Source organism: Brassica napus, chromosome C7 (assembly GCF_020379485.1).
Source record: "Brassica napus cultivar Da-Ae chromosome C7, Da-Ae, whole genome shotgun sequence".
In the NCBI taxonomy this organism is placed as follows: domain Eukaryota; kingdom Viridiplantae; phylum Streptophyta; class Magnoliopsida; order Brassicales; family Brassicaceae; genus Brassica; species Brassica napus.
In genome coordinates this window covers 43,711,603-43,767,577 of record NC_063450.1, presented here as the reverse complement: position 1 = coordinate 43,767,577, position 55,975 = coordinate 43,711,603, and the positions used below count along the sequence as shown (strand labels likewise).

General features: G+C 36.6%; 7 protein-coding genes and 2 long non-coding RNA genes across 13 annotated transcripts; 4 read left to right on the top strand and 5 right to left on the bottom strand.

The window, feature by feature from the left end:
* Positions 1-5,217: 5,217 nt before the first annotated feature.
* LOC106371816 (probable aspartic protease At2g35615) lies at positions 5,218-11,186 on the top strand. The gene is made up of 2 exons (XM_013811923.3): positions 5,218-6,490; positions 7,013-11,186. Exons 1-2 carry the CDS (start codon positions 5,661-5,663, stop codon positions 7,434-7,436), a joined length of 1,254 nt encoding a protein of 417 aa, XP_013667377.1. The 5' UTR covers positions 5,218-5,660; the 3' UTR covers positions 7,437-11,186.
* A 647-nt stretch (positions 11,187-11,833) lies between these two features.
* Positions 11,834-14,939, top strand: LOC125589661. Its single transcript, XR_007325835.1, has 2 exons — positions 11,834-12,534; positions 13,286-14,939. It is a non-coding gene; the product is annotated as an uncharacterized LOC125589661 (long non-coding RNA).
* LOC125589663 lies at positions 14,449-18,193 on the bottom strand. The gene is made up of 2 exons (XR_007325836.1): positions 16,310-18,193; positions 14,449-14,738 (listed from the first exon to the last, which is right to left on the bottom strand). It is a non-coding gene; the product is annotated as an uncharacterized LOC125589663 (long non-coding RNA).
* A 2,533-nt stretch (positions 18,194-20,726) lies between these two features.
* Positions 20,727-23,592, top strand: LOC106380819 (pentatricopeptide repeat-containing protein At5g24830). Of its 4 annotated transcripts, none has more exons than XM_013820757.3 (5): positions 20,727-20,842; positions 20,939-21,113; positions 21,203-21,327; positions 21,402-21,590; positions 21,671-23,592. In XM_013820757.3, the coding sequence occupies exons 2-5, from the start codon at positions 21,108-21,110 to the stop codon at positions 23,133-23,135; spliced, it is 1,785 nt and encodes a 594-aa protein (XP_013676211.1). In that variant the 5' UTR covers positions 20,727-20,842; positions 20,939-21,107; the 3' UTR covers positions 23,136-23,592. The 4 variants fall into 4 exon arrangements, 3 of the variants coding, with proteins under 3 accessions (XP_013676211.1, XP_013676150.1, XP_013676279.1); XR_001276459.3 differs by lacking the exon at positions 20,727-20,842 and having other exon boundaries at positions 20,849-21,113; positions 21,671-23,186; positions 23,289-23,592; XM_013820696.3 differs by having other exon boundaries at positions 20,810-21,113.
* Positions 23,593-23,649: 57 nt separating this feature from the next.
* On the bottom strand, positions 23,650-25,112 carry LOC106381159 (tRNA (guanine-N(7)-)-methyltransferase). Its single transcript, XM_013821058.3, has 2 exons — positions 24,887-25,112; positions 23,650-24,533 (listed from the first exon to the last, which is right to left on the bottom strand). The coding sequence occupies exon 2, from the start codon at positions 24,526-24,528 to the stop codon at positions 23,773-23,775; it is 756 nt and encodes a 251-aa protein (XP_013676512.1). The 5' UTR covers positions 24,529-24,533; positions 24,887-25,112; the 3' UTR covers positions 23,650-23,772.
* LOC106381064 (cryptochrome DASH, chloroplastic/mitochondrial) lies at positions 25,106-28,302 on the bottom strand. Its single transcript, XM_013820961.3, has 13 exons — positions 27,873-28,302; positions 27,655-27,794; positions 27,397-27,579; positions 27,148-27,273; positions 26,975-27,049; positions 26,765-26,881; positions 26,636-26,682; positions 26,489-26,565; positions 26,345-26,420; positions 26,182-26,251; positions 25,802-25,925; positions 25,504-25,553; positions 25,106-25,425 (listed from the first exon to the last, which is right to left on the bottom strand). Exons 1-13 carry the CDS (start codon positions 28,270-28,272, stop codon positions 25,189-25,191), a joined length of 1,722 nt encoding a protein of 573 aa, XP_013676415.1. The 5' UTR covers positions 28,273-28,302; the 3' UTR covers positions 25,106-25,188.
* Positions 28,303-30,185: 1,883 nt separating this feature from the next.
* Positions 30,186-30,781, top strand: LOC106371806 (flowering-promoting factor 1). The gene has a single exon (XM_013811912.3). The coding sequence runs from the start codon at positions 30,263-30,265 to the stop codon at positions 30,593-30,595; it is 333 nt and encodes a 110-aa protein (XP_013667366.1). The 5' UTR covers positions 30,186-30,262; the 3' UTR covers positions 30,596-30,781.
* Positions 30,782-43,633: 12,852 nt separating this feature from the next.
* On the bottom strand, positions 43,634-47,091 carry LOC106355325. Its single transcript, XM_013795300.1, has 6 exons — positions 46,742-47,091; positions 46,295-46,681; positions 46,091-46,182; positions 45,008-45,196; positions 44,598-44,869; positions 43,634-43,750 (listed from the first exon to the last, which is right to left on the bottom strand). The coding sequence occupies exons 1-6, from the start codon at positions 47,089-47,091 to the stop codon at positions 43,634-43,636; spliced, it is 1,407 nt and encodes a 468-aa protein (XP_013650754.1).
* Positions 47,092-51,863: 4,772 nt separating this feature from the next.
* LOC106380724 (probable E3 ubiquitin-protein ligase HIP1) lies at positions 51,864-54,693 on the bottom strand. 2 transcript variants are annotated; one of them, XM_013820583.3, is made up of 5 exons: positions 54,435-54,693; positions 52,774-53,810; positions 52,611-52,703; positions 52,360-52,521; positions 51,864-52,254 (listed from the first exon to the last, which is right to left on the bottom strand). In XM_013820583.3, exons 2-5 carry the CDS (start codon positions 53,779-53,781, stop codon positions 52,108-52,110), a joined length of 1,410 nt encoding a protein of 469 aa, XP_013676037.1. In that variant the 5' UTR covers positions 53,782-53,810; positions 54,435-54,693; the 3' UTR covers positions 51,864-52,107. The 2 variants fall into 2 exon arrangements, with proteins under 2 accessions (XP_013676037.1, XP_022568017.1); XM_022712296.2 differs by lacking the exon at positions 54,435-54,693 and adding an exon at positions 53,959-54,357.
* Between the last annotated feature and the right edge of the window lie 1,282 nt (positions 54,694-55,975).

Below are 55,975 nucleotides of genomic sequence, written 5' to 3'. Positions count from 1 at the left end.
ACTATCCCTTCAAGTGTATTTTATTTTTAGACTACCTTCTACTATCCCTTCAAGTCGTCCAAACCTTCTAGACGACTTATTTGTAAGTCGTCCAGTTGGAAAACCTTCCAGACGACTTATAATAAGTCGTCCAAACCTTCTAGACGACTTATTTGTAAGTCGTCCAGTTGGAAAACCTTCCAGACGACTTATTTCTTCCAGACAACTTATATATTTACAAGTTCAAATACAAACACTAATCTTCCAGACAACTTATATATTTACAACTTATATATTTACAAGTTCAACTTATATATTCAAATACAAAGACAAGTTCAAATACAAACACTAATCTAATCATACAAGCCCACGAACCTATCACCATCCACATTTTCTTTTAGATGCTGATCAACAAGCTCCTTCCATATATCCACCGCCATATTATCCCTCATTTTCTTTGCGTTGCACCTAGCAAAGTCTTTAGGGTCAAAGGAGACACCGAGAGCATGACATTCAATGTACTTTACAGTGTACACGCCACAATCACCATTGTTGGCCGTGGGTACACCTTTCAGCGGTCTCTCATATGTGTATGGCTCCAACCCGTATTTGACCCGTATTTCGTCGGTGGCTGCGCACTCAACAAGCAGATAAGGGACCATCTGGAGAAAAGGCTCCATTATCGCATCCCATGCGTCTGGTACACTAGATGAAGGTATGCTGTCCCAGACGACTATGTGCCTCTTAGGGATCGATATCCAAATAGCAACCCAATGCTTGTCGTCCAAGTTCACTGGCGCATAGATATCATCAATGTCCTCCCCCCACTTCTTGTTTGATTGGCAAAATGAAGGTATTGATCCGTCATAAAAATACGACGCCCCACCAGGTAGAACTCTTCCTAAACCTTTGTGATCAGGTTCCGATGTTTTGAAGAGGTGATACTGCTCTCTCCAAGACTGGGAAAAGTTGTGATCCAGGAAGCACATTCGCTCGCTCCTGAAAGCTTGTGGGTTCTCCTGATACCTCTGCCTTAGCACATTAATCCAAGCATCTATATGCTGCATATTAAATATAACAAGTTAGAAGTTACCAGACGACTTAAATATAAGTCGTCTACGTGGTCGTCCAAGTAGACGACTTTCCAGACGACTTATAATAAGTCGTCTGGAAAGTAGTCTACTTGGACGACTTTGTAGACGACTTAAATCGTGTGCAGAAGACTTACGCAGTCTTCCAGCCATCCTCTGGCTGTCCGGAGGAAGTGGTACCACCTTGTTGGTGATGTACGTGGTTTGTCCTCGGTCTTAGTTAAATAATGACTGCAAACAAAAAAGCAATCAGTTTTGGACGACTAAATCAAGCTATTATGGGTAAAGCAATCACTTACGGATCAGTTTTCAACCAATCAGCGAGTTCCTTCAACCGATCTTTGTTTACTGGCGGAAATGGATTATAGGCTCCCACTTTATCTTTTTTTTTCTCTGCCGTATAAGGAGATCTCACAGTGGGAGCAGGTTTCTTCGCTCTTTTACTCTTTGCACGCTTGTCCAATACAACCAGGCTCGGTTCTGAAACTGGATCGCTTGGCTCGGTGGAAGCGAGGCTCAGTTGTTGATCGGTGGAAGCGAGGCTCGGTTGGTGATCGGTGGAAGTGACAGCAACAATCTCTTTGGAGGTCTTATTTACCGAGAATGCCTCGGTTGCTGTATCCTCCGGCAACCATCTCTGCAATAAAAGTTGCACACAAGTTAACTCTGGACGACTTAAACAAAAGTTGTCTGGACGACTAGTTGGACCTGGACGACTTAAAATTAAGTCTTCCGTGGTCAACTAGTCGTCCAGACAACTTACGTTTAAGTCGTCCAGGGTCAACTAGTCGTCCAGACAACTTTTACAGTCGTCTGGACAACTAGTTAACCCTGGATTTGATACTAACCTCTTTGATTTGAGGAGGCTGTTTCTTTTGAGGAGGAGGCTGTTTCTTTTGAGGAGGAGGCTGTTTCTTTTGAGGAGGAGGAGGCTGCTGTTTGGTTTGATGAGGAGGAGGCTGGTTACTAACCACGGTTTCTTTGGCATGAGGGGTAGGTTGTTTATCTTGAGGGGTAGCCTGTTTGTTTCTACCCCCGGTTTCTTTGGCAAGAGGGGTAGGCTGTTTATCTTGAGGGGTAGCCTGATTGGTGACACCAACCTTCTTCTCCACAGCTTCCAATCTATCGGACAACTTCCTAAACTCCCTCATGCACTTATTAAACCCTTTTTTCATGCAGTCAGCTACGCCCTTGAACATAATTTCCAACTCCTCTCTGGTCACCCCTCTAGCCTCTTCTCTAGCCTCTTCACTAGCCACTTTAGGAGCCTCTTTACGAGCTTTCTTCCGAGGTCTTGGATTGTCTTCCTCCTCCTCCTCCTCCTCCTCCAACACAACCATCTCTTTGGCCTTCTTTGATGGAGTCACAACCTTAGGTTTTGTATTGACCTTAGTACCAGTGACTTCCCAGCAATCCATGGTCCACTTCCACGGTCTCCGCTCATACATGACTTTAATGATGTTCTCCGCGGGCAGGTCCTCAACCTCAGAGTCCCATTTTGGCCACATTTCACTAATGTCCTTCTCAACAAAGTTGATCACGCGGGTCTGCAGTAAATAGAAGAATCGAGTTAGATATTTGAAAAAAAATACTAAATAGACGACTTAATTATAAGTCGTCTACTATGTCGTCCAGCTGGAAGACCTTCCAGACGACTTATAATAAGTCGTCTAATAAGTCGTCCAGATGGAAGACTTTCCAGACGACTTATAATAAGTCGTCTAATAAGTCGTCCAGATGGAAGACTTTCCAGACGACTTAATTAAGTCGTCCGATAAGTCGTCCAGCTGGACGACCTTCCAGACGACTTATAATAAGTCGTCTGCGCAGTCTTTTGGATTGAAGTAAATACCTGACTCAAGATAGCAGCTTTCATTGATCTGCGGCCTCTGCTGCCCTCGTAAGCCAGTATCGGTGGAGACGGACTGTCTGCTCTGGGACCACCAATACTAGCACCCAATTCCGGCATAGCTGTGTACGTCCAGACCTGAAGAACTTGTATAAACCCATCCACGGTGTAACAGCCAGCAATTTCTTTGTTCCACAAAGAGTCCATCAGCACCTTAAATGCGACTCTCCCCCATGGATAATTCTCAAACCGTTCTAAATCCATCACTAGCCTTGCCAGAGTAGATCGTGTAGCGGTTGAAAACTTTCTCCCTTCAATGAATCCAGTGAAGATGGAGAGGTACGCGAGCCGCTTGCGATCTTCCCTGGACCAATCCCCGCATCTCTGCAGTGCTGCTATTATCTGATCAGTAGTTGGCCCAGCTTCCAGATGAACTCCCAGCATCCCCCAGAAAGAAACCATCTCTGGGGTAACGTCACATTTTGGTGTCTCAAGGTCCTCGATGTACTCGCAGTTTAGACCAGTGAGGTTTTCAAACTCTAACAGTGAAAACCTCAAAGGTTCTGGACCAACGAGAGACCACATCTCATACTTCTTCTTAATGTCCAGCTTGAAACTGAGCATGTAGTGAACCAGCCTTGAAGCCCAACCAAATCCCTGCTCCTTGAACTTGATGAAAACTCCCAAACTCGACTCCTTGAGCTCTTCAAATTCGTCATCAGTAAGAGCTTTCCTAAGAGCAGTATGCAACTTGCTGTTATCCGTATGATACGAAATGCTATTGTGGGCTTCTGGTTCTTCCCCTGATGTGTATAACCTACGGGGGAGTTCTGGAATATCCATCCTTTTTGTCTGCAAAATAATCAAAGACAACGATATAAGTCCAGACGACTTAGTAGACGACTTATAATTAAGTCGTCTGGAAAGTCTTCCAAATGGACGACTTATATTTAAGTCATCTACTAAGTCGTCCAGTTGGAAGACTTTCCAGACGACTTAAATTACTTACAAGTCTTCCAGTCGCAGAAGGAGTTGGAGTACTCGTCATTGCGGTTATAGATCTGAAAAAATAAACGTGAAACGGTGAGAATGAGTAAATTGATAGAGACAACGTTTTATGTTCATCTTTTCCTCGAGATTGATGACTTAGCGGCGTTAGGGTTTACAGAGAAACGGCGCTAAGGTTTACAGAGAAGAAGCGGCGGCGCTAGGGTTTAGAAGAAGCGGCGGCGCTAGTGTTTAGAACGTTGGTGACCACGGTGGCGAGGGCGACGGTTTGTTCGGAAATAGTGGAAGCGGCGGCGCTAGGGTTTAGAGGAATCGGCGGCGCTAGGGTTTAGAGGAATCGGCGGCGCTAGGGTTAGAAGAAGCTGCGGCGACAACGGTGAGAATGAAGTGAGATAGATAGCCGATGTTGAGAACGATGGTTTGTTCGGAAATCGTGGGAATTCGAAATCGCCTTTGAGAGAGAACTGTTAGGGTTTCTGAATATCGCGAAAAATGAAACAAAAAAAAAAATCACCTTATATATTGGGTAAATAATCCGGTTAGCTTTAAAATTACATTGGTAAACTTTAAGGTTTGGTCCGGTTTAGACGACTTATTCTGGCTGATAATGTACAACAGACGACTTAATATTTAGTCGTCTGTTTTCAGACGACAAAATATTAAGTCGTCCTAGACCCTAAAATGAACCCCTAAACTAAAATGACTAGATTAACTAACTAACCACGTTATAAAATCAAATTATACTTAAATAGTGTTTACTATACACAGAAATGAACACGCATAAGTAATTTTAAAAATTTTCAAAAACGGTTTTAATGCTTTCCAAAATCTAACCCTAAGAACACATACAATACTACAACATATGTTGATGAAACATAAACTTAAGAATATCATGACTCACTACTTTCACTCATCTATGCTGAAAACAATTGAAATTTGTTATATCTTAATTTATACCTCCTAAGACATATGTTAATTACATAATTCCCATTTTTCACTTATCAAAATATTTTTTACAAAATTTTTAAATTATGTTTAAGACTAACTGTCCAGACGACTTTAAGTTAAGTCGTCTGGACGACTTATTTTCAAGTCGTCTAAACAGACGACTTGCGAGGGGTAGAAACGTAAAAAGAATTCCGTTTTTTTGTTTGGTCACAAGGGGATAGTTGTAATTTCAATAGCCTTTTAGGTTACTTTTGCCTTTGACCCAAGTTAGGGTATTGTTTTGGGTTTTACTCCAAGTTTTGAGTCACCCTTGGCAATTCTCCCTAACTTTTTTGATAAAAAGTGCTATACTATATATGTCACTGATTCATTTCGTTATTACCATGTTGTGTATATGGTTAGAGATCTAAAATATATCAAGTTATGAACTGAAAATTAAAACACAATTAAACTTTTTAATTTATAGTTTCATTTCTTAGAATTGAAAGTACTTGGATGTTAGTCAGATTAATAAAATTAGCTACAGTTGTGAAAAACTAGGCAATTAAATATTTGTAACCGTATAACCCGGTTAACATATTAACCACTAATCCAATCCATGCAGTGCAACACTTACTGCTAAAAAATTGTGTGCAGTTAAGTAATTAAGAATTATCATATGATAACCTAAAAGAAATCAATTACAATTCCACAGATAGCATTTCATAAGTCATATAAAATGTAGGTAATAACTCACTTTTGGAAGCATTAAACTATACAAAAAGTTGAATTAGCCTTAAAAAATCATGGTTTCATCAATTCCACACCTTCTCCTTCTCCTTCTACTTCTCCTCTTCACTCTACTTACTCATAACTCTAGCTTTGAAGATGATTTCTCGAATGAACAACAACCAAACGGTTTCTTCTTACCCTTCGAGTCCAATCTCTACGTTGAGATCACCATAGGAACCCCAACGCGAAACTTCAACCTCAAGCTAGACTCTTCTACACATCTCACATTCCTCGAATGCGACCCTTGCGATGATGATGAACACCAATGCTCCATCTCCGACACAACCCGACGCTACGACGGCAAATCTTCAACAACTTTCTCACCAATCTCCTGCACCAACTCTTCTCTATGTCCTCTCCTCTCCCCTAATGCCACTACCCATGATAACACAACAACAACGACAACATCCTCTCTGTCTCTTCTTTGCACTCCTTCCAACTCCTGTCGCTACGATGTCTCTTCTTTCAGCGCTGGCTACCTCGTTTCCGACACCCTCCAGTTGACTTCTTCCATCACCGACCAAGAAAACTCTCTCTCCATAGTTCGTGGGTTTGTCTTTGGCTGCGGGACTAGCAATCGTGTGACGCCGGAGGACGACGGTGGCGGCGTTGACGGGAGAGTGAGTCTAACCACTCATCATTTCTCGCTTCTTTCTCAGCTTCGCGTCACCAGATTTTCTCACTGTTTATGGCCTTCCTCCGCCGGCTCGCGTAACTACATTCGTCTAGGATCAGCGGCTGAGTTCGGCGGCGATATGATGTTGGTTCCGATGTTAGATACGATGGAGACGAACTCTTACTCGTATCACATTCCTCTCCTCGGGATCAGTCTTGAGGAACAGAGGTATGAACATATTTTGGTTATATTTTGTGGCATTTTTGGATCTTGGTTGCAAAAAAAAAACACGGTAGATTTCTAAGAATTTATTCATTGTTTACTAACATTTGTCAACAAATTATTTTTACAAAAAAAAAAAAACAACCTAGATCATGTATACCATTTTAGTATTTTACATAACCTAGCTAAACCTAAAGTTTGTGGTATACTGGAACATTTACAACCTAGTTGTATATTTAAAATGCAATATACCCTCTTCTCATTTAATAATCTTGTGATATTTACTTGTGGAAACCACTATATATTTAGGTTTCAATTTTTTTTGTTGCTTTTCATATAAATCCTGCATTATTTTTATAATTATTATACAAACACATGTTTTACCAAAAAAGAAGAAGTTATTCTTATAAACTTTATTTAGAGTATACATAAAACGCTAACGCGGATGTTAACAATTTGAGACTACCAAAGCCTCTTTTTTTTTCTAACTGTCAATTATATGTTTTCACGAACAATTTTTTTAACTAGAATGAGAAGCAACGAGACTAGTACAATAGCAGTAGACATTGGCACGTACTATACGCGTCTAGAGGCATCACTCTACGAGAAGGTGAAGGAAGAGCTAATGACGCTGATTGGACCAACGGTTGCATATGAAGTGAACGAACTAATGTGTTTCACAACCGAGGTTGGCTTAGAGATAGAGTCATTACCCATAGTCACTTTACATTTACAAGGGTTTAACTTCACGATCTCAAACAAAGGACTTTATCTCCGAGATAGCCCTTCTTCTTTCTGCACGGCTTTGGTCAGATCGACCATGGAGGATGAGGAGAAGAATGTGCTTGGAGCATCAGGACTTGTTGATTATGTAGTTGGCTATGACACTTCAGATAGGGTGCTGGCCTTTCAACAAAGAGATTGTTTGGCCGATTTTGTTGATGGTATTTAGTAGTCTTATTGAGTTTTAATTAGTCTCTTTATAACATAAATAATTGTTTATCTTTAGACATTATCGTTACAAGACATTGGTGAATAAAAAAAAGAAGACATTGGTGAATACGTATTGCCCATCTTGTGACGCAGAGTACTGAACATGACTATAAATTGGCGCAAAATAAAGACCATAAAAATTTCATAGATATCGAAGTTGAAACTTGAAAAAAAAATATGGAAGCCCCTTTTGTAACGATTCTCCTTGCATGCAGATGATGCTTTCAAACCCTCCTCTGCTCCGTGACTACATATATGTTACTCCACCTTCTACAAAATATAGTGAACAAACACTGTTTCATTCTTCTTCTTTTTCTTTTTTTTTTGAATTCAAGATTGCATCTACCCGTTAAAAGGAATTGTACTAATAACATAAAAAGAAGTACATTATTGGGGAAATTTATATCGGATTTTGATAGAAGATAAGACGAAAAATCTTCAGTTAAATAGATAACTAAAATTTAAGTTGTAGAATAAAAAGCTAAAAAGTTTAAGCTAAAAAACTCTTTTTTTTTTTGTACCTAAAAAAAAGCTAAAAACTCTTTCATGCTCATATCAATATTTTGACCATGAGATTTTGGTCAGGAATCAGAAAAAAAGAACAGGAAGATACAATATGAAGAGAGGATTTATTCTGCACTGGCCAAAATAGGTGGTCCGGAGTGTATTTTTGAAACCTTTCAGCACTTGTTTCTCTGATGAAAGCTTGTGTAAAGGTGTACGTATTTACGTACTAGAGATGCATGGGATCTCCAGAAGAAGAAGAAAATCATTATTTGTTTTCACATGAAATATTTAGCCTAGAAGAAAATATGTTTCGTGTAATTCAAATATGCCAGAGCACTTGTGAAGTTTAGCTAACGAGTAAAGGTTTAGCGAAAAGAAATATGCTTCATGTAATTTGTCAAATTATTGGATATGTTGTAGATATAAAATTGTCCATATAAACGACTCACGAAATAATTAACAAGTTAAAACAACAAATCACTTCCCTAGCAAATGATGAAAAAGTCGTTTCAATTTTTTTTTCTTTGCTTCGAAGCTTAGATATTATATGACCCGACCAATATACATGCAAGGAGATAAGATCGGTGCATTGTTGGCGGGCGGCCGCCATATCTTTTAGGTTCCATTTCTGGTTTTCCATTTATTTAACAAGCTTTATCTTATATACATATGTATATAATAAATGTCAAAAGTTCTGAGATAGAATGTTCATTCTTAATATTAGCCGTTTAATGCAATCCATACTAGTGCCTCACCATTCCTGCTTTTATATCAACGTTAACTAAACATATGAATTTTTTTTTAAACATATGTATTATGTTATGCATATATATAAGTAGTCCAATCTTCTGAATTAAAAGTAAAACTATATTTATTGATCTTTATCATTATCGACCAATCAACCAATCGTCGAACCCACTAATACCAAAACACCAGTTAATTTATGCCAATATTCTTTGAGCAGTAAGGAATGTCACTAGACCCACCGTAATTCAGTCTTTGAAGTTAAGTCCTCTTTATATATAAATAATTATTGGATAAATTTCTTATTATAACCATTGTTTTAATTATTATTTTTGACCAAAAGACCATTGTTTTTCTTTACCAAAAGACCATTGTTTCCATTGTGTTTTTAATTAATGTGAGGATTGAAATTAGAAATAATGGTCATGTATCTAAATGTCTACATTTTATGTCACCAGAAATTTTCGAACATGGTTATGTATAACTGACGAGCGTTATAAAATTTAAACACGAAGGTAAGAATAACTGCCAATATATGCACATAAAATGTAGACATTTAGATACATGAATATCTAAAACTTTTTTTCTGTTTGCAGAAATCTGTAAAATGAAGTACAGCTTTCAATATCTAATCCATATCTTCCATGATTTTTTTTTATATTCTAGTTATACGATTTTCTTGCTTTTATATAGCATATAAGCCAATCACCACTAATGCAAATAATTCTTTTGACTTCCAATATTTCTCCAAAGGAGTAAAATATTTATTTAGTTGAAAGCAGTGGGACCAATGTGCGCAGCATCATACACCCTCCCCCTTTGCATGAGGTTTCTTGAATTCTTATTTATGTGTTGATATTAATCTGTATGAAGTATAAAACTGTTTACAAATTCCAAGTATGAGATACGGGTAGATCAAATAACTAAGTTTTAAAACTTAAGATTCACGTGTTAATTCGATCCTGAAAATTGGGTCTTAAGATTATTTATGGGACTTAATAATGTGTTTTGATTTTTGTTTTGTCCACATATCTTTGGACAAAGGTCAGGAAAATATATTGACAAATGGGTTTCTTCTAAAGATGTAGCATTGTAATTTGGATTCGAAACCTAAAATTAAGTCTATAGAGAACTGCTCGAACAAGCCATGTATGTTGATGTTAGTAGTATTCTCTATATTCGTTGACTGCTCCGAATAAATTAAGGCTAAATAACCATCTAATAAGTTAGGTTGACGGAATCGATTGATATATAAAGATTTTGAGAAATGTACAAGATTTTGTGAGTGGATGGTGGAAAGGCCGTGCCGTGAGAAAAGGCCGAGTATTTTGACATAATAACATTATTGGCTTTATGTTTTTTTTTTTTTAACTGAACTTATTGGCTTTATGTTGAGCAGTAGAGCCACTTGCTTTACGAATCTTTACCTGATTGTCGAATATTTTATATCACCATATATGTGAATGCATATTATATTGACCGGATACGTTGTGCAGTTGCATCTCTCTCTCTTATAAATACTTCCTCTCGTTCCACTGCCTAAAACCATCACAAACGCTCATATGAAGCTTGATGGACATGCGTGCCCAACGGAGTAGAATTGCATGAAGTGGAGTAGAGTATAATGCAGCCAAGGATGACTTGCCGGAGCGTTGTTCATCATGCATAAAAAATATTGATGATGATGATGGTGATGAACATAATTCTGGCAAGTTGTCCTTCGGCTACATTTTGCTCTCTTCTACTCATGCAAACTCTCCATGGGATATTTTACCTTTTTTTTTGTTTTATTTCATTCTTTCAAATCGACGATTCGAATTGTACTAACAAGGCCTTGGTGTTGATCAGAACTCCAGCATCGGTATGAGTATAATTTATACATATTTTTTATTAATGGTTAATTTTTTTATTCATGTGAAGCTTAGCAAAGTTAAAGGAACTGTTTATTGGTATAAAATCAACTTCTTAAAGACATTTTTTTTTTGGACAACAAAGACATATTTTTTAGAGGATAAGATTTCATCTTTAATGAGCTAGATATTTATGATGCACTTGTATATAGAGTTCTGTTAATGCACATCTATATAGATTTATGATGCACTTGTATATAGATTCCACCACATGGATTTTAGCTTCATATTTTTGGGGATTTAAGATTAGTGGACAAAAAGTTTGGCTGTTCTTGTCTGTTTCTTTTCATCATATACAAATAAGTTGTCTTGCATGTTTTGACGAGCCAAAACAAAACCCTCAGGCTTACAAATAGGACAGTTCCAGCTATTGAGGGAACGAGCCTGCTTGCACTGGCCGTCCTAATCGATACATAGGTTTAGAATGTCACAGCATACATATTTTAGCAAAAACATAGTGCAGAAATGCACTGTTGTTGTTGGCATCTGTCCACTCCAAATCTCCGATGCATATGGTGTATTTGAATATTATATACCGTCAATTATCATCTCTTAGCCTTCTGTTACATATAAAACACAAATCAACCATAAATCGCAGGTTGATTTCTTGGTGATAAACTCAGATGTAATATTACGTAACAATCCAGAAAATTATATAAAGGCGATGAAAAAGGAGAAAAGAAGTGGAATATGTTGAAATAAGCGTTGTCGGTTTTAGGAATCTAAGGAACTAGTGGGCCGACAAAAAAGATTATGGTCAGGCAATCAAATCTTTGTACTAGGCATGGGCGTTCGGGTCTTCGGGTCGGGTTCGGACCGGTTTTTTTCGGATTCAGATTTTTTCGGGTCCTAAAGGTCTATAATTAAAATACCCATAAAATACCTGTAATTTTTCGGGTCCATATCGGGTTCGGTATTTAGGATCTGAAAAGGACATGATATACTCAATTCCATCAACTTTAGTTGAATATTTGTCATATATATCTAAAATTTTACAAAACAACTTAAATAAAACTATTAATAATTAAAATAAAACATTTTAAAATTCTAAATTTTACATTTTAAAGCTTTATATTACTTTAAAATTGTTAAAAAATAATAACAAATGTTGTTAACAAAAGATATTTCAACTAAATCATAAAATAATATATATAAAATAGAACACAAAAACATCATAGTTTTAGATATACATGTTTTTAAGTCGGGTACAAATCGGTTCTTATCGGGTCGGGTCTATTCGGGTCGGTTCTTTTCGGTTCCGGGTCTATTCGGGTCGGTTCCTTTTCGGTTCCGGTTCTTTCGGGTAAAAAAAATTTAGACCCAAAAAGTACTTGTAAATTTTCGGTCCGGTTCCGGATCAGGTATTTTTTGGTCGATTCCGATTCGGGTCTTCGGATCCAGGTTAAAATGTCCAGGCCTACTTTGTACGCATTTTAACACTGACACTCATCATCGCTTTCCTCTTTTAAATGTCTCAGCTTTTTAGTTACGTGCATTATCATCATGTTCCTATCGTATCCTCTCTTCTTTTAGTTGTTTTACTTGCATAATCTGCTGAGCATATAAAGAGCCGGATAGGACAAGAACAAAACGCCACGGTTTAGCAGGACATGCAAATTAAGCCCACTCTCACAGTCTCACTCATTCAGACTTGCTACTAATTTAACCTTCTGCCTGTTTCTAGCTAGATTGTTTCCCTATATATACGAGGTATTGTTGGAAAGAACCTATTTCTTTCTCTACGAACCTAAAACTACAAACTTCTATTATGTATACGTCTAACACGTTAGAAAAATGCTATCTTGAACACGTTATTAACAGAGAAATAAGCAAATCTTGTTATAGAATATCGTGTGAAGTACAGCGAAGAGGAAGATCAATGTATCTTTTTGGCAGGTTACTACTACTGTCCAATATTACTTTCGTCTCTACTAACGTTAATAGTGGTTCACGCACATGGACTCATACGGTCATACCAATTTCTTTATTTTAGTCGATATTTTTGTTTGTTATGCGTGCAAATTGAGTCTCCATAAGCAAACAAGTTTCGACCTTATCCTTCTGTGTGACTAAGACCATCTCCATCCATTAGAGTCCCTAATGGATTCTTAAGATTAAATTAGTGTTTATTTTTGTGATTTGAAAGCTTTAGAACCTTTGTTAATCTATTTAATTTTTTTCATCCTCCATTGGGAGAATCTCATAGAGGTTCATAAAAATTAATTTTTTTTAAAAAAAATTTTAAGATTGAATGATTTGAAAGAAAAGGATACATAATTTTTTTTATTAAAAATGACATAAAAACATATTACAAATACAAATACAAATCGTAAACGAGAAAAGCCAATTAGTTGAAATCTTGATTTGTTCCAATTTTTTGCCATATATTCTCAACCAAATCCGCTTTCAATTGTTGATGTGTTGGTTTATCACGAACTCGGTTCCGAATGCTCATCATATTGCCGAGATTTGAAGGCATATCTGTAGAATACGTGAAATCCACTTATGAACTTCGGTTTGAATCCGGATGTGCGAAAACTAAAATATCAAACTGAGTGTACCCATCTCGTTTGTCTTCTGCTATCATATTACGCAGAATGATATTTGTTCTCATTATCTTTCCAATTTTTATTTTATCCCACAAAAGGGCTGGATTTTTGACAATGGCAAATCGAACTTGCAAGACCCCAAAAGCACGCACGACATCTTTACGTACAGCTTCTTGATGTGTAGTAAATAAGGATGCTTTCGGACCTTGTGGAAGTGGAATGGATTGGACAAAAGTAGCTCATTTTGGATAAATATCATCTGTGAGATAGTAAGCCAAATTGTACTCGTGTCCGTTGACAATGTAATTAACTCTTGGAGCTCGACCTTGTAATATATCATCAAAAACCGGTGATCGATCAAGAATATTGATATCGTTTAATGTATCTGGAGGTCCAAAAAACGCATGTCATATCCAGAGATCTTGTGAAACTACAGCCTCGAAAACAATGGTTGGCTTTCCTGATCCACGTGTATATTGACATTTCCATGCGGTCGGACAATTCTTCCACTCCCAATGCATACAATCAATGCTTCCTATCATCCCGGAAAATCTGCGTAACTCTCCAATATCGAGTAGTCGTTGAAGATCTTCTGGTGTGGGTCTTTTTAGATACTCATCTCCAAATAAATTTATGATTCCTTCAACAAAATGTTCCAAGCATAAAAGCGCGGTGGTTTCACCAAGTCGGAGGTATTCGTCGACCGCATCAGCTGGGCAACCATATGCCATCATACGAATTGCTGCTGTTGCCTTTTGTAACGGAGAGTGACCGAACCTTCCAGTAGCATCTCTTCTTTGTTGAAAGTATGATATTTCAGCGGAGATTCGATCAACAATACGCATGAACAAGGCCTTGTTCATTCTAAAACGACGTCGAAACATGTGAGACGGATATGTTGCATCTTCGCTAAAATAGTCATTCCATAACTGCATGTGTCCTTGTTCTCGTTGTCTTTCAATGTAAGCTCGTTTCTTTTTTTACCTTGATGCTTCTTGACGATTTTCATTACGAATTAGGAGATTTTCGAATTCTTGATCGAAAATTTGATCGAACTTTTCATCCATCATGTCCTCAAAATTATTAGAAGAAGAAGCATCCATTTAGAAAAGTAATTTTGAATTTAGAAATGTTTTGAAATTTTGGATTGGTGAGATGATAAGAGAAATTTTGGATTTGTGAGATGATAAGAGATAAACGGGAGACACTTGTTCTTACAAACAAAGAGAAAAAACAAAGTATAATAATGAGACACTTGTTCTTACAAACCCAAACCGGATTGGTGAGATTATAAGAGAAATACAATATGTTTGAACAAATGTGTTTTCTGTGAAACAAATGGGTTGGACGACACACAACTTATAGAAAACATAGCTCAAGAGAGAATTTTTTTTTTTTTAAATTGAGACAACAAAATCTTGGCTTATTGTGTCACATGTCTTCGGTCTTGGCTCCTTCTGTCACAAGTTGTGCTTGTCTTGGCTTATTGTGTCACAAGTTGTTTACGTATTGGCTTTATTCTGTCACAAGTTGTTTACGTCTTGGCTCCATCTGCAATATACACAAGCAAAACGTGGTGAGTCCCAACTAAATAAAGCACGCATCAATTCATGAAATACAGATATAGAGACAAAAAAAACATCACCATTAACATCCATTAACAAGTCTCAATTCATGAAATACAGAGACATCAAAAGCAGAACCATTAACATCCAAAGCATACATACTCGACTGAATTATAAATTCAGAGACCAAAGACGCAAATGCAGTTAACTTAAAGACTCGACACAAACAACCTAAAGACACAAACAGCATACGGACTTGGCAACCAAAGACTCAAACTAACATATCATTAATAAGCTTATTTTTAAGGCAATTTCAAGTTTACTTAATGGCTCAGTCATGGCAATTAGGCTCTCAAGCAATTTTTGCTTGTTAAGAGTTGCCTTCAAAGCAAAATCCTTCTGCCTAATCTCCCAAAAGCTTTGAAACTCCATCCTATGCTTCTCTTCCTCTTCCAAAGTCGCTTGCTTGCTCACTGACTTTTTTCCTTTTGCCTTTACTGCTTTAACACCTACTGGCCGAGTCATTGCTTCATCATCTCCATGGCTTACAGGCACTGAGGTTGATGACTGGTCATCCAACTTTCTTCTTTTTGAATGAACTTTATCCTTAGTTGAAGAAGCTCCACTCCAATTCTAATCATGGCGAAGCTCCAACTATGCATGCTCTAGTGTGAACTTCACCTTGTAATCATTGTAGAAAATCTCGTGAATCTCGTGAGCCATTTTCAAAACGTCATGCTCGTTCTGTCCACTCGATCTCTGTTTCGTTGCAGCTTCATAACACCTAACAAAATTACACATGCCCTCATTAATCTTTCCCCCACCTTTGTTTACAGTGTGTTGTCTCTCTCTTTTGCAAACCAGCCAGCTTTGGACTCGCAGCAAAATAAGCAGCAATTCGTTTCCAAAACGCAATTGCTTTCTGCTCATTTCCAACCAATGGATCTTTGGAGGTGTTCAACCAAGCACTTATCAGCACCCCATCTTCTGTTGGTGACCATTTTCGTCTCTCTTTACGGTCAGACACGATCTCTGCATCTTCGTTGCCATCTTCAGTCCATTGTGAACCGAAAATAGTGGCATCCGACGCAGAGACAAACTGATAAAGCTCACGAGGGACATACTGATAAGGGTGTTGAGTGTTTGGTTGTTGACTGTTTAACAAGTTTTGAAAGCTACAATGTTGAGTATAAGGATCCATAAGAGATGGAAATAGATTTGGAGAAGTTTTAAGTTTTTGAAGTTTTAATGGCAAGTTCTGGATCGAGCCAAGGTCAACTTGTATAGGTGTTAAAGTTTTTAGTTGTTGAAGTTTTAATAGCAAGGTTTAATGTTGTTAATGTTTTTTAGTTGGAGAATCAATATCTATACCTAAAAATCAAACAACCACACAAAGAAAATGTAAATCACGCAATCAATGTCTAACAACCATAACCTAAAGCACGCAATCAATATCAAAACAAAAGTCCATTTAATTCTCAACCATTTACTAAAGCAGGCAATCAATATCTAACAACCATTAAAAGAAAATCTACTTAGACAGAAAATCTACTTTACCTCTTCTCAACTGTGAAATGAAAGACAAAAGCTTTGATGTGATCATGTACGTTGAGCACAATTCCGTTGCCTTTCTTCCACGCACATCCTCAACCCTCACACAACCAACAAACAAAATATAATTAAAAGCTTGTTCTATGTAAAGAGATAAACGAAACACTCAAACAGAAAACTAAAACAACTTCTAGTGATCATGTGAAGCACAATTCAGATACTACCACAGAGCCTTAACCAATTTTATTAAGACTAATAAGTAAGAACTTAAGCATATCGATTTCCACAAACAATCATTCCACCATCGCAAACATTATACAAAACAGAGACTACCACAATCTAGATAGCACCACAAAGACTAGTAATCTAACAGATTTCACCTTCCTCAATATTATCAAAAAATCACCATCGACATCAGTTTTAATTTAAAAGTTATTTTTGAAAAGACAAAGGATGTTCGAACTTATCTTGCTTCTTCTTCTTCTTCTTCCATCTAGTATGAGTTTCGTCCTTCCCTCCATCCTTGCTTTCTTTTGAAGCTTCTATCTTCTGACCTTCATCATAACCTCTGGAGGAAGAAGACAAAACAGAGGATCACGAACAGGGAATGGGAGATACACCAAAATCGAGACATCAGTAACATAAAGATCAAATCAAAAGGATGATTTCTTACTGATAAAGAGATCAAGACGATCTTCCAGACGAGATTCGAGAGAGAGAGACGACGAGGTTCGAGAGAGAGACGAGAAGGTTCGAGAGAGAGGCGACCAGATTTGAGAGAGAGCCGACGTAATTCGAGCGAGAGACGACGAGGTTCGAGAGAGAGATGACGAGGTTTGAGAGAGAGACAACCAGGTTCGAGAGAGGGCCGACGAGATTCAAGAGAGAGACAACGAGATTCAAGACAGGGATGACGAAATTCGAGAGCGACGACGGAGATGTCGAGAAAAGGAGAAGTCGAGAATGAAGAGGAAAAACTTCTGATTTCTCGCGACGAAGGAGAGAGAGAGCAATAGATGGGCGGTCCAATGAGAAGGCGACACGATAGGGCTTCTTAACAAATCTAAAAAGCCTAGTTTAGGCAGCGGTTCCTCATTTATTTGGGCTTTTCGATTTAATTTTTTTTTCACTTTTGTTAGGAACCTTATGTTAAGGACTCCCGATGGACATGCTCTCTTCTCTATATACATCTTTACGTTTCGACCAATACAATGCAATTACGTATAATTCTTTTTCTACGGGGACAAATGACACTTGAGATTCACGTTGATCGTGACCAGGCCTCCAAGGAGAAGCAACTAGCGCCAAAAACAATAGAAATGGATACAGACTTACAGAGTAGCAGCTGTCGAGTTTGTCGGGTCTATAAGTAAAAAACATATCCCTACAGAGTAGCAGCTGTCGAGTTTGTCGGGTCTATAAACTTAGAGTATTTAAGAACCGGTTCTTAGTTTTTTTAGTTAAAAGTTAATAGACATGTTCTTATATTCCGCTAAAAACTTCACCCTAAGAACCCCCCATTAAACAAGCTCTTATTGGATTGTTTCTAAAAAATAAGTTCTAAACAGATAAAATATTAATATTATAATACAATTTGTGCTTTTTAATTAAAATTGATTTTCTATAAATCCTTATGAGAAGTGAGGGAAGATTAAAATCAATTTTAATTAAAAAGCACAATTTTATATTTTAATATTAATCTTTTACTTAATTAAAAAACACAAATTGTATTATAATATTAATATTTTAATTTTAATATTAAAAATCAATTTCCCACTCCCTAATCACATCTTTGAATCTTATATATTAAAACAGAAGTCACAACCTTGATTCATGTGTGATTTTTTTAAAATGGACCTAATGGACCTATTCCTATAAAGTCATGTTACATTTAATCTCTAATCTTATCATTTAAATTTTGGGCATACCAGAAATTTTTATTGGACTATCAATAATTGGATTCAAACAATAGATGATCCATTGGATTTAAAGATAGTATAAATTAAATAGATATAATTTAATGTTGTAATACTATACTTCTATATGTTAAATATTTAAATATTTATCGATGTTAACTTTTAAAATTATAAAGTTTTTTTTTAAATAACAAAAATCATATTATCTAACAATGATTAATCTTTACTACCTTAAACCAATGAAAACAAATTTTAAACTATATAGTCTATTTTAGAAATTAAACAAAAACTAAATGTTTAATTATTTACTCGATAATATACATTTATGAAGCGAAAAGTTTAATTTTTTAAAAACTTTCTAATTTGTGAAATGTTACAATATCTTTGAATATAACATAAAATAATATTTTACTAATCGTTATATATATAGTTACGATTTTAATAATGAAATAATAATCCGAAAATATATATATAGAAGAAGATACAAATACATGTGAAAGTTTGAAACAATTTATTCAATCAAAAAATATACCATAAAATTATTATGTTTTAAAAATTGATAGACACATATATATTATAATATATATCAATTTAGAATTAAAAACAAAAATCTATGCGGTTGCGCGGATCAAGATCTAGTTTGAATTTAATATTAACTTACCGGGAGCTTCTAGGACATGTGGTCTGCATGGTTCACGTCAATCTCCTCGGCATCTCGCGTTCGATCTGCGCCTCCTGCGATGAGACTGATAGGCCAACTGGGCCGGATCCGTTGTGGCCCAGTAATAAGTTGAAAGAAAAAAAATCCTTAACTCAGTGAAAACATGACAGTTGCCCTAATAATTAATGCAAGATGTTCTAGAGGCTCGGTGCAGAGAACTTGTCCTCATTTTCCTCTAATTTTTCTGTTTTCTTTTCACTTAATTAATGAGATACTTGGTTAAAACTCATTAATGGACTTGTTCTTAGGAGTTCTAAAAACACATATATGTGTATGCATATATTATATATATGTATATATGTATATAATATTATATATATGTATATAATTGCAAGGTTCTAAACTTTACAGGAAACTTTTATATATTATTAATGCAAAACGGTTAATATTAAATTCAAAGATGTGATTAGGGAAGTGGGAAATTGAGGAAATATAGAGGAACAAGATGATGAGGGAAGGGGGTCTTACCCAAAATGGATAACATTAGTTTAATACATGAAAAGCTGCGATTGATTGATTCCCTCCCCTCTTGCGTTACTTTTGTTTTACAAGTTGACTACTTGACACGCGGCGTGACACAACTATGAAGTCATTATTATTATACAGCATAATAGCAATTGGTAGGTCATATACTCAATGTATGTAGCCGAAAGAGAAATGCAACAATATGTGTAGCAGTCTTCATATCTATTAGCATATTCTAGCCATAAACAATTGATGCTTTTGATTTGTTCTTTCTCTCTTCTCGGGGTGTGAGAACATAAAGTTCTTCAGAGTTTTACTGGAACATGACTATTATATAAAAGATTTAAGTCATTCTATTTATCACCAGATGATTTTAAACTGAAATCTCATGATAATTTCGAATTTAACATGGTATGAAAGACCAAACACATGCTATCCAATTCAAACCCGAAATCTTTCATGCTCAAAAAAGGTATGATCGATATTAAACCGATTTGACGCAAAATCGATCTGACCAGTCTAAATCATATACTAGGATATTATCGAACTAATGGTCAAAAGAAATATCATACCGAAGGAGGGTGTGAGAATATATAACTCCCATCAAGAGTTTCATTAGAACATGACAAGTATATAAGTGAGTTAAAAATCATGATACATCCAAATTTAACATGATATCAGAGCCATCTGATAGTGGACCGATTGATTTTAAATGGAATGATCGAATTCTTTTATAAATTAGTCATGTTCTAGTAAATTTTCCGAAATAAGAGCTTTACACACGGGTATACATGAAACCCAAGATTGTTCTTTTTTTTTCTTTTTTTTTCGATTTTTGTTTGTATAAATAAATCTCACATTATCTTGTAACTCTAAAATATCGACCTTAATGGACTATCTTAGGTCCATAAGAATTGTAGACCGTATCCAGTTACCTCCACTAGCTCCGGTTTTACTTTTGACATCCACACTGGACCCTATGCATAATGGTCCATATCTTGACAAATTTGCATGATATTTCCTTCTCAGGTTACACAAGTACAATTAATTTTAAACATACTGTATATATACTTGCATTCAGGGAGAGAAAACGGTCAAAATAACTGTATGTTAAAATAGATTTCACAAATGTAAAACAACAAAATTAATAAATATAAAAATGGATTAGGTTTCTCAAATTTGAAATACAATTTTTTTTTTTTTTTTGAGAAACCAATGAAGAATCTTGCAATGATTGTTAACCGCAGTTTCAAATTAAAAGTAAAAATAAACGAAAGTAAAAAAATGTAGAGGCCATGTTAAGCCCATTCATAGCTGAGCCCATCGTTAAGGGCTACGGCCCATCATAAGCAAGAACCCTAATTTTGCTCAAACGTGCCCAGAACCAACAGCTCAGCTCATGATTTTGATGGCGTCATCTGCAATCTCCAGGATCAGGTACTCAGAATCTCGATTCTTTTCAGAATATCATTTCCCCGCAAAGCCTTATACTGATATATCGAATACATGCACATATGTAAATCTATGTTTCAGCTAAGATCAGAAGCCGTTGTGTGTATGAATCGTGTGTTTCTTAACTCGATGCGTATGAGATAAGGTGAAGGAGCGATAAACCAATCGCGATTGTGTTCGTACGCATCTTCCAGATCAGAAAGTCGTTTTCTTTATGAAAGCTTTAGTGCCCTGCTTATCTGATTAATCCATGACTGTAAGTTTTTTTTTTGCAGCTTCTCCTCAGTTATGTTTATACAAAAAAAAAGTGTTAAACTTTTGCTGTTTTATCGATTGAAAATGCAGCTTCTCATCTCTTGTGGGGAGGTTTCGTCTTCCCAAATCACTGTACTTCGCTTACTCAACCAAAGCGTTGACTTTTTATTCGACAATGTCTCGAGGATCCTTGCTCCTGTTTTCACCAACCTAAGGTGACTTTTTTATTTGATTCATTCATTAGTTTTTTCCATGACAGTCTGTTTACTGATTCTCTATGGATTTGCAGGGACTTTGAAATGCGTCTTTCTTGTATTGAGCGTCCTCAGTTCACTCCTAGCGATCATTCTTATTTGTCCACTGAGAATTGGATCTCTGATAAAAAGGGTTATGACGACCATAAGGGAGACCCTGAAGCTAACTTCAACGCGCTGGATTCTATCTTGAAAAGTAGTTTGGATCGTCTCGCTTCCTTAAGGTTTCAGTTCTGAACCAGTGCACTTCATGGTTTTGTTTTTTTTCTTGCGAACTGAAGCCTAAGACCTGCCCTTTTTGTAGGGAGAGTGTATGTCGGACAAAGAGCCTCAGATACGACGAATCCATAGCTATCCACGCGTCGATAATGAGGGATCTCTGTTTACAAGGGAAGCTGGACGCTGCTCTCTGGCTACGAAAGAAGCTGATGCAGAGTGGGTTTATCCCAGGTTTGGTCACGCACAATCATCTTTTGAATGGGCTGTGTAAGTTAGGTAGCATCGACAAGGCGGATGGGCTTGTTAAAGAGATGTGGGAGATGGGTCCTTCTCCCAACTGTGTCTCTTACAACACTTTCATCAAGGGTCTTTGCAGTGTTAACAATGTAGATAAAGCTCTGTATCTCTTCAGCACTATGAATAAATATGGCGTTAAACCAAACAGAGTGACTTGCAACATACTCGTGCATGCGCTTTGCCAGAAAGGCCTTATGGGTAACACAAAGCTTCTTGAAGAGATTTTAGATAGTAGCCAAGCGAATGCGCCCTTGGATATAGTCACTTGCACCATTCTGATGGATAGTTGTTTTAAGAGTGGGGATGTGGTTCAAGCCCTTGGGGTTTGGAAGGAGATGTCGGAGAAGAACGTCCGTGCTGATTCGGTTGTGTACAATGTCCTTATCCGTGGCTTATGTTCGAGTGGTTACATGGTAGATGCTTATGGGATCATGTGTGACATGGTGAAGAAAGGAGTTAGTCCTGATGTTTTTACTTACAATACTCTCATAAGCGCCTTGTGCAAGGAGGGAAAGTTTGATGAGGCATGTGGTATCCATGGCACCATGAAACGAGCTGGTGTTGCTCCTGATCAGATCTCATACAAAGTCATCATTCAAGGTCTATGTATCCACGGAGATGTGGCTAGGGCGAACGAGTTTCTTTTGACCATGCTAAAGAGCTCTCTGCTTCCGGAGGTTCTGCTATGGAACGTGGTGATTGATGGCTATGGAAGATGTGGGGATACTAGCAGCGCTTTATCTGTTCGAAATCTTATGCTTTCTCACGGCGTTAGACCGAATATTTACACAAACAATGCTTTGATTCATGGGTATGTGAAAGGAGGAAGATTCATCGATGCATGCGAGTTTAAAGATCAAATGCGATCAACCAGTGTCTATCCAGATACTACTACGTATAATCTGCTACTAGGTGGTGCTTGTACATTCGGTAACTTGAAGTTGGCTTTTCAGTTGTACGATGAAATGATGAAAAGGAGATGTCGACCTGATTTGATTACTTATACCGAGCTGATTAGAGGGCTATGTTGGAAGGGTCGGTTGAAGGAGGCAGAAGAGCTTTTGTTGAGACTGCAGGCGTCTGGTGTGACACTGGATCATGTTCCGTTTTGGATACTTATGAGGAAATACACCAAGTTGAGGCGGCTAGACGAGGCGTATTTAGCTTACAAAAAATGGCTAATGACAAAGAGTGGCGGAGGAGTTGCTTGTCCGACCAGGCTAAATCACGTGCATACAGAACATGAGCAGTAATGTGCTACATGAAGCAAGAGACGGAGCACGGTTATCATCATTGCCTTTCAGGTAGTTGTTCTGATGTGGACGCCTGAGCTAAGTTCAGTTTCTTTTGAATATGGTCAAACCATTAGATTGTTGAAGATATCAATCTTGACTCCTTATGCATAGAGAATCTGACACGAGGAAGGAACACTTGAGCTATGTAGCCTATGCTGGTGAAGTGACAGGTGATTACAGAATGCCTCACGTCTTTAACATCCAAGGAGGCCTCAATTGATTTGTTTTCTTCCAATCCCTCATAGATTAGAGTTACATTCAGGTTTTGATGAATGTTTTTGGCTTTAGGGGCACACAGGATGGCTGTTCCTCCCCAATATACTTTCTTGTAAGAAACTTGAAAAGCCTTTCATTGTAAGGACAACGTGAATCACTTTCAAGCATCATCTTGGCTTTATGCCATTACACTTTAAAACTTCATTCTAAAGATTGGTTCATGAACAACAAGATGCTAATATAAGGCCACATTCTCTTGTCTTGAAAGATTCATTAATTTCAAAATTTCTGTAAATACTATCCCAAAAATTAAAAATTAAGAAAGATGCTTGTGTTACAACAACAATAAGATGTTCACTAACAGAACAAGAGATCAAATTCAAGAAACATAAGCAATGCGTCTGAAAACGGCTCTGAAAGTCTGACCTCCATTCCTAGCAACTTTCTGCCCTTCCTCAGTAGCACTGCACAGAAGCTCAACGACAGGATCAGAATCAAGCTCCTCATGCGTCAAAGACTCAAACATAGGATGCTTCTCCAAGCAAGACCTCATCCACTCTCCAAGCTCCTCCACATCGGTAATCGTATATATAACCCCACCAGCTCTAAGAACGTAAGCATACTCATCAAGCAAATCAACGCTAATCACTCTCCTCCTGTGATTCTTCTCCTTGAAATGCGGATCGGGGAAGAGGAAAAACATCTTGGAAAGCTGTCCTTTCTCAAAGTAATTCGGAATGTACTTCATCGAGTTCGTCCTAACGACAGAGACGTTCTCGTACTGTCCCCCCGAGCTCGTCTTCCTCAGGGCTAAGATCCGTTCCTTGACGTATTCCGTCACTTTGTCTCTCAGCTCCATGCCGATCATCAAGGTATCAGGGAAGAGCGTTGCGAGGGAGATGAGGAGGCCGCCAAAGCCGCATCCGATATCTGCGAACTCGACCTTCTTGGAGACTTCTTCGTTGTTGGTTCCAACGAACTTGGGGAAGTGAAGTGAAAAGTCGACATGAGATGGGGAGATGGGGATGGGGAAGTGGGAGTCACTGAGTGGGTTACTATGAGCTCTTGCTCTGTAGAATCGCTTACGTGGAAGGCCTGTTGATTTGCTGAAGGTTGGTTTCGTTTCACTCTCCATTATCACTTTTCACACATAGAGAGATAAAAAAACAGTTAGAGACATAACATTTGTTTCGTTTCACTCTCCCTAATCAATTTTCACACAGAGACATAAAAAAAACAGTAACAAAACATAACAGTCTTATGCGAATAAGATATGTTCTGTTCTAAAGATCTGATCTAAGCTTAAACATTGCGAAAGACATAAACTTTGAATAAACCCAGAACGAGTCTGTAAAGCATAGTAAAACCCTAATCTTCTAAAGTCTTTGTTCACTGAAGAGCAGGCATGCCTAAGAGAAAACCAGAAGCCTAGGTTCATAGTAAACACTAATCAACACGAGCACACAAGAAAAACAGCTAAGTAAGTGGATTACCTGATTCAAACTGCACCTGGAATCAAAACCTTCCGAGAGAGACGCAGATAGACAAAGAAGAGCTTAAGCTACGTATTAGGGTTCTCATGCTTTAATTGGGCCCATATACATATCTCTATTAATGGGCTTCAAGCCCATTACAGTCTAAGACGGACCCATTATTCTCTGTTGAAAGTCGTTATTTCAGTTTGATTAAACGCGCGCAATTACAGTTACTCATTCACAATTTCACATAATGTTTTCTTTAATCGTGTAATATGTTACTTAATGTAATACAAACTCTTTTGTGAAGAATAGTTGATCTAAGGACCATTGTGTCTTGAACGTCTCCCGCTGTGATTCCCTCTGAAACCACCACCACCACTAGACTTCGACCCTCGAGACGTTTGAGCACTACCACCACCATGACCATGCTTCAGTGGCACAACTGTGTCCATATACATCAATCTCCCTGGCCAATGCCTCTTCTCTTTTGGAAGCCGACGCAGCTGCTGCACCCAAAACGCTACGTATTCTCCTTCTGGATCATAGTTCTGTGCCTGAACCCAAAAACACACACACAGTTCCAGTCTCTTCTTGACATCACTTGTTTATCAGGATGTTGATAAGTTACTTACTTGCTTGGGAATGCTGAAGTACCGGTCTTCTCTAGGATCATTTCCAACTCCTTCAATTGGCAAAAACAAAGTCTTTCATCATTTAAGGGCGGGTATATTTTTTGTTTTACATTTTTTTTAGGTCTTTTCAATTGGTAATTTAAATATAGGTCTAATGACATAAAGCATAATAAATAATATTCTAAATAATGATAAAGATAAAAGAAATAATAGTTGGACCATACTTTTATCAATGGGTCACACTGCTATTTTAATAGAATAGATAATATAAACCAAAATGTGTTGGCCTGTGTAGTACCTGCTCCATAGGTCCAGTTTCCGTAGTTAGAACACGGATCATAGTCCAATAGACATGTCTCAAACCATTCCGCACCCATCCGCCAGTCCAAGCCCATATCCCTCACAAGAAACGAACAAACAATCTGCACAGCAAATGAATGAATGAACGAACGATCATCCATGAGAAAGAATATATAACCAGAGGCCATTAGCTCAACTGGAAAAGACACTGGCCGTTGAGTCAGAGGTCCCAGGTTCGAATGTGACGAAACTAATATTACATATTGTGGTTTCGGGTCTGGGAGATTACGGGCTTAGCCCCTAACCTCTTGGTATTCCAAAAAAAAAAAAAGAAAGAGAATATATAAGCTAAGTTGAACATAAGGAAACTAATCATACCTGTCGGCCTCGATTTGACATGAAACCTGTAGTGGATAACTCCTTCATGTTTGCATCTATAATAGGATACCTATGCAACAATTCATGAAAAACCACTATAAATGTTAGTCTCTAAAGCCTCTAGCATTGAGACAATATTAATGATATAATCACAGAAACACACCCGGTCTTGCCATCTCTCCAAGACTCAAACAGCTTCTTATCTTGACTCCATTCACCTTGCACATTCCTCGGACCACCTATGAACAAAATATGCTAATTAAAGTTCACGGTAAGCACTTAAGACTTGTCAGGTAAGCAACATTACCTAGATGGAACAAGGAGTTGCCACACTTTATTGAGAGAAACCTAAAGTAATCCCTCCATATTAACTCAAACAACACCCTGCAAACATATATAACATAAAATCAATTGAGAAGTTTGAACCCAAGGACTAAAGAGTAAAAGACATTACCAGTAGGTTGAGTTGTTTGCTACTCTTTCTCTTTCATATCTTTGAACCTGAAAAATACTTTCAACTACCACGTTAGTGAAATCTTCTATGTGCTTTGGGGACATTGGATAAAGGTTTGAATGATCTGACCTCTTCGTAGATAAACCGAGGAGAGATACACCCAAAGGCAAGCCATGGAGAGAACTTCGTCGAGTAATCAGGTCCCAACATTCCGTTCCTTGTCTCTTTATATACTTTTAAAAGATCCTGCATGCAAAAAAAAAAAAAAAGACATACAACATTATACATGTACAAGCGTCATAGTAGATGCAGGAGAGCTCAGGGTTTGATGATCTTTGCCTTCTTCCAGAAGTACTCAAAAACTCTGCCTACTCCAGCACTTTCACCACCAACGAATCTCATTCCTCTGGTCACCTGTCTCAACATACATATAAGGGACTCAACTAACAAAAGAATGCTTCTTTTTTTTACTTCCTTCGTCTCATTCTAAAGAGGTTCTCAGAGAAACTCACCTCTTGTGGCTCGATTCCAAGTTGACCAAGAGTTGGAACATCTCCCCAGTTATCAACCGAAGGTGTTGGCCCCAGAGAAATTGGAACCCGAGTGGAGCTTCTGATCATACACTTGGCTTCCACCGACTGCAAACGAAAACAAGCATCCATGCGTTATGATTCCTCATTGATCTCACACTCGTTTACTCAAGAACTTAGGTAAATGCCCTCTTCATCCCCAGTTACTACCAACGAAAACAAGAATCACACCTTACGAAACTGAGTGTACATATCAGGCAAATCAAGAACATCAAACGGAAGATCATCTTTGTGGTACATTGTGCTTCCCCAGATAAGCTCAAGCTTAGTTCCATTTCCAACCCCTTTCAAAGCTTGTCTCACAAGTCTTTCAACATGAAGTTCCTCGCTGCACGTTTCTTTATGAGCCAATACCTAAAAACATATTTTTTTTAAAAAAAATAACATTTTAAAGAAACATACAAGCACACAAAAAAAAAAAGACTTAACTGTATGCGCTCCAAAATCTTTGGCAAGAGAAGGAAGAATGTCTTCTGGTTTACCACTCCTTATGAGAAGATTCAGTCCTCTTTTAATTAAATTATTTCTCAAATCAGCCAAACACTCCATCAGAAAAGCACCTCTCAAAGCTAAACACATTACCAACACAACAAAATGTAAAACCAAAAAAATATAGAATGAACAGATCAAACAAAAACGATCATAACCTCCGGTCTTAGGGAAGGCGAAGTAATGAGTAGTGTGAAAGAGACGAGGATCGAGACAGTAAACAGGCAAAAGGGTATCAGAGGAAGACCAAGCTCTGTACAACGCATCGTTGTCAAGCACTCTAAGATCGTTTCTAAACCAGAGAATCGCCACTCCTTTGCCGTTTCTCTTCGCGGCAGAAGAAGAAGAAGGCAATGCGTATCTCTCAAACGTTTTACCGGCGACGGAGTTCATCTCCTCTTCGTCGAGGGCAGGAACACGGTAGATATGTCCGTTCATTTTCGCGGCGGAGCAGAGGAACAGAGAAGAAACGGGTTTTTTCTTGGAGAGATGGCTAAGGTGGAGGCTGAATCTGCGAAGTGGGTGTGAGAGAGGAGACGAGAGGGACGAAGCCGCCATTCGCGGGGATGCTTTGTAAAGTGTAAAGTCATCTCTTTTCTTTTCGAAGAGTTGTGGAGGTGACACGTGGCGGTTCTTGATGAAGTGTGACGTGGCGGATGTTTAGCCTTTTGTCTGAATCTGGTGGGAGTTGCGTCGTTCTGTACTTTGACAAAATTATGATTGACGACGACGATGGTCACGTGCATTTAAAAAATATCACGTGAGTTTACCTTTTTAATAGTTATTGGGCTTAAGTCTAATAAATGAGATGGGCCTTCGTTTGTTTTAATAATTTGTATGTATCATATTTACTATGTCTTTTTTTTATTGGTCCAAACTATTTACTATGTCTTTAATTGATAAAATAGTCTCTTGTTTTTTAAAAACCATTACAGGAAGTGGTATTCAAAATTTTAATGAAAAGGCATAGTAGTCTCTGCGAATTTTCAAAATCAATGCATTTTCCTGCATCAGAAATGTGAAAATTTTGACTATCGTATATATTCATGGATATAGTTTAAAATGAACAAGGTAAATGTAAATGTAATTTAGTTCAAATCAGAAATGGTATAATAATTATACTTTCAGTCGAATATTTAGGATGGCATGAGAATGTTATGCGATACCTAATTATGCAAGAATATTTGCTACATTAGTGGCCGAAGGAGTCATGAAACGACAATTATACTTTGTTAATTATTAGTTTATGCCTTTGATATTTGATCTAACATATATAGTAATTCTTCAATTCACAGAACATATTTTAGATAGATAGATGCGCTCCTTTATATTAATTATCTTCCTGCATCTCTACATTTTTAAATAGTGAAGACTGATTTTTTCTTCTTTTTTTCATTAGAAATTATTTATATCAAACATGGAAAGATACACATATATAGCTAGAAAAACTGAAAATAATAGTGTGAGTTTTACAAAAAACAGTATAGCAAAATTATAAAAATGTTAATACAATTCTAGGCATTGAAGAAAATTAATATAGTGTAACTTATAAATGCATTCGACTGATGACGCATAAGGGTGTGTGTAAGTGCACTAATACAGTAATCGATTGGCTAGCTATGATAGAATAATAGTATGTATATGTTAGGGAAGTGTGTGCTGTTAAATTTGCGTAGCATCGAATAATTTATAATCTTTATAAGAATTAATATAAGAGATAGAGATTCGCCTACCATTATTGTATGCGTGGTTCTCTTAATTCGTGATTCTCCCACCATTAGGGCTATTGTCCATGGTTTTTTAATACTGATATGTCGCTTAAAAGATGAGTGAGTGAATTGGATTACAATGTTTAATCACGAAAAGTGTGCTTATAATTGGTAGAATCAGAAAGGATGCAAAAGTAACGTTAACCGTCGGATTTAAAAAATAAAAAGATTGTATGCATAATGACATGACATTATTCAGATTTACGGAGAAAAACATACAGGAGATCTTCGGCATGGCGCAAGGAGTACCGTCAGGCATGGATCTCATAAGATGGCTCAGGATGATGCAGTCAGACGTGAATTTTCATAAGGCAGGTAGAATTGCCGGTTGTAGAATCGTCTTGTAACATTTCTCATAGTTTGTAATAGCATAATTAACCAACGACAAAAAAAATAATAATTACATGACATTATGGAATAATACATTTTTAAAAATTAATATTTTTTTTTATTGAAATATCTAGATAAGAGCATCTGTATTAATAATCTATCAACACAAAAATTATGTTGATATATAATGTTTTATATAAAATATTAATCTATTTTATTATTAGAAAAAAACACTGGTGTGAATCTAATATTAATATTCACGTTTAATTTTGCTTAATGAAAATCTGCGTAATAATTAAACAAGTTCTTTTAGTCACGTTCAAAAGAATACATGTTTGTCTTGATGCGATAGAGCCTCTATAAAAACGTACAGTTATACAGACACATCTCTTCACTAAAAAAACACTAAACCATCGCATACTCTCTCTTTTATCTCTCTCAAGAAGATCATGTCAGGCGTGTGGGTATTCAAGAACGGAGTGATAAGGCTTGTGGAGAACCCTAACCAGTCAGGAAGCGACACAAACAGCCGAAGGAAAGTGATGGTCTATTTACCGACTGGAAAAGTGATCTCATCTTACTCGACCCTCGAGCAGATCCTCCGGAGTCTTGGATGGGAGAGGTACTTTGGTGGTGGCGACACAGATCTTCTCCAATTCCACAAACGCTCATCCATTGATCTCATTTCTCTCCCTAAAGATTTCACCAAATTCAGCTCCGTTTACATGTACGATATTGTCGTCAAGAACCCAAATTACTTCCACGTCCGAGACTCCAATTAAAGCTTTTTTCTTTTTGTGTTTGTGTGTGTGTTGTTTTAGTTGTTTTTAATTGAATGTTTGTTGGGTTTTGTTTTAGTTGAATGTGCATGTTTTATTTGTTGTGGACGTTGAGAGTTGTGTAACTGTGTATGTAATTGTGCTTTAATGAGAGTTGAGATTTAATAAGAATGTTTGGTTTAGGGAGAACTCAATCTTAAAAGGGTTTAATTTCATTAATCGTATCGGGCACACCATAGTTATTGGAAAATATATGCTCGTTTGTCTCAGTGAATCGCAAATGCTTTTTATATATATTAATCCAAATCTCAGTTTCAGGAATGAATTCTTTTTTTTTAAACCTATATATCTACGAAATGATGACAATTTTGATAGCATTAATCCATGTTAACATATTTCTAAGCCATAGCAAAAAGAAAATATTACACCATAGGACAGGTTTAAGTTTTCTATAACATTATGCGACAGTTCTTGCTACTAGAGGAGTTTTTTCTAACCAAAACCCACTTTCTACCTATATACTAATTAAATAAACTAACTAACCATAAAGTTAACTGATTAAACTTTTAAAAAGCACATGAGTTTTAGCATATTTCTCTCTCCCTTTTCGATTTTTCTCTGACATTCTCTTTTTTAAATCTCATACGAGATGCTTTTTATATTTTCAAGTAGATTCGCATCTATGTCATTAATCGACAACCCAACAGCGGCGTTCGATTAAGCGAAATGGCAGCGAACAATACTAAGAGGCGTACAATTTGCAGAGAAAAAAACTCAAGAAAAGTAAGAGTAAATTGTTGTCGAAGACACGAACATTGATGAATTTGAGTTCTGGATTCAAAAACTGTGAAACCCTAGATGATGAAAACTAAAGAAAAATTGATTCTTTTGGTGTTTGTAGTTGACGGGTCAAAAACGAGTTACAGTCCGAAAGCTCCAATTCTCCTCCTCCTCTCTGTCCTCAGCTCCTCCGCCCAAGATGCCTTTTTTTTTTTGTCAACATCCGTCCAAGATGCCAATGAGCTAAAAATCTCCAATTTCTGCAAAATTCGTAACTTTAAGGAACTTGGGAAGAAGATGACATAATTACGATTATGCCATTAATGAATTAATTATTTTAAAAAATCGCGTAAACGTAGAGATGTGTACATATGTACATTCTAAGTGTACATGTTTATTAATTAAGCGTATATGTTGATGTTTGTGAAAACCATTAAAATCACCAATATATTATGTACCACTTTCATCTTTTGTGTTTCCTGATATTTTGTGTTATGATTTTACACTTCTGAAATGTAATGTGTATAATCATGTTGCATTTGTACATTCCAATTCCAAACCATATATACAAAATTGCATTTTTTGGAGAAAATCAACATTTATTTTTGGTAATCGAAGTATTGTGATTTTGCATAGTTTTATGTATTAAGATTGTCTGAAGTTGTACACCTTGATTTGGAACTAGTTACATTGGATCATTTATCTACCACCCATGAGTTCTGCTTTGTCATATTATATAAATCTTTCAGTTACTGTCTTGTTTTATATTGTCACATGTTACCAACAAACAATTGATTGCATTTAGATTGAGCCAAATGACATGTATTCTTAGTGCTTGAAATCCCCTAGAGTTTGGATTGACACCTTAAGTACTATAACTACTAAAGGATTAAACTTATCCCACATCAGTAATATTACAACAACTCTCAAAAATATATTTTACATTATGCAAATGTACATTTCTTTAATAATATGTACACAACATGAATGTACAAAATCGACAAGTGCATACGTGTACAATATACATATTATCTTTTAACGGATATTTACATGTACACATTTGTTTGAGACACATGTTACATGTTCAACATGTTGTAAAGTTGTGTACATTCGTTAGTGTACATGTGTAAATTAAATGTTGGTGGCGTACGTGTGTCCAACAAATGTGGTAGTGTACACGACATGGGTGTACAAAATCACAATGTACATTTACAAAATCACATTGTACATAAATTTACATGTATACATATATAAGGACAAGAAAAAATCAGAATGGACATATGATACATTCCTCTTGTTGGAGAAACAATTCTTTCTTATTTTGTGAAAAAAAATTGTGTGTACATTACATTCAAACTGTACATGTGTACACTTAATTAACATGTACACATGTATATATTTTAAATTAACATGTACACATGTATATATGTACACATGTATATATTTCTTATTTTTAATTAACTTGTACACATGTATATATTTATTTTGGCATTTTTAGTACCTAACAGTCAGTCCATCTATATGTGCATAATGACACCACATATTTTGGTATTTTCAATCAATCTACATGTGTATAATGACACCACATATCGTTGCACCACATCTTCGAATGATCCATGTGGACATTACCAGTGTACATATGTACATAAACTTCATGTGGACATTAACAGTGTACACCTTTGACATACAATGTTGAAACTTGTAAATCTATGTTACAAATTCGTAAATGTCTAATTGAATTTATTGTTGAGCTACTTGTAATATTTCAAAATAGTGTACACTGTTATACATTAACAGTGTACACCTTTGACGTGTACACGCCTACCTCAAATGTGAATCACAAAAATAGATCCAGTCAGTGATAAGTGACAAATCCACTGAATGAACTAAAATCCACGTGTACTCAATATACTTGTGTACATGAACATGATGTACATAACAACAAAAATGCAACATGGAGTTTGTTTACTTTATCCGAATGAATCAAAATTTAAGACGAACATGATGTATATCTCCAACTCTGTCCGAAAAAATCAAAATTTACATAATCAAAACAATTTAGACTTTGCTTTGAATTCTTATGTGACATTAATTTTGTGTACATATGAACATACAATGTTGAAACTTGTAAATCTATGTTACAAATTCGTAAATGTTTAATTGAATTTATTGTTGAGCTACTTGTAATATTTCAAAATAGTGTACATATGGATTGTTGTACATGTGGATAGTGTAATTGTATGTCCAACATATCATGTACATATGAATCATATTTTCATGTTTTTTAATGAGTGGCATTTTCGTAATTTTAACTTCATCTTCCCCAAAATCAATAAGGGTTTTCCGGAATTTCTCTATATAGCCGCCAGCCATTATTCTCACCTGAATCATCAGTTTTTTTCATTTTTCTTGCTTATTATACCTTTAAACCTGTAGAAATATCGTATAAGACACTATTTCAAGCTCAAAATTACTCTGTTTCTACAACAAAAACGTAAATTTTGCTTCTTTTTTTTTATTACTGTCTCAACGCGAGGCGGATGAGTTGCTGAGCACGGCGTGGAAGAAGAAGCTTGGTCGTGTTGATTCATGGCGAAAAAACAGAGGAACCGCAATCGTGTTCTTCATTTTGTTTTCGGCGGCAGATATGAAGAGATCGTATTCTTCATTTTGTTTTCCAGATTTTCTCTTGGGATTTCTCAGGATTTCTCATTTTGTTCTTCGACATCTTGTTCAGATTACGATTTATCAACTTCTTCATTTTGTTACTTTTAGAATTATTTCTCTATTAGAGAAAGAGAAGAAAAATGAAATTGAGAATTGTGGGACCTATTTAGTTGCAAGAATAAACTTAGTTAGCTGGTAGTTGTAAAAAACTACCTTAGGAGCAATAACTACTCTATTTTGTAATAAAAAACTTGAAACTGTCCTAGGATGTAAATAATTCTAGCAAAAATTCATGAAATCATCTATCATATAAAAAGTTAAACATTGTCATGTCATGTGAATATGTGATCGAGCTAGTAACATAATATTAGGCTGTGTCGTATTAGAAATTACCATCGCAAACTCTTGTTCATCTTCCGTACAACTTTGATGCCACTAATATTAGGTATATATATTGATGGAATATTTTAGGGACCCCATGGGGCATGATGATATTATTTTCGCTAATGTATCCTGATTCTTAGAGGCTCTTTAACTTTATGTTCTTCGATCTTACTATTGATCTCAGGATATATGTTTCTCATTTCATAAATTTTAAAATAAGTTTAAATAAGTTGGAAACATACATAGCGCTATATTTTTGTTTATTTTTGGGATAAATTATCTTTTTTAATTGTTTTTGCTAGCTAGAAACGCATAAGTTCTGATTGGCTTTCGTGCTAGAGCGTCGAAGAGACAGTACGCAAAAACTTTTGCAGTGGTTGTGTCAGTCTCTCAGTGATGACCATTATACCAAGCAGCTCACACATTATATGAAGAAAAAACAGCCTATCAAGTGGATGAAATGATGAGACATCATTTGCAAGAAAATTCAAAATTTCCAAGAATTTGAAAGATATTTGTATTTTGTAAATGTTGCGTATCCGACTGTAAATATTTAAAAGTTGGAATACAATTTTTTTTTGTGCAACAAGTTGGAATACAATATGGACAAAGATATGTCGACAGTAGGTCCTGCTTTGTATCCCTACATTCATAACGTCATGACTTTGTACCCGAAACAAAACAATGCATCGAGATGCAAGTAATGATCATGATACCTTATTGGTTTAACTAATTAGTCTATATGATTTGTAATCACATCGTTGACGAGGCTTGTCCAAAAAAAATCCCACATAAACTTAAGCAATAGAACACAGTGGTTCACGTGAAGAACGCAATGTCAGCTTCTTGGCGAACCTACGGGAATCCGAAACGTGTCTAAAGAGACATTGCTTCGAGAAACACTTCCCACTCTCAAGGAGTACTGCTCACGTGGCCAGAGTTTTTATATCGTCGACATGCACACACAATCATTATGTAGACATGTATGTATAGGCGTGTGACAAGTATTGGTACACTGTAGAGGGAAAAAATTTCAGCAGCATTTATTGGTGAGTGACATTGATTTGTGAAAGATTCTGACGTATAGTCGACATGGCATGCCGTAGTCCATATATAAGAGAATAGGGCGAAGCTAAAATTTAGGTCACTTTGAGAAACTAGTTTAGGAGACATCACATCTTTTTCTGCCGTCGTAGTTTTAAAAGTGTACTGCATGTGCTGATAGACGATTGGACATGTCATTACCAAAACATTATTCATTCGTGTTTCTATTGTATTTATACATTTTATATCTGCAATCGATACTACGTTCATACGTTTGAATAGTCATAACCTATGCTTTGATTGTATCTCCATATAAGTTTTCTCTTTGGTTATTCAGTCATATTAAAGCATCAATTATCCTGATGGAATGTGATTATTTGGATATCTGTTTAAGTTGAATGTTAGTGTAATAAAATTTTCCTTTAGTAGATCTATTGTTTTTATACAAACGTAATATTTTTTTAACATCAAAAGACTATTCTAACAAGCCTAATGGTTAATTAGTAATATAGAACATGATTATTTGGTTAAATATTATATACAATATATAATGTCATATATAGGGATGTTAACTACATGGTTAGGGTTTAATCCTCTTTTGTTTATTATAAACTCAATCCTATTTTAACCAAGCCCTATTTTAAGCCAATTATAATCAAGGGTTAGCCCATTTAATTGAAAAAAAATATTTCATTTATTTTTGTTCTTAAATTTTAAAGATAAAATTAGAAAAATTAAGATATGATATGATTCTTTCCTCCAATTTGTTGAGCATCAAAATCAAGTTTTCCTACCAAAATCGCAAAATCGAGTTTTTGACCCCACAGATAAGAATAAAGTTTTTCCGTCAAAAACAAAAATTGTGTTTTTTTCCGCCAAATCCTAATTTGAGTTTTTCCACCAAAACCACAAAATTGAATTTTCTCGCCAAAACCGGAAAATCAAGTTTTATTCTCCAAAACTGCAAAATCGAGTTTCCGCCAACACCGCAAAATCAAGTTTTCCCGCCAAAACCAAAAATCAAGTTTTTCCGCCAAAACCACAAACCCGAGTTTTTCCGTCAAAACCGAAAAATTGATTTTTTCTTGCCAAAACCGGAAAATGAGTTTTCCCGCCAAAACCACAAACCCGAGTTTCCCGCCAAAACCACAAACCCAAGTTTTCCCACCAAAATTTCAAACCCGAGTTTTTCCCGCCAAAAACGAAAATTTGAGTTTCCCGCCAAAAACAAAAAAGCCAAGTTTTCGGAAAAAAATCACAATTGGGATTTCCAGCCAAAACCGCAAGATCGAGTTTTCCCGCCATAACTTAAAATTGAGTTTTTCGGTTTTGGCGGGAAATTTGATTTTGTGGTTTTGGCCGAAATACTCGATTTTAGTTTTTGGTGGGAAAAACTCAGTTTTCGTTACTCAGTTTTCGTTTTTGGCAGAAAAACGTGATTCTTAGTTGTGGGGGAAAATTCAATTTTTAGTTTTTGGCGGGAAAATTCGATTTTCTGCTTTACCTAAACTTGATTTCCCGTTTTAGCTAAAACTTGATTTTCCGTTTTGGTAAAAAAAATTGATTTTTTTTTTGTTTTTGAAATTTTGACGGAAAAATTCTATTTTGCATTATCTAACAAATTTAAAATTTCAGTATCTATTTAAATATTGTATAATAATTGTGTGAATCAAAATTAAAGGGTTAAGATTTAAGCCCTAGACCTATTAAGGTTTGTCCTTTTTAAACCCTGTTACATAAATAAATGTTAGAGATACAAATGGTTTCACAGGGTTAGGGCTAACCCTGTAGGATTGAGCTCATATTAACATCCCTAGTCATATATACATAGAACTAACTAATACGATACAAAATGCCTACAAATGTTGAAGCAAAATTTACTGTCTATATTTTAAATGAGAAAATTATTTTTTTTTTTTAAATAACAATATTTCAATTTTTGTTTTAAGTCATTTTTTTTGATCATTAATTAAAAAACATTTGCATCTTTTAAATACTTTTATAAATGTTTTTCAATAATTATGGTTGATGCATGGGATCCATCTATTCGATTGAAGAACTTTGGATTTAAAGCCTTAAAAGAAATAGAACGCACCAATACAAAATTCGAGTATCAATTTCCTTCGAAAAGGAAAGTGTTGTCGCAAAATCGAAGAGAAAGGACAATTTTTCAGAATGGTAGAGAATGAGAAGAAAAAATTATTCTTTATGAATGGTGTTTTTTTTAAGAAATGTTAGGGAATGCATTATTCCTCATCGTTCATTGATCACCATTCTTTTTCATTCCTGCAATTTTATTCTTCTATATTCATTTTTATTCGTTTTTTTTGTTTCCAAAATGGTCATCAGTCGCACCTTACATAACAAAGTTACGGTATAGAATTAGGAAAATTGGGAACACGTGCCGTTTTATATTTTTACTAGAATGATAAGGAAAAGTAAAAAAAAAAAAGAAAGGAAAATAAGCTTTCTTTACGAACAGGGAAAATGTATATAAAACATGCATAAAACTTTGAGAAAAAGACAAAAATAGCACTAAATCAAGTTTTTGTTTTCAAACTAGCACTCAAAGTCAAAAGTCACAAAAATAGCACTTAATATTTTATCAAAAGTCATAAACTTAGGGTTTAGAGTTAAAGAGTGGGGTTTAGGATTTAGGGTTTACGGTTTAGGATTTAGAGTTTAGAGTTTAGGGTTTAGGGTTTAAAGTTTAGGGTTTAGGGTTTAGGGTTTAGAGTTGAGAAATGAGGTAAAGATTTCAAATTTTGAAAAATAAAAAAATTAAAATTTTCAAAAGATAAAATGCTATTTTGGTCATTTTAGTTTTTGAGTGCTATTTTTGTGATATAAACTTATAAATGTGCTATTTTGGAGATTTGCCATAAAACTTTTGCTCCTTCGTTTATTGCAACCGATATAAACCTCTTCTTAAATCTCTCAAGTTGTCAAAAAAAAAAAAAAATCTCTCAAATTCATCAAGTCAAACATAGCTGAATCTCAAGACACGTACAATCTCCAGTTTTGGTCTGAGTTTTCGATTTCGGGTTAAAGGTTTTGGTTTCCTTACGTGAAAAAACAATTTTTAAAAACCCTAAGAGGTAAAAAGGATGACAAATTTTCTGATGCTTCCAGATGATTTGGTATTAAACTGTTTAGCACGCGTCTCAAGACTAGATTATCCAATTCTCTCATTAGTCTCCAAGAGATTAATTCCGATCGCTCCTTGCCTCAACAAAGCTTCACCACTCTACGTATGCTTATCGCTTTCTACAGACCCTAACCCAACACTTTGGTTTACTCTCTGTCGTCCAACGCCGAATAGCTCCAAAAAGATTTTAATCCCGGTTTGGTGCAAGAAAAAGGAAAAAAAATTTAATCCCGGTTTCATCTCCAATCTTCCACCTTGCTCATCTTCATCCCAAGTTTCAGTGGTTGATCCTAATATCTACTTTTCTGGAGGGTTGGTAAATGTTAGGAATAATTAACAAAGCTGTGTTAAAACACGTTTTACGTGTTGGTCGGCATGGACGGTGACGGCATGGACGGTGAGCTGAAATTGTTGACGTTGGTTTTGTCAAAGATTGTGAGCCACCAAACACCTTCTTCATGCTTATAAAAGGAGAGCTGAGGTGAAGAGGAAAATCATCCCAAAACAAGAAAACAGAGAGAAAAGAACGAGAGAGGAGAGGAGAAGAAAAAAAGAAGAAGGAAAAAAAAGAAACTTTTTTTTCTCACAAAAAATCTTCTTTAAGAAATTACTAGTAATTTCTGAGTGTATTTGGGATCGGGGTGTGAGTTGTGAGCTTGTAAAAATTCCCTGGTTAATAATAAAAGATCTGTAGCAGGTCCGGAGACGTAGGCATCATTGGCCGAACTCCGTTAACAATTTGGTGTGTGTGCTTCTTTCCCGCTCCCATAAATTCTGGCTTTCCGCAAAATTTGACCGCGTATTTCCTAACAACTGGTATCAGAGCCTGAGTTACGGTGATCGGTCAAATTTTTTGCAGTGTTACTATTCACGTGAACAGTACTTCATGAATAGTGAATTTTGTCGGTAACATCGGTTTGTCGACGGAGGTGTTCTAATACACGGTGGTTCCAGAAACGATGGGAGGCGAAGATGGTTTGGCGCACAGTATCGGGAAATTTGACGGTACAGATTATGCATTCTGGAGAATGCAAATCGAAGATTATTTGTACGGAAAAAAGTTTCATCAACCGCTGAGCAAGAAGCCTGAGAAGATGGATCAGGCTGAGTGGGAGCTCCTTGACAGACAAGTTCTGGGTGTTATAAGGTTAACACTGTCGAAAAACGTTGCTCACAACGTTGCGAAGGAGAAGACCACAGAAGGGCTCATGAAAGTTCTCTCTGATATGTATGAGAAACCTTCGGCAAACAATAAGGTGTTTCTCATGAAGAAACTCTTTCATTTGAAGATGGAAGAAGGTGGCCTGGTTGCCGCACATGTGAACGAGTTCAACACGATTGTCAACCAACTGTCATCGGTTGAAATCGAGTTTGAAGATGAAGTGCGAGCACTGATTTTGTTGGCATCTCTGCCAAATAGTTGGGAGCCAATGAGGGCAGCGGTTAGTAATTCTGTGGGTACTCAAAAGCTCAAATTCAATGATGTTAGAGATCGTATCCTTGCTGAGGAAGTTCGAAGGATAGACTCTGGGGAAGCATCAACGAGCTCTGCTTTCAACGTGGAAAACAGAGGGAGAAACCCAGATAGAAATAACCGAAGTAATGGCAGATCGAAGTCAAGGAATGGACGGGGTCAATCCAAATTCAGACAGCCTGCAGAGTGCTGGAATTGTGGAAAGACAGGTCACATCAAGAAGAATTGCCGAGCACCACCGAAGAAGGAAGACAACACAAGAGGCGGAGCCAATGCAGTGACACGTGAAATCGCTGATGCATTGGTAGTGTCTGTTGATTCCCCGAGGAAAATTGAAGCTCGTGATGCAGCTACAAGTACCACCAAAGAGTCAATATCCTATGTTGATAGCTCAGTCGATTCATGGGTTCTTGACTCAGGAGCGTCATTCCACACCACACCGCACCATAACATTATGGAGAATTATGTTGCGGGAAATTACGGAAAGGTATATCTTGCTGATGGATTACCTTTAGACATAGTTGGTATTGGAGATATCAACCTGAAAATGTCAGACGGACGTGTGTGGAAGATTACCAAGGTCAGACATGTGCCAAAGTTGATGCGAAATCTGATTTCAGTAGGTCAACTTGATGATATGGGGCACGATGTTAATTTTGGTGGTGGAGCCTGGAGAGTCAAGAAAGGTTCCATGGTGGTGGCTAGAGGTCATAAAAGAGGAACTCTTTATATGACGACGAGTTATCAAGACACTGTTGCTGTTGTCGAGAATGCCAAACAGACCAAGTTGTGGCATTGTAGGTTGGGACACATGAGTGAGAAAGGGATGAAACTCATGGTGGAAAATGGCGCTCTTCCGGATCTGAAGACGGTGGATCATCAGATGTGTGAAAGCTGCATCCTTGGGAAACAGAAACGAGTTAGTTTCTCTAAAGGAGGAAGAGAGCCAAAGTCTGAGAAGTTAGAGCTGGTGCACACTGACGTGTGGGGACCCGCTCCTGTTGCATCGCTGGGAGGTTCATACTACTATGTGACCTTTATTGATGACTCCACAAGAAAAGTGTGGGTTTACTTCATGAAGAACAAGCATGAAGTGTTTTCGGTTTTCAAAATTTGGAAAGCCATGGTTGAGATTGAGACGAATCTCAAGTTGAAGTGTCTAAGGTCTGATAATGGTGGTGAGTACATCAGCGGCGAGTTCAAGAGATATTGCGCTGATAATGGGATCAAGATGGAGAAGACTATTCCTGGAACGCCTCAACAGAATGGAATAGCGGAAAGGATGAACCGAACCTTGAATGAGCGTGCAAGGAGCATGAGATTGCACTGTGGATTGCCAAAGACGTTTTGGGCAGATGCAATCAATACCGCAGCCTTCTTAATAAACAGAGGACCGTCTGTACCATTGGGATTTAAGATCCCTGAAGAAGTTTGGAGCGGAAAGAAAGTAAATCTTTCTTATCTAAAGGTGTTTGGATGCTTAGCTTATGTTCATATTGATGATGCTGCAAGAAGTAAACTTGACTCGAAGTCTAAGAAGTGTTACTTCATCGGTTATGGTAACGCGGAGTTTGGTTACCGGTTTTGGGATGATGAAAATCGGAAGATCATCCGCAGCAAGAATGTTGTGTTCAACGAAGAAGCGTTGTACAAGGATAAGCTAAGAGAAAGCTCGGAGAAGAAAGAGCCTGGAGCTGTTGACTTAGAAGATATCCTGACACCGGAGTTGCCACAGGATACCGCAACAGCAGAAGAAGAAATCTCTCAAGACGAGAGTGGTGAGGCTGAAGAAAGTGATGATTCAGAAGTGGTCCCATATACACCAGTCACGGAGTTACGACGGTCAAGCAAAATCATCAGAAAGCCAGTAAGATTTTCTCCATCGCTCAACTACATTCTGCTCACAGACAGAGGCGAGCCTGAATGTTATGAGGAAGCTATGCAAGTTGATGAGTCGATCAAGTGGGAGCTTGCAATGAACGACGAGATGGACTCGTTGTTATCCAATCACACGTGGGAGTTAGCAGATTTGCCTAAGGAGAAAAAGGCATTGCATAACAAGTGGGTCTACCGAATAAAAGAAGAACCTGATGGAAGTAAGCGCTATAAAGCGAGGCTTGTTGTGAAGGGATTCCAACAAAAAGAAGGCGTTGACTACACTGAAATCTTCTCTCCTGTAGTCAAGATGGTGACCATCAGAACGGTTCTTGGGCTGGTAGCACAAGAAGATCTGCATCTTCAACAGATGGATGTGAAGACGGCATTTCTTCACGGTGATTTGGATGAGGAAATTTATATGAAGCAACCCGAAGGCTTTGAGATCAAAGGGAAGGAAAGCCTTGTTTGCAAGCTGAAAAGGAGTTTGTACGGCTTAAAACAAGCTCCAAGACAGTGGTATAAACGGTTCGACAGCTTTATTAAAGGCGTTGGTTTCTTGAGGTGTGAAGCTGACCACTGTTGTTACTTCAAGACGCTTGAAGAGTCCTACTTGATATTGCTCCTATATGTCGATGACATGCTGATAGTAGGAGCAGACTTGCACGAGATCAATAGCTTGAAGACGAAACTCTCAGAAGAGTTTGCGATGAAAGACCTTGGAGAAGCAAGACAGATTCTAGGGATGAGAATCAGTAGAAGCAAGGAAGGTCTTAAGTTATCACAAGAGGAGTATGTGAAGAAAGTCCTCAAGAGGTTTAACATGGATGATGCGAAGCCAGTCAGTACTCCCCTGGCAAGTCATTTTCGGTTATCCAGAGAACAGTCTCCAAAGACGGAAGACGAGATGGCATGTATGGATAAAGTTCCATATGCTTCTGCTATAGGAAGCCTGATGTACGCGATGATATGTACAAGGCCAGACATTGCACATGCAGTGGGAGTCGTTAGCAGATTTATGAGCAATCCAGGGAAGGAACATTGGGAAGCCGTTAAGTGGATTTTCAGATATCTAAAAGGAAATCCAAGTTTATCGTTACGTTTCACGAAGTCTAAAACGGGATTGCAGGGATATGTTGATGCTGACAATGGAGGTGACGTTGACAGCACGAAGAGCACAACCGGGTATGTCTACACCTTTGGCGGTACTGCAATTTGTTGGGTTTCGAAGTTGCAGAAAATTGTATCTCTATCAAGCTGTGAAGCTGAGTATGTTGCGGTAACGGAAGCAACAAAAGAGATGATATGGCTACAGTCTTTTCTAGAAGAGCTAGGCCATGACCAAGGGAAAGGTGTGTTGTACTGTGACAGTAAAAGTGCCATCGATTTGGCAAAGAATCTGGTTTACCATGCTCGGACGAAGCACATACATCGTCGATATCATTTCATCAGATCCGCGTTAGAAGATGAAATGTTGGTGCTTGAGAAGATCCCAGGAAGCAAGAATCCGGCAGACATGCTGACGAAGGTCGTGCCGTATGATAAGCTGAGGTTGTGTGCAACCTCAGTTGGCTTGTTGGAGTAACAAGCTGGGAATACCTGCTACATTGATCAAGGTGTGAAGACAGATTGAAATCAGTCTTCAAGTGGGAGATTGTTAAAACACGTTTTACGTGTTGGTCGGCATGGACGGTGACGGCATGGACGGTGAGCTGAAATTGTTGACGTTGGTTTTGTCAAAGATTGTGAGCCACCAAACACCTTCTTCATGCTTATAAAAGGAGAGCTGAGGTGAAGAGGAAAATCATCCCAAAACAAGAAAACAGAGAGAAAAGAACGAGAGAGGAGAGGAGAAGAAAAAAAGAAGAAGGAAAAAAAAAAACTTTTTTTTTCTCACAAAAAATCTTCTTTAAGAAATTACTAGTAATTTCTGAGTGTATTTGAGATCGGGGTGTGAGTTGTGAGCTTGTAAAAATTCCCTGGTTAATAATAAAAGATCTGTAGCAGGTCCGGAGACGTAGGCATCATTGGCCGAACTCCGTTAACAATTTGGTGTGTGTGCTTCTTTCCCGCTCCCATAAATTCTGGCTTTCCGCAAAATTTGACCGCGTATTTCCTAACAAGCTGATCCTTAGAGCAACTCTATTGGTGAACCTCTCAAGAGAGGTTCTTAGCAAAAAATTTTTTTTTTTAATTAATTTTGTAAAGTTAAAGATTTTCAATTTTTTGGTGAACTCCAAAGTGGGGTTCTTAGGAATAAACTAATACTATTTAATTTATGAAAAAAAAATTATGTTTATTGAAAAAAATATAAAACATACAATAATTATGATTGTTGGTTACCAAATTTTCAAAAATATATTCTCAATTAAATCGGTCTTTCGTTCATGTTTCCTTTGGTCGCGAAGTTCACTCCGAATGGCAAGTATATTACCGAGATTTGAAGGCATGTTTGTAGAGAACGAGAAATCTACCTCTGAACTTTTGCTTGTTTCTCCTTCTACGAATTCTGATATATCGTATCGAGTGTATCCATCTCGTTCTTCTTCCACTATCATATTGTGTAGTATGATACATGCTCTGATAATGTTGCTGATTTTTTCCTTCTCCCAAAGAAGAGCCGGGTTTCTAACAATTGCAAAACGAGCTTGCAAGACTCCAAATGCACGCTCGACATCTTTTCTGGCGGCTTCTTGACGTTCTGCAAATAACACGTCCTTTGGACCTTGAGGAATAGAGATGGATTGGATAAAGGTAGGCCACTTTGGATATATACCGTCGGTGAGGTAGTAGGCCCTATGATACTTGTGACCGTTGACGGTGAATTCAACTCTTGGAGCTCGACCATAGATAATGTCATCAAAAACCGGAGACCGATCAAGGACGTTAATATCGTTCAAGATACCTGGTGGTCCAAAAAACGTGTGTCATATCCAGAGGTCTTGTGAAGCTACAGCCTCTAGAACAATTGTTGGCTTCCCTGCACCATGTGTATATTGACCTTTCCAAGAATGTGGACAATTTTTTCACTCCCAATGCATACAGTCAATGCTTCCTATCATCCCAAGGAAACCGTGTACCTCTCCGATATCAAGTAGTCGTTGAAGATCTTCAGGTGTGGGTCTTCGTAAATACTCCTCTCCATATAAATCTATGATTCCTTCAGTAAATTTTTCCAAACACAATAAGGCAGTGGTCTCACCCATGCGGAGATATTCGTCCACCATATCACCTGCACAATCATAGGCCAACATACGAATATGTTGCAGTACACTTTTGTAGTGGAGATAGCCCGAACCGGCCAACTGCATCTCTTCTATGTTGAAAATAAGGAACTTCATTGGAGAAGCAATTAACAATCCCCGTGAATAATGATTGGTTCATTCGGAAACGGCGCCTAAAATTGTGAGGTGGATATGTCGGCTCCTCACTGAAATAGTCATTCCACAAGCGGTTGTGCCCTTCCTCACGGTTTCTTTCTATGTATGCTCGTCTCCTCGGTACTGTTGGTTGATAGTCCACTATGTTGTTGTACATTACTTCGATTTGTTGTTCGAAATAATCTTCAAACATGTTTTCTAAATTTTGTTCTTCGTCGTTGGATGAGGATGCCATGTTAAACTCTTAATAAAACTTTTAAATACCTGTAATAAAAGAAAGACCAAACAATATTATTGTAAACCAATAATGAACTAAATTATCTATGGTTGTGTTGTTGCTTTTCATGTTCGTTTGGTGTTTCTAATGAAAACACTAAACACAAGCTTACATATATAGTAATAGTAGTATCAAGTGAAGAAGAGATATAGCAAGAACCAGAAAGATGAATAGCAAGAACAAGAAAGAAGAGATATTGCAACACCGCTTACAAAAAGAACTGGATGATATAGTTGAACTCTCCTTTGCTTATACTGAACCGTAAATGCAATGGAAAGTAGACAAGAACCAGAAAGATGATAAAGAAATACAAAACAAACACAAGAAAGGTTCACATGACATAAATAAAAAGAAGTTCAGATACATTTAAATAGACAAAGAGTAGTTCACATGACGACTAAAATAAAAAGAAAGGTTCACATGACATAAAACAACAAGACATATCAAAGTTCACATGATATAAAACAACAAAAGATAGCAGTGTTGTGCTCCTGTGCTCTGCTCCCGTGGTCATCTATTCCACCTGTGACAGAAAACAACAAGAGATTAGACTCCTCTGTGCTAAACAATTCAACACAGGATAACTAACTCAAACCTATTACCGATTTACCTAAGAACACAACAAACTCAAACTTATCCTAACATTTCTGACATAAATTTAAGTTTTAGTGACATTTCCATCTCAGAAAGAGGGTCAAGCTTCTCAAGCAACTTCTCCAGCAACTTCTGCTTGTTTAGTTTGTCTTTCATCTCCAACACTGTTCTTAACTCCGTGTGATTAGATTCCTCTTGAACACCTTTCTTTTTCTTAGCCGCTTTAGCAGCCTTGATACCCGGAGGCCTAGCACCAGTAACCTCCTCATCGCCTTGAACATCACCACCAACCGTCTTCCGCTTCACTTTAGAACTATCCTTAGCCTTATACGCAGAGCACCATTTCTGGTCATGCCTAAGCTCTCTCCAGGCATGTTCTAGAGTGAAATTACAACCACGGTCATTGAAGAACATGTCTAGTGCTTTCTTCATCACATCATTGTCATTCTCACCGCTTGATTGGTCCCTCAATGCCGCATCATAGCAACCACAGAATTTTCAAACTAGGTCATTAAGCCTTCCCCACCTTTGCTTGCACTGACCTAGCTCCCTAGTGTCCAACCCAACATGCTGAACACTTGAGTTGTAGTAATTCTGGATCCTTGACCAGAAAGTTCCCAACTTTAGCTCATTCCCTACTATTGGATCCTTGCTGGTGTTGAGCCAAGCACTGTTGAGAATAACATCCTCCTTCGGAGACCATTTCCTCCTCTCCTTGACAGTAGATGCTTCTGAGGAGTGGCTGCTAAAAGTTGGAAGATCAGGTGACTCGAGGTCTATGGATTCAGAACCTGAGAGGTTCACAAACCCTGGAGTGCTAAATTCTCCGGTTTGGCTTGTTAAAAGGCTAACAAACCCTGGAGAATATGATGCCATTTTCTAAGTTTGTGGGTTTTGGTTACTATCTGTGGTTGGTAAAACTCTGTGTGTCTAGGTCTATTTAACTAGTGTTCTTCGTTAAATGATGTATTTACTATCTAACCTAATCCTAACCACCACCCTTCGAAAGTTAACAAAGAGCTTTAAAGACCAATCAACTCAATGCAGTTAGGAAGAAACAATTAAAACCAGTCATACCACCATTAATAAGACTCAGATAACTTTGGACTCACATACGAAGTTAATGTTTAAAAACAAAAAAATGTTTGAAATGAAGTGGAAGTTAATGTTTAAAAACTTCAAAGTTTGAAATAATGTTTAAATGTTCAAACTAGATAATTAGATATCGTAAGAAAACTTTAAAATGTTTTATGAACTCACCTTATGCGGCATACTCAAGCTGAGACACTCGGGCTAAGAGCTTCTCCACCTCTGCCTGCAAGAATTTTAAAATGTGTGTCAAGATTTTGAAGAATACCAGACACATAACCTAAATCGTTAAGAAAAGATAGAAGGCAACTCACCTTCAACTCCTGATTCTCGACTTCCAGCTTTACCACCAGAGATTTATACTCTTCACATTTTTCCAGCCTCGTTTTCATGAAACCTAGCTCTTCCTCGACTGCACAGACCCACGGCTGCCTGTAATGCATCCCATCATCCTACAGAAATATAACAACTATGATTACATTTTCTAAGAAAACTGGACAGATAGAAATAGAACAGGTAGTTCACTTACTTTGTACTCCTTGCAGGTGAAGAACCTCTTCCCTGGTAGGTAGCCAAACACTTCTGCTGGAGCTCTCTCGCGCACTAAGCGTTGCCCACATACACACCGTTCTTGAATTCCTTGCATCGAGTCTGTTACAAAATGTAGGGTATCAAAGTGGGCCTTATGCGCCTTCATTGATCTCCTCTCTTCATTAGGATCCATGAGCTAACCTCCAATATTGTCAAAAACAGATTGGGGCATCAGTAACAAGAAATAAACAAAGACGAAAGCAAACCCAAACAAAGACGAAAACAAACAAACGAGGACGGAAGACGAAAGCACCAAATCCAAAATCTAATTTGAAAACCTAATTTGAAAACGAACCCTGTATCGATTTGAAAACCTAATCTAATCGAAAACAAACACAAACGAAGACGAAAGCCCCAAATCCCAAATCGTCTTTGAACCCTGACGAAAACCCTAATTTCAAATCGATCCCCAATTCGATTTGTTAATCAAAACCGAACACAAAATTGACAGGAAAACAACATCGAACAAGTAGCAATCCATAAATCGACGGCTAAACAACTCGGAGAATCGATTTTCGTATTGATTTACCTAAGAACAAAGACGATCCCGAGTCGCCAAATAATCGCCGTCGGTGGTTTTTTTTTTAATTCTCTCGCTTCGAATGACTCTTTTTTTCACTAAACGAAACTAGGGGAAATGCACGACTATTTCCACTTGCCACGTACTTTAGAGCTCACCCCTTAAAATTGTTAATTAAGAGACACTTCTAACCATCCCACTTAATTATATTACTTATTAAATCAAAAACGGGTAAGAAGCTTGCTTATAAACCCCTTATAAACCAGCGATGGAGATGATCTTAGGGTTATGGTCTTGGACAATCATTCTCACGAATGGCATAAACAGTGGTGGAGTTAGAAATATTTTTTACTGGGATCATAATATATAAATTTAATATTAATGGGGTCAAATGCCAAACTTTAATCAAACTGGATTGCAAACCATCATTATTGACTTAATGATATTTACAATTTAACAAAAAAAAAGCCAAATTTTAACTAAACATTATAGAATTTTTTTTAAAAGATACACTAAAAAAAATTCCCCTAATTTTAAGGGGTCACTTGACCCCACAAGCCTCTTAGTGCCTCCGACCCTGAGCATGAACGTGGCCCGTGCGTTCCATTCTGCTAATCTGCTTGCGTCTGTGATGAGAAAATATATGTAACAGGAGGCTGCAAAGATATCAATTTGACGAATTGGATGGAGGTTTTTGATACCAAGACACAAACTTGGGATATTTTTGCAGATACCTAGCGAGGAGATATGTAGAGCCTCCGGGTACAAAAGTGTAACTCTGAAGGAGCGGTCTATGTAAAATGTGAGGTAGAGAGAGTGACTTACAAGCTGCACAAAGGCATAAATAAGATGGAGAGCAAACTTAGGGATGAATATGGGATGGCGTAGCTCATCATCTCTTTGTGTGATAGAGAATGTGTTATACCTTTATAGCTGGAAGATCTATTGGTATCACTCCAGAGAGAGACTATGGAAAGATTTTAAGGGTTTAGAAATATATCCTAGGTTATCTTTAAGTGACCAGGTTAAATTGATTGATTATGGTGGGAAAATGGCTGTTTTGTGGGACGAGTATGAATGTGGTATGAAGAAAAAGATTAAGAAAGACCTATTTGGGGAGCCTTGGGGAATGCTCAAGTCTTTTGACGTTGTGTCCACAACCAGTGAACGACATAGCTTAGAGCATTCTCTTGCTACTACCATTTGATGAATATGAGTCATGATCATGTAAACATTTAATTTCGTCATTCATGATGCAAAGAATATTCACTGTGTTATAATTTTGTTTTCTTTACTTTTTTTCTTTTTTTGCAGTCATATGTTTTTCTGTGAATTTATAGTAATTATTATATTTAAAGGATGGAAACTCATATTTGTCGTGAATTCATGATGACCACAAGCTATAATGCAAGTGAATTAAGAGAGGAGAGTTGCAAAGTTTTTAGTTGAAAAACATGTTGCGGATTATTTCTTTTAAGAATGTCCTAGAACACAGATTGTTCCGGAGTCAGATTCTACTCTCAAGGCCAAGGGGAGCCTAAGTTAGCGTCTTCAAGGTTGTTCCTGGGACAAAATCACTTATGACCTGAAAGCCTTCCAAAAAAGCTTCACTTATGGTGAAAGAGAGATTGCATCAACCAAGTCTCTAGCAAGACTTTAAAAAGAATTTCAGAAGAGAATGAGATGCCATAATGTTAGAGGCTTGAACAACATCCAACGACAGCTACTCAAAACATTGAGTTTGGGTCCAAGCCATGATACAGAGAGGTTTTCGATTTCTTCTCTAGCAAGTATAGACTTTACTCTGTTACAGCCAGTGTTTTGAAAACCGGCGGTCAGACCGGTCGGACCGTGACTCGGCCATATAAGGGATGATTGGTAAGTGTTGTGGCTTTTATTTTTTTGGCTTTAGAATAATAGCTATAGATTTTATTGTTGTAGTTGTAGATTAATTATTTCTATAACACTATTGGTAAGTGCTGTGAGTGCTTTCCACAGCTCATTTTTTTTCTACGTCCACTTTAGTTTATCAATCATGTTTTAAGAAAAAAATTTAAACCTACAGCCATAAAAGCTAAAATAGGAAACAAAATAGCTTTGGAAATCAATTTTTCTAGAGCTTTATATTTAGTGCTCTGGAAATAATTAATCTACAGCTACAACAATAAAATCTACAACTATTATTCTAAAGCCAAAAAATAAAAGACATAACACTTACCAATCATCCCCTAAAGCTCTAGAAAAATTGATTTCCAAAGCTATTTTGTTTTCTATTTTAGTTTTTATGAATGTAGCTTTAAATTTTTTCTTAAAGCATGATTGGTAAACCAAAGTGGAAGTAGAAAAAAAAATGAGCTGTGGAAAGCACTCACAACACTTACCAATCACCCTCCTAATCGGTTCTGGGTTATAGTAAAAACGGGATTTGAGTTAAACCGGCAAACCTGATCAAAAACCAGTAAAACTCACTAAAACTGGTTACTCGGTTCAATATTAAAATTCGATTTTCTCAAATTCAAGTAATTTTTTTAAACTGAGAATTAAAAAAAATCATAAGAAAATCATATTGTTTTCTAAACATCTAACTAAATAAATTATTTTTCATTATTTTTATATTATTCTAAAAAATTTCATTTTATTTTCATATCATTTTTAAATTCCAAGAATGATATAAAATTGGGCAATTCTCCTAAATAGATTATTTTCAAGTTTTGATCACAAAAATAGACCACAATGAGGAAAATGACCAAAATATTTCATTTAATAAGTAAAAGAACCCTAATACCCTATATATATATAAAAAATAAAATTAAAATTAAAAATTAAAAATTAAAAATAACTAAAAATAATTAAAAATAATATTTTTTTTATAGTTTTAGATTATATGTTTACAAATTCGAACCTTTTTTATAAATTTTTTTTTTTAAGTTTTCGAAATTTTTATTTATTTATTTTTTCAAATTTTCTTTTTGTAATTCGAAAATAGTTTTTGAAACTATTTTTATAATTTTTATTTTAAATTTTTTAATATTGATTTTTTATTTTATAAAATTTTAAATCTCAATTCCAAATCTCCACCCCTTAACTCTAAACCCTTAACTTTAAACCCTAAGGTTTGGATTAGTTAACCCTATGGTTATAAGCGTATATTTACCTATTTAATGAAACATTTTGGTCATTTTGATCTTTAGAGTCTATATTTGTTACATAAACTTTTTTAATACTATTCTAGGGTATTTCCCTGTAAACTTTTATAAAAATAAGTTTATAGTTATACATATATATATATATATATCTAGATACTTAATATAAAATTTAATTAAAATTTAAAACTCCGTTGAACCAGTTCGAACATTCCCAATGTCCCGTCCGGTTACAGCTTAATCTAGTTTTGTAACATTAAACTATCTTTCATGAATTAAATATAGATTTGTTGAAGAGAATGAACAAGTGGAAAAACAGTATATATATATGTTGAACTAAACCAACTATTGGAGGTTTGAATTTTCAACTGAATTGTTAAATCTTTATACAGGTGAAAGAGGACTGTATCCACCTGATTCTTATTTTCTATTTGTTCCCAATTGTGTATAAGTAAAAGAAAAGAAAAACATTTTTATGTACAGAGAAAATAGAACAGGATGGCAGAACTAGAGACGAGCACTTTGATGATGTCTCTGCAGTCTCCATCATTATGAAAATGGCTGTGGCTGAGATTCTGCAGACGTTTTGCAGATAGGACACCAATTCTTCATTCGAAGCCACTGTTGCGCACAGCTCACATGGTACATATGTTGGCAAGGCAAAGTCCCTACTTCATCTCCATCAACATATTCTTCCTACATATTATTATTATTATCATAAACTCACACTTAACTGAGTTTTTCTTAACTTTCATTGAGAGTTAGACTTTAAATAAGAGAGAAAGAGAGAGTTGATGATACCTGGCATATACTACATTTGACATCATCATCTTTCTTCAGGCAAACTCCACCAGATTTTTCTGTTGGGTGATTAAAAGTGCTTAACTTCAGGCTTTTAAGGAGAGCTTCCTCGCTTAGAGCAGTGCTCACTGTGCCCATCTTCTCCTCCAGTGCTAATAGCTCCTGCAATAATTTTAATAAACTTTCAATAACCTGAACGCTGGTGCCTTTGACAGTTTGATCAATAGACTCAAAACAGGTAAGAGACTAACCTCGTAGGACATGTTATCGATGTCAAGCCTCATATCTCTATGCTGATCGTGGAAGCCATTCAAGAACAGATTGGTCTCTAAAACAGCCAATTGCTGTAATGTTACAAAAAGAAACGTCAAAACAAAAACTCTAAAAATCAGACAAAACTGCTAAAAAAATCACCTCGTATGTAAGCTCTTCGTCTTGTTCCATCCGTTCGAGAGCCAACAACACCTCTGCAACTCCATTAACGTCATAACGTCTGAAACCAAGGCGAGCTTCTGAGGGGCTACCACCAGGCATCATCATCAGGCTGCGTAGCCTGCCGTTGTTACTACTGATCGGCCTACTGTAACTATGCAAAGGACTACGAGAAACTTCTGCATTAGATCTAGAGGGATTGATGAGACCAGCTCTTGTTCCAGGCTGTGGCGGCGCTTGTAAATTCGCAACCGCTCCAGAAGCACGCCCTGTTGTTCTACCAGTTGATGATCTCCTAGTACTACTACTCGAAACAACGCTGTTGTTGTCCCTAACACTAGGCGAGTTTCTGTTCCTCCTAGACTCAGACATGGTGATGATGCCATGAGGAAGGGAACTCTGGTTGTTCTTCACCTCTGGCTTATTATTATTATTCCCTCTGCTTGAAGAGCTGCTCTCTCCATCAGAGGGTTTCTTTCTAAAAGTGTTGATCTTTCTCGTTGGGTTTGGACTTGAAGGAAGAACACTGCTCCTCAAGTCTCTTAATCCATTCCTGTTCACACTAGTACTACTACCTCTGCTTGAGCTTCCCGCCTCTGTCACAACTTGTCTGGTGATACTGCTCTCTTTGGTCTTCCCACGTCGCTCATGAACACTGCTACTACTACTCTCTGAAGAATCAGTGTCCAAAAGAGAAGAGAGCTGTCTCCTGGTAGTAACTTTGGAGGTATTTGTTAATCCACTCGTAGTTCTAGACGACGAACTCCCAACGGTTTCCTTTCCGTTTGAAGGAGATCTAAGCGTGGATTTTGGTTTGTGATCAATGGAGAGACCCTTGTTGGAGCTTATCCTGGAACTGCAGCTAACACGGCTGCAGGTAGGGACAGTCTTGTCATCTTTCTTCTTCGTATTCTCATGGAGAACAAGGCCACTGGCTCTCCTGGGGGGCATAACTGGTGCGGCTGTTCTTTTACCCTTGAGTCCATCCATGCATAAAACACACACCCCTTACTACTCTTCTGCAATGAACATTGAACAAACCAGCTTACATATCAGATAACTTTGATTCTTAGCTACAGATTCATCAAAGAGATAACAAACAAAAGGGAGAACAGAGAACCAACAAGAACAACAAAATAAATGAATAAATAAATAGAAAAAGCTTACGAGAAGAGCATATAACTTGATGAACCATAAGCTTCAAAAGCTAAATTAAAAAATGATATGTTAAAGAAACCAAAAGGAGGATAAAGAGAAGAGAGGATCATCATCCAAGAAAAAAACAAGGGGGGTCCCATTCGAAATACACGGACTTTCCATAAACATAGACTATCTTCCCCGTGATTCAAGCTTCTCCATTCGAACCAAACTATAACCAAAAGAGAGGCATACATACATTGGAGATGATTCTCTCAATTAAAATTCAAAACAGAGAACCACAAGGACTAGTTCAAACCAACGATAAACAAAAAAAAGTTAGTTTTGTCTTTTTAAGCCAAAAGGAAGAAACTTTCATCGAATTTACTTAATTCATCACTCTGCCAAACCTTTTTTAAAAAATATTATACATAATTAGAAATTTTGAATCCAGAGTAAAACTAACAATCAGCAACGAAGAAATAAAATAAGAATTGGTGATTTACCGTAGCGGAAGAGGGCGGGAGAGACAAAACCAAACTTGTTGGGGGAGGGGGAATAAGTTGTTCCCGACAGGTATCTGTTCGGCGAGGAAACGTGGAGTGAGAGAGATGCGAGAAGGCGTAATCTTCCGAGTCCGTTAACTTATTAATTGTGATTCAAAATCAGAGGAGAAGAAGAAGAAGAAGAAGTGGCGTATCAAAACGCGAAACAGCGGTCGGAATGATCAAAGCCGTTGATTTTGGGTTTTGTTATGTGAAAGCCTGAGTTGGACGGCTTAAATATATTACGGAGTCTAAGATAGTACGAAACGGCGCCGTTGTTAATTAGGGGGTCTCGTGGACGCAATTATATTAAATATTAATTTCCCCTTTTTTTTTGTGTGTTTTGATAAAAAAAAATTCTTACACGAAAAAAAGTAAATTACTTGTTTAGGAAACATAGGATTAGATTATTAACTGCATAATGATCGTATAGATGATGTCAAGAAAGCTAATTTCACCATATAATAATAAAAATTAGGTGTTTTGTCTCCACGTGCAGACATAATCATCTTACAAATATTTATTATTTTATGTCTTATTAATCAAAAAATCGGCATAATAAAATTCTAATTGGTGAACATGTTGAAGAAAAAAATTATGGTGAATTCTTTGTTCATCAAAATTTATACCAGTTATGTTAAAATTTTAGTCAAATTATTGAAAGGTAGATCCCACTTTTTTCTTATAAATTCTTCATGGAAGAATGAATTTATAAGAAAAAATTTCCCTATGCAATTTTGATAAGGAAAAAATTGAGCAAAAATTCATTTTTTTTTTCAATTCCTCAAATGAAATTTTATTCATTTTTTTATTATTTTAGTGGTTACCAACTGAAGCTATAGTATTTCACGGATTAAACTTAAGCTGGTTTAAAGTAAAAGCAAGAAAATTTGTTTTGAACTCAAGCACAAGTTAAGTTATTATTTATGATTTTAAATAGTTAAATCAAACATCAAATTATTTATATATGTCAAAAAAACGTTCATCAAACTATGTACTTATTATTGTTGTTAAAAGTTTTAAACACTCATATATTAGAAATAGTTTAGAAAATATCTTTATATAAATATTTTTGTTTGACTGATATTTAATTATAAATTGTTTTATATCTTAACTTTTTAACTTTATAATAAAAAAAATATTGTTTTCAGATAGCAACACAATATATATAAGAATTTTCTTAATTTTTAAATATATTTTCACAATTTTAGTATATTAGTTTATAATTAATTATTTAATATAACATATAAATTTAATATCATTAAAATAAAATTCGTGACTTATTATATATAAAATTATTACTGATTTTTTGAAAATTAATAAATACTCATTTAAAAACTAATAATGAATCAATGACCTATATATAAGCTTAAAACCTAATAAAATATGACAAATAAGAAAATGAGAATTTTAATATAACATATAGATTTAAATATTATTAAATCGAAATTCGTTTTTAATTATATATAAATTCATTACAGATATTTTTTTAATTAATAAAT

Excerpts from the sequence above, each read along its gene's own strand:
- LOC106371816 (XM_013811923.3), top strand. The coding sequence starts at position 5,661 with ATGGTTTCATCAATTCCACACCTTCTCCTTCTCCTTCTACTTCTCCTC. Across the intron at positions 6,491-7,012 it reads ATCAGTCTTGAGGAACAGAG|AATGAGAAGCAACGAGACTA; the intron begins GTATGAACATAT and ends TTTTTTAACTAG.
- LOC106380819 (XM_013820757.3), top strand. Across the intron at positions 21,328-21,401 it reads CCTGTTTTCACCAACCTAAG|GGACTTTGAAATGCGTCTTT; the intron begins GTGACTTTTTTA and ends ATGGATTTGCAG. Across the intron at positions 21,591-21,670 it reads GATCGTCTCGCTTCCTTAAG|GGAGAGTGTATGTCGGACAA; the intron begins GTTTCAGTTCTG and ends CCCTTTTTGTAG.
- LOC106381159 (XM_013821058.3), bottom strand. The coding sequence starts at position 24,528 with ATGGAGAGTGAAACGAAACCAACCTTCAGCAAATCAACAGGCCTTCCA.
- LOC106381064 (XM_013820961.3), bottom strand. The coding sequence starts at position 28,272 with ATGGCGGCTTCGTCCCTCTCGTCTCCTCTCTCACACCCACTTCGCAGA. Across the intron at positions 26,252-26,344 it reads TGGAGAGATGGCAAGACCGG|GTATCCTATTATAGATGCAA; the intron begins GTGTGTTTCTGT and ends ATTGTTGCATAG. Across the intron at positions 25,554-25,801 it reads AAACTGGACCTATGGAGCAG|GAGTTGGAAATGATCCTAGA; the intron begins GTACTACACAGG and ends TGCCAATTGAAG.
- LOC106371806 (XM_013811912.3), top strand. The coding sequence starts at position 30,263 with ATGTCAGGCGTGTGGGTATTCAAGAACGGAGTGATAAGGCTTGTGGAG.
- LOC106355325 (XM_013795300.1), bottom strand. The coding sequence starts at position 47,091 with ATGGCATCATATTCTCCAGGGTTTGTTAGCCTTTTAACAAGCCAAACC. Across the intron at positions 46,682-46,741 it reads CTAGGTCAGTGCAAGCAAAG|GGACCAATCAAGCGGTGAGA; the intron begins GTGGGGAAGGCT and ends TGCGGCATTGAG. Across the intron at positions 44,870-45,007 it reads GATGATAGGAAGCATTGACT|GTATCTTGAACGATATTAAC; the intron begins GTATGCATTGGG and ends TTGGACCACCAG.
- LOC106380724 (XM_013820583.3), bottom strand. The coding sequence starts at position 53,781 with ATGGATGGACTCAAGGGTAAAAGAACAGCCGCACCAGTTATGCCCCCC. Across the intron at positions 52,704-52,773 it reads ACGAAGAGCTTACATACGAG|CAATTGGCTGTTTTAGAGAC; the intron begins GTGATTTTTTTA and ends GTAACATTACAG. Across the intron at positions 52,255-52,359 it reads TCAAATGTAGTATATGCCAG|GAAGAATATGTTGATGGAGA; the intron begins GTATCATCAACT and ends AATAATATGTAG.